The sequence below is a fragment of the Phymastichus coffea genome, unplaced genomic scaffold (assembly GCF_024137745.1).
Source record: "Phymastichus coffea isolate CEN01 unplaced genomic scaffold, Cenicafe_Pcof_1.1 PCOF00065, whole genome shotgun sequence".
NCBI classification, from domain to species: domain Eukaryota; kingdom Metazoa; phylum Arthropoda; class Insecta; order Hymenoptera; family Eulophidae; genus Phymastichus; species Phymastichus coffea.
Window position 1 is genome coordinate 1,383,271 of NW_026706876.1, and position 68,291 is coordinate 1,451,561.

The following is a 68,291-nucleotide window of genomic DNA, read 5'->3' on the forward strand; positions in this document are numbered from 1 at the left end:
TAGCATTATTGAACCTAACTATAGAGTAAATTGTAGTAAATAATCTCGATCAAAATCTGATAATAACTAAAGTCAAGTACAAGAGCTTCAAAAAATATTTAATCCTGCATTTTACTTACTCTTCATAAACTCCAACCCATCTGTAGCAACGACAAAATCCTATATAACACGTGCTATCACGATGATTTTTAGACGAACTAAAAGGACCCTCGAGCTTGCCTTGGACTTAGCATCCTCCTTGATACATCCATACAGAGAGAGAGAGAGAGAGAGAGAGAGAGAAAGAGAGAGAGAGAGAGAGAGAGAGAAAGAGAGAGAGAGAATGTCGCGAGCAAGCAAATGAACGGACGTGATCGCGTTTTCAATCAGGCACATCCCCGAGCCTAGGTCCCAGCTAATCGAAATTAATGGCCGCTGGCTTACTCGCTGGTCTCGCGAATGCCACTCCCTCCCATCTAGACGATATCTTCGCAAATTTCAGTTAAATTGCTGCTTCCACCAATAAATTGACGTTAGAAACGGTTTATGGAGTTAAGCTTTTCTTTGAAATAGACGACTGCCACTACGACGGTGGATGTTTCTTCGTCGGCACGGCGTATCAAGGAAATTGCCTCGGCAACTGCCTCGTAAGCATCATTATGGACGCTTCACTTGCGCAGTAGATTGACAGTATGTTTGCAAGTGGATTATCCTTATGCGCACGGAAGGATAATAACGTCTCGTCCAAGGCAAGAGAACCGCTCTCTGAAGTTTTTAACCCTTCCTACGAGTCGAGCGCTGCTGTACACTTGTACGATAATTCTTATTTCTTCATTTTATAACTCATTCATTTTATAAATGCTTGTGCGAATTTGCTGTTGACGTACCGTCGAAAACTAGGAAATAAACAAATCAGGCAATGAATAATTCGGTGTAATTCGAAGCTGTCTCAGAAGAGCCATTAAAGCATATACAGTAGTGCTGTGGCGTGGTGGGCGCTTTAACAGCTGAAATTTTGCAGCACAAGTACGTAGCTAGCTAGCATCGCACACTTGAATAATGTAATGTAAATGTTTATGGAGGAATATGCTCTCTCTCTCTCTCTCTCTAGATGGGATGGGGAGGATTGTAATACGCAGCTTTATGGTCCCACCGACATACTTATTAGCTTCTCTGACGAGTATACAAGAGCTATGTACTTCACAATCGCATGCATTATTGCGAATGTAACACTTTATATAACATTTGTGCATCGTCCGACTAGTCTATCTTGTGTACATTCATTTGCGCTGATACGTTACAACAATCAACTCTAGATATTTCCCCATCAGTCGTTCGATGCGTGCGCGCAGATTCATTCAGTTGTTCGTTTGCAGTTATTAGCATATTATTCTTGATAATGAAACGCACTATTCCGAAATATTTGATAAGCGAATGTGCTCATCCAAGGATTATCAAGTAATTTTTGTTAAGATATCACGAGCACGCGTAATTGCAATGGTTTCTATTGATTGCACTACTAATCGCAATGGTTAAATTGATGACAGTTAGTCGAATTGCTAACCCACTGTTGAAATGGGCTGACTACGCAATAGATATGGAAAAAGGGGCAAATAAAAGTACACGCTACTCTAACAAAGTATTTGCTATATAAATCTGGGAGCAATCAAGAAAGTTCGACAACTTGATCGAGCAGCTACAGCATAAGAGAAAGCTCGCGGGGGTCGAAAGACGATGGCGTGGAGCAGCAGCACGCCGTAGATTGGAATATAAGGGGTAGCAGCTTCTCCAGAGCTCACTCGGATAAGGAATTTGCGGGGCAAGTTTGCGCTTGGCCATTTCGTGTGCTTGCGTGTATGTACGTGTATAAGGGTCTCGATACAACCAACGACTTCAATCTCGAAAACGCGTGCCAGACTACAGTTTACCTCCTTGGACTCATGATCGGCCCGCGCGCAAGCCTCAAGGCCATCCCCTTAAACTTAACTGTCCATGTCGCTGCCGGTGCTGCTGCAACTAGAGTTGCACAATCGCTCCGGCTCTCCAAAGGATGTTGTTACGCTTGTTACCGCTACACCGATAAGTGTATGCGCGAAAGCAAGTAAAATGCTCGAGATATACGTATAGTTGTCGCATTCAATTGCATGATGCGCTTTATCGATAAAATCATAGTTTCGATTCATTTTATACTTTTTTACTCTTTCATATATCCATTTTCAGAAAATATCTACGCCTTTATACGCTCCATTAACGAGCTTACACAAATTAACAAATTACATGTGCTCCATAGGAAATCCTGTACAACGAGAATGCCCACACAGCGAACTTGCATTTAATTTCTCAAATGCGAATTCAGTGCTCGAGGACATTCGTTACATTCATGAATATCTTAATTCTTCAATCGTTAATATCCTTAGCACCCGCTTATTTTATAAGCTCAACAAAGATTAAATTGATTAAGCAAACAAATATTTACTTTCGCCATGTCATTATTCATAAGAAAACAGTAAAGACGCATTTGAATTTTAAGGTTGCATATATATCTATATCAAACAGCTGCTTGGAATAGCCAATTACTTAATCTGATGTTTCATTTTAAAAAGAAACGAAATATACAATAGATTTATTTTTGTACAGTAATTTGTATATATATATATATGTATCAAAGTTGCATGGTCACGCAGTAAAATTAATATAACAGATATTGTTTCAAAGAAATCGAAACTCATTCACAATATTATGAAATAATTCCTCGCTTAATTATACGCACGTATCATGAGTTTTAACCATGAAAATTGGCCGAAGCATTGCGGTCCGAATAAGTAAAGTGCAATCGCCTTGAAATTAATTAACGTTAAATCCACGCAGTTGAAATTCGGTGCTTCTAACTCCGCGCCGTGGGGCAAGGAGCAGCGTAGGTCCCCCGGGTCTAACGAATCCTGTACGCTCCTTCACTTGCGTTGAGTCGCGCGCGCACAGCAATTCGGCAGTAGTACACCTAACCAATTCACCCCCAGCTATGTAAGACGTAATTAAAGTCAATCCCGACTAAAAGACCGCGACGCTACGTGATGGCTTCTGAATTAAATCTTCGTACGCGAACGTCCTGAGGATTTGTGAGTTAGCCCTCTCCACTTCCAATTCAATCTATATAAATGTATAATATATATGTGTGAAAAATGATAATGAAGTAACTTAGGTAGCACAATATCAGACTGTACCCAATGTAAAACTATGCTTGGATTTTTAATTTCCGCGTGCTATAGCTGTACGCCATTGTGATCTTATGTTAACTCTACGAAAAAATTATTTCCAAAGGCAAATTCGTTTTGCAGCAGCCATTTTATCCTCAGATTACCCAATTTTTCAGCTCTTCAAATTTTTCTCTGACGAATATATATCAAGTTTTCCAAAAATGTCGAAATATATAACTTCAATACACCATCTGGCTGTCTTCTTTTATCTTTTCAAGAGCACATATCACCAAAGTAATTTATTATTTTATTCAAGTACAACAATTACTATTGAACACTCAAATTGACTAATAAATTATTTTATTTAAGAAATTATTATTAAGTAATTATTAATCAATTACTCCATTTTAATAAGAAATCACTCATTTTGAATAATAGACTTTTAAAAAAGAGTAAAAAGTTACTCATTGTGAGAATTAAATAGCTCAAATAAAGTAATTTTATGAAGTTTGAATTCTTTAAAAAGCTATGTCACAATGAAAAGATAAGATTTTTTACGACGTTAGTATTTACTCCTACTTATCGTATTTTGTTTTATTGTCAAGTGTAAGCAGTCAGGGATCTAGAATTACACAACTGCTATCATTCTAAAAAAAATATACACGTAAACAAAGCAAAGATCTAATATTTAAAATTGTAGCATTCAATTATGAAATTCATTTTATCAATGCAATCGAAGTACAAATTAATTGTGCACTTTTTTGCTTTGTTTAAAATTCCATGATATTATAAATTGGAATATATTGAGCTATACTATAAAGTATCCAGAGCAAAAATACGGATCAAATCAAGTTTGGATAGATGATTCATTGTAAATAAAAGAAGTAAAAAATATGCAATCGTTAGCAAGCCAATAAAGATAAAATTCGACCATTACCTTCCGTACCTTGTAGCTCTGATTATACTTGGATTTATCAGTAAGTAATAAGTAATTATATCGCTTATTTATTATTCATCAATACACATTGCTAGTATGAACGTGAATTTAGTTTGTAATTAACTATAAAATCAATCTATATCGGTCGTCACATTAATGAGTATCAAGTTTGCTCAATAAACTTAAACAAAACTTGAAAAAAGAGTCTATATCATCGGCAGATATATAGTTCTACTTAGTTACATTATCTCAAGGACGTTTTTTTGAAACAGTTGAGTTAAAAAAACTTATTTTCGTCAAAATTTTCAGTAAATTACTTACATTATAAATATTTCGAAGGTAACATCGTTATTAGAATACCATATATATATATATAATAGTGAAAAAACTAATAAAATCACAGTACTTTAGAAAATATGGTGTAGATAGTATTACTATATGGATACACTATAGGCATAGCGAAAAATGCCTTAATAGCTATTAATGTTTAAGTAAATATCGGTACATATATTTTCAATATTTTATTTTATTTTATTTCTCTCTCTCTCTCTCTCTCTCTCTCTCTCTCTCTCTCTCGGTTGACTGCTGTAAATTCTCAGAAGAATAAAATTCCATTATGGTCTGCACAATTTTAAAAGTCAATAATTGATGTTATGGAGCTGCTGAATTTGTCATTAAACAAATAAAAACTAATTTTTCGACATTACGTGCACAAAGCACTTCTTTCTCGTACGCTCGGCAAAAAGCGTATGTTGAATAGAACCTCACTTTCCGTAGGTTGTATCGGAAAATGCGGTATGACACATGTTCAGCAAAAAGATTCTTGTCTCAAGTGCCGTTTACTCTCGAGTGAAGCGAGTTATCGTAATGTACTAGTCCTCACTTGTATCATATTGTACTGCTCTATGAATGATAATTTAAATATTACAATTATAATTAATAAATAAAAATGTATTTATTTATTTTAAACGTAAAATCGATCTTTCAAATTCTCGTGCAAATATTTGCTTGAAATTCATTCAGAAATTAAAATTTCCAATGCAATTGTTTAAACAAATCTTTTAAAAATATACTTCAATACACGAGAAAAAAATGCAGTGGTAGTTACTATATAATCTATTCATTAAAGATCCACTCATAAAAAAAAGAGCTAGAATTCAGGGCGCGACCATATTAAATCTCAAGGGGCGGCCGTGCTGAGTAGTTCGTTATTTGACTTCAAGTACTCGAGCGTTTTAAGCAAAATTAAAAATGTTAATTGTTATTTTAATTTTATTGGTTAACTCTCATTGAATCGTATTATTATACGTAAAACATTAGATGCACTTTTAGCTCTATCTTAAAAAAGTGATAAGTCGCCGACTACCAGCATTGTAATTGGTGCACGATAACAAGAACACAACATTTTTTATTTTCGTAATTGGAGTATGTGTGTGTGTGTGTGTGTGTGTGTTGGAGTGTGAGATTTATATTTGAACAGTAAATTCAATTTATGAATATGATTAGTATGGTTGATAATCTGCAAGAATGGAGCTGTGTCATTTATAAATTCTTTTAAAAACATAAAAGGTTAAATATTTTGAAATTATCAGTACAAATCAATAATTATATAACCATCCGTGATACTAAAATTAATAACATTATTTTGAAATTTGGTTAAAAGAGAGAACGTGAGTAGAATACCATGAAGAAAAATACAATTTTCTCTTTTGTATATTATATATTAAGAGATATGACACAGAAATTAATTATCAGAATCTTAAATTGGTTAAATTTATGAAGAATGTTCATGAGTATTTTTAACGAAACAACAAAAATACACAATGTAAAATGTATTATTCACTCATTATAGCATGTTTTTTTTTGCGCCGGAGTCAATATACAATCTAAGCATTCCCATAATAATTCATATATTAATTTTTCATTGGTGTTATATGCATGTACCCGACTTTTTAATGTTAGCTAATATTTTTCAACACATCGCAAATATATTACGTTGTTTATCTCGGCCAAAGTTAGTCGATTATATATGCACCGTCATGATAAACAGATTTGAATAGTTTAGATAGGATATGTAGTACTGGGTCGAAAGTGCAGTCTACGAGAATAAGTTTTAGTAGATAGGTCAGTGCAATCGTATACATGTACAAATTAACGAAATTCGGCAAGTAAGAAAAACTCACTGTACTGCTTGGTTAAACTATTTTCTTGTTGACTCGGTAAATTCTAATATTTGTATTGTATTACGTAAAAAACAATGAAACACTAATGAAAAACTAAAGAAACTGATCTTCAAAGCAAGAATTAATTGAATAGTTTTTATCAGGAGCGTACTTAATCAATTTAAAAAAATGTTTAAGTTATTGCACGTTATATGTCCTAATTTATATTTATATATTTGCTTACTCATAAATATAATTTGGCATCATAAGTAAACGTACTAGTCTTTTATATATAATTTTTTAGGCTCTTTACGATCAAAAAATGCTATAAAAGTCAAGACTATCATTATAAAGAAACGATAATCGATTTTATAACATATCTATCGTAATTTCGGGAATGAAAAACAAACGGAGCGAGAAATCGCTCGACGTCATTCGTTTTATTTTCATTCACTCGCCGCAAACATCCTAACGTTCCAATTAGTAGGCCTACAAATCCATCACGATGCTAAAAAGAAATCTCGTCAAACGCCTGAGACCTCCAAAAATTGTCTGAGAACCTCTATTTAGTGGAGTAGCAGAACGATATATCCCATAGAAATTTCGAAGAGAGGGGAAATGTCGACTGGCTGCTTGCTATGTTCACTTCTCTGGCTCTGCACTGAATATATATGTGTGTGTGCGTGTGTATGTGTGTGTGTGTACGTATGCGTGTGTGTATACTTTCTCACACACACGTGCCTGCGAAAGAGAAAGACAGCGAGATAAAAGACTTGTTGCTTTGGAGACCATGTGATGCGTTGCATGAACCGGCTTCAGTTGGCCTTCGCGTCTCCATCACGAATCTAATACGCTCTTAATGAATAATTTTATCCGCTTGCATCGACAAGTGTTTTTATTTCTCACTCACGAGAGACCCGCTTGCAGAGTATACATACCACCTGCTGCAATTTTATAGTACTGTGACTCATTTTACAGATTCCTCGGCAGATTCATGGCTACTGACCTTCGCGGCGTCGTGCTCTCGGGCACCGACCTATCCAAGTAAGTATATCTTTTGTTTAGTGTTATATAATTAGATACGATCACATTTAGTGTGGTTCGTATTGATTTTTTTTTTGAATTATGTAAGGAACACATACTTTGCCGACAGCTGGTAGTTAGCAGCAAGGTCGTGCTAATGGTTCTCATTTCATATATTGCGCGGTGGTATGAAATCTCTACAGTTTAATTTAATCTTGTAGTTACGTTCATTAATATACCTATTCGATTTTTCACTTTATATTTTGTTATATTTTATTCAGGAAAGTTTTATTAAATTGTATATTATCGCTTCGCCTGTAAGAGATTATATTCTCTAAATGTATTATTGCAAAATTTATTTTTGTGACTTAGGACACACCTATAGCACGCTTATCAAACAGTTGTTTACTTTTTAACAAATCACTAAGAGGAAACACAAGATAATCTTTATTTTGTACTATTTCAATATTCTTACGTAATAAATTATCCAGTTATACGTAAAAATAATATTTGTTCTCAAGATTCGATTCTGTGTATCACACTTTTCAATGAAATTTAAAAGACAAGTCTGGATTAGTAATAAATATTGTTATTGTCAATAATTAACGAACTTTCCAGAGAAATTCGCAATGCCCTGACAAAAGATGTGGCAGTAATCCAGCAAAAACTACCTGGTTATAAACCCGGACTTGCAATCGTACAGGTTGGTGGTCGAGAGGATTCAAACGTGTACATTCGTATGAAGATCAAGGCAGCCAGCGAGATTGGCATCAAAGCTACTCACATTAAACTGCCCAATACCACCACCGAGTACGAACTACTCAGTAAACTCGACAAACTTAACAATGATCCAAATACTCATGGCATCATCGTCCAAATGCCCTTGGATACTGTCAACAAAATTGACTCGCATCTTATTACAGATGCTGTTTCACCAGCCAAAGATGTCGATGGGTCAGTAAAATTTTATTTTCAATTTTTGTCTGTTATTAAAATTTTCATTCAAGTAGAGCATTTCAGCTAGTAATTTTTTTAGATAGTAGCAATGAGTGGTGAAAAATTAATTTCAAATCATTAATGACTTAAATGTTTTGTTGACGAAAAGTTAAGCTGATATTTATAATGAAGCAACATTTTGGCTTTGAATACGTTTGATGGCCTTTGACTTTACGATGACGAGCGATACCATAACAGATTACTGTTTTGTAATGACGTAAACGTCAACAAGCTAAATACATGTACACGTAACAAAGTTCGAAATTAAAATAGGCCAAAATGCCTGTAATTCATAAATTTCACTGTAATGTTATAAAGCGAGATAAACCCAATTCAACCCGTTACATCAATTACTATATATTGCAATTTTATCTTTAATCTGCAGATTAAATACGATCAACGAGGGCCGCGTTGCCGTTGGCGATATGTCTGGATTTTTGCCCTGTACTCCAAATGGCTGCATCGAACTCATAAAAAAGTAAATAAATTATTATACTGTTTTATATCTATTCTAAAAAATTATAACCTTTTTTAACAAAATTGTTCGTTTATTTTAGGAGTGAAGTGACAATTGCAGGAGCTCAAGCAGTTGTTCTCGGCAGAAGTAAAATTGTAGGTACACCAGTTGCCGAATTGTTGAAATGGCACAATGCTACTGTCACGGTGTGCCATTCGAAAACCAAGGATCTTCCTGCTGTCGTGAGTTTTTATTATATCTTATAAACTATTATTATAACAATGTTTTTATCTAATGTCGAAATATTTTGTTTCCATTCACAGATATCAAAAGCCGATATTTTGGTAGTGGGTATTGGCCAACCAGAGATGGTCAAAGGATCGTGGATCAAACCTGGAGCAGTTGTAATCGATTGCGGAATCAACGCTATTCCAGGTAATTTTCTGATTACGTTCACGTTCTCACAATTATTATTAAAGTTGGGTATATTTATAAAATTAAATCTTATGCAACTCCAAAGTTTTTGTTTACAAACGCGTAATGCCTCCCATTAAGTTCATTTTAACAACAAATCATCGAAAACAGAGGTCTAACTTTGATAAAAAGGAAAGTCTGGACTTGACTTGACAAACTTGTTATTATCGCACTGACAAACAAAAAGTTATCAACTACTCTAATCCATTACGAAATACTGTATCGCATGTAATATCCATCAGAAAAATTATGAGTATCGCCTGCTGCTTTCGACGCTCATTCGGTGTCATTCGAGCTTCTTACGTCCGTCTCTCGCGTACCTTTATTAATGTTTTGTTGTTATAAACTAACTCGAGCCGACTCCGTTTCATCAATGTAATTAGCAATTTGTTCAGTTATTAAATTGAATGTATTAGGAGACTCTGCCAGTCAACTGAACAAAGGTAGCAATTATATATTTTATTTTTATTTTATAGTAAATTCCGACATTCTAGTCTATAAAAGCTATCAGTTGGCAAAGCTACTGATATATCAGTAAGAAATCGAATTTAAGATAGCGACAAATTTGAAGATCCAGCGGAAGGTTCCGTTTTATCAAAGAGCCGCGCGAAAAATTGGGGAGTGGGCAGTTAAACACGAACAGAAGTATCCTACCTCGTGTTGTCTTACAGTTTCATTCAATGATTTAATACAACCTATCACTCAAGACATTCAATCAATAAACCGTTGAGACTTGTTGCACTTAACAATCAGAACCACCTGTTCAGCGTCATTTGTTTTTTCTGTCCTCTTCGTAGATCCAACAAAGAAGTCTGGCCAGCGTCTTGTTGGCGACGTAGCATACGAGGAGGCATCGAAGGTGGCCTCATACATAACTCCAGTACCCGGTGGTGTTGGTCCTATGACAGTAGCCATGCTGATGAAGAACACAGTGATTTCGGCGCAACGCGCTGCTGAACGTCTGCTCAACAACGAATGGAAGCTTCGTGTACTCAGCTTAAAAATCGAGAGACCAGTACCAAGCGACATTGCCATATCACGTGCCCACGAGCCAAAACACATCGTTCAACTTGCCGAAGAAATTAGTATACTCCCTGTTGAGCTGAGTCCTTACGGAAGCAAGAAAGCTAAAGTCGGCCTAAGCGTGATCAAGAGGCTCCAGCACCAAACGAATGGCAAATACGTCGTGGTCGCTGGTATCACACCGACTCCGTTGGGAGAGGGTAAGAGTACTACGAGCTTGGGTCTCGTGCAGGCACTTACAGGACACAAAGGCAAGAATTCGTTTGCAACATTGAGGCAGCCGAGTCAGGGGCCGACTTTCGGTGTTAAGGGTGGCGCTGCTGGAGGTGGTTACGCACAGGTAAATTCTTTCACTACGATTCAATTGTTTCGTGAAAAAAATGTTTAAAACTGGATATGTAACAATCGCAGGTCATTCCCATGGAAGAGTTTAATCTCCACCTTACCGGCGATATCCACGCGGTCACAGCTGCCAACAACTTGATGGCCGCACAAATCGATGCCCGCTATTTTCACGAAGAAACTCAAGCAGACAAGGCACTCTATGACAGACTCGTACCGACCATCAAGGGTGTCAGGAAGTTTTCTAAAATTCAATTGAGACGTTTGCAGAGACTTGGAATCAACAAAACCGAACCTGCCTCGTTGACCGAGGAGGAACAGCGCAAATTCACCAGACTAGACATTGACCCTAATAACATTCCCTTCACCAGAGGTATTTATGAAAATTCCGAATTTCGCAATAGGTCATAGAGAATCAGTAAAATTATTCGATTACAAGTGGTTGACATCAACGACCGTTACCTCCGAAAAATCACAATTGGTCAGAGCGCCACCGAGAAGGGCAAAACGCGCGAAACTTCCTTCAAAATTTCCGTCGGCTCAGAGGTCATGGCCATTCTCGCATTAGCGACGAGCGTTGAAGACATGAAGACTCGACTTGCGAACATGGTTGTTGCATTTAATAAACATGGGGAACCTCTCACTGCCGATGACTTTGTAAGTATTTCACTTAATCAATGGTGACGTACATGATAAAACGAAAGAGTATACTTTTGTCTAATTTAAAATCACATTTCATTATGATTTGCAGGGAATGACAGGAGCTATGGCGATATTGTTGAAGGACGCGATCGAACCAACTCTGATGCAGAGTATCGAGGGTACACCAGTGCTAGTACACACGGGTCCTTTCGCCAACATCGCACACGGCTGCTCATCCATAATCGCAGACGCGATCGCGTTGAAGCTGGTCGGACCCGACGGTATAGTCGTGACCGAAGCAGGATTCGGCTCGGATATCGGCATGGAGAAGTTTTTCGATATCAAGTGTCGCGTGTCTGGCCTTGTGCCTAATGCCGTCGTTCTCGTCGCCACCATTCGCGCACTCAAGATGCACGGTGGTGGACCAGCTGTCACACCTGGTGCGCCACTCAAAAAGGAATACATCGAGGAAAATTTGGAACTTGTGCAGAAAGGTCTCCCCAACTTGATCAAACATATCAGTAATGGTACCAAATTTGGAATTCCTGTCGTTGTTGCTATTAATGCTCATCAGTAAGTGCTTCTCATTTTAGAGATTCTTCTTAAGTTATCGTAAGTACTATTTTTTTGCCAGGACCGACACGCAAGCAGAATTACAATTCGTGAAGAAAGCTTGTTTGGAAAATGGAGCAACTGACGCAATTGTCTGTACTCACTGGGCTGATGGTGGTAAGGGAGCTTTAGAGCTTGCAGATGCCGTCATTGCAGCAACTTCCAAACCAAATAATTTTAAGTTTCTCTACGATCTCAACTTAAGCATCGAGGATAAAATCAATACTGTCGCCAAAGAAATGTACGGAGCTGGAGAAGTCGTTTTAGCTGATCAAGTAAATACTTGTTATTATTATACAACAGGAATAATTCTTAACATTTTTAATTCGATACTATTTAATTGATATTCTGTTAGGTTAAATTGAAAATCAAAGAATACAATAAGTTGGGTTATAACAAACTCCCTCTGTGTATGGCTAAGACTTCGAATTCTCTGACTGGAGATGCCAACGTTAAAGGTGCACCTACTGGATTTAGACTGGACATTACCGATATCTTTGTGTCAGTAGGGGCTGGATTCGTTGTACCAATGGTTGGAGATGTAAGTTCAAGAATTTTATTATAAAATTTTCAGTATTTTTTAGTTTTTAAAGTTATTTCATTAATTTGTTTATTCGTTAGATCATGATGATGCCTGGCCTCTCAACAAGACCAAGTATTTACGACATGGATTGGAACAGTGAAACTGATGAAATTGAGGGATTGTTTTAAGAATGCAAAGCCTCAACTGACGATGTTACAAATCTTCATGTTTATTTACATAAGCATTCCTTATTACATTTTTATTTCAAAAAATTATTTTTATAATAAAGTGTCATAGTTTTTAACTTCTTTTTTTTGTATTACTTTGTATTGTTACATTAAAATTACGTATTACAATTTAACATGTTATTTTATTACTACCTACAATTTAATGAAAAACTAAATAAAATTGGAAAAAAACTATTTTATTTTAGCAATAACTCGAAACTTTGCTGATCGCGACCGAGGATTTGCGTAAACTTCTTCATCAGATGGAGTCAAAACATGTTTGTGTAACATTAACCATGGAGATGATGTCAATGCTTCTATATCCTCCTTATTTTGCCAAACTTTGCCCCAATTTGCGTATCTCAAAGGCAGTTTATTTGCCACACTGTCACTAACATTACCAGACAGATGTCTTTTCACTATAGTGTCTTCTAAAGAATGAAATGATATTGTAATTAAACGACCATTGATTTTTAATAATTTTGTTGCTATGACTATAGCATGATTGATTTCATTCAATTCATTATTCACAAAAATTCTTAATGCTTGAAATGTTTTGGTAGCTGGATGTTGAAATCTTCCCAACTGATCAGTGTTTATTTCACTAGAAAATAATGATTCAATAAATTTGGCTAATTCATGAGTTGTCTTTAAACTCCTAAACATGTATCTTGCATCGAAAAGTGCTCTTGCTATTTTCCTTGCTCTCTTTTCTTCTCCATAATACTTAATAATATGGTACAAATCTCTCTCGCTAGCTTTTTCAAGAACATCTGCTGCTGTTGGTGAATTTGTAGATCTATTTCCATCCATTCTCATATCTAAAGGTCCATTTTTTGATATCATAAAGCCTCTTTCTGGTGTGTTGTATTGCATTGATGAACAGCCAAAATCAAAGAGCATAGCATCGATACTATTTTCTTTTATGTGGTAACTTTCTAATAGTTTTGGAAGCTCTGAGAACCTTCCAAGTAGTGGAAATACTTGACCTGGATACTTTTTAGCTAAATCCTCGGCAAAGTTCATTGCAGTTGGATCACGATCTAAAGCAAAAATCTTTACATCAGGCACAGTATCTAAAATTTTCTTGGAGTGTCCACCTGAACCAAATGTCATGTCAATCATTGTATCTCCTGGTGCAAGGTTGAGATAATGTAGAGTTTCTTTCCACATTACAGGAAAATGAGGTGCATTTGCAAATTCTATATCACACTCATAATTGTTCTGATTTGCATTTGAAGTAGTATACAATCTTTGTCTAACTCTAAGGAGCTGTAATCTCTTAAAAAATTTCATGTTAACTTCTTAAAATCAAGAATCAATGAATATTTACTACTTTTAACATGTACTATTATTGATCTCGATATTTATTAACAATATGCTTCACTGAATTCTTAACTTTACTAAAAAATCCTGAATTTTCTAATTCTAATTGTAATGCTTTTTGAACTTCATGGTTCATAGCTAATGAACATAATTCTTGCGACAGTCCAGTTGAAGTTTTCTTAAAATTATGTGGATACTTTTTAGCATAATAATTTGATGCTATTTTATCTAGACTCTGATAGTTTTGCTCACATAACTCTTGGTTTTGTAATTTACTGTTTTCTCCTCTGGAAAATGTGATTTTTATTTGCTGACGTATATATTGACTAAGATCACTGGAATAATATTATTTTGAAGTTTATATACTAAATTTATTTATATAATATTAAAATTATATGTTCGTTAAATATAATAGAGTTTCACGTAATTCCATTTACTATAAAATCAAAAAATAAATAAATTGCTAAAATTACAATATACTTAATTACACGAAAACGTATGTCCTAGAATATCAAAATTACATAATTTGAGATACTTTTTAATGATTAAATTGTTTTGAACATTCATAAATATTAACGTATGCTAGTTTTTACGCGTGTTCTAACCTACAAAACTGAAGTAATATTGTGAAAATGTAACAACTTGAATTGAGGAACAAGAAAAGTTTTTGTAGTTACTTACTCTACTTTAGTTTTGTCTAATGGCCATTTGTCCAATAATCTCATGTACTTCCTGTATAATTGTGTCATTATAAAGCGGCAAAAATGAAAATATTTCAAGTTTACGTCATTGATCCGATCGAGGGAAATAGCAGAAAGAACAAAGTGATATCTATACTACTGAATTTGCTTTGGTAAGTGGAAACGTATGGATGAAATAATATTTATCATTATATTCATTATATATTTACATTTATTTGCTATAAGCAGACTACAAAGCCAGAATACAAATATATATAACATTGTACCAAATTATTTTCTATGTGCACTAAATAATTGTCTTGTAGAATTTAAATTGATGCATGATCTTTTTTCACATTTTTTGACCAATCCTTCTGTAATAGAACAGTAAATTGTTTCATTTATAATTCTAATGATTTTAATTAATATTACTTACGTCATTTCTAGGCCATGAGTAGTTCAATGACTTTTTAGATTTTAAATTCTTATTTTCTACAGATTTTACTGGCTGTTGTGAATTTTGAAGAAGATTATTGAGACCAGCAACTTTTGTATTTAAATTATTCTCATTTTTGTGGTCATCACCAAATTTAAGATTTACAGCATTATTAAAAACATCCCAAGATCTTTCATTTTTCCAAACTTCAATCCATGATTGAGGTGGTTGTTGATTTCTCCAAACATCAATCCATGGTTCAGAATTATATACAGGATATACAGCATAAGCTACTCTCCAAGGTGTAATATTTGAATAATCAAATATTGCAGCTTTACAGTTGATAATTGTAAGTGATATTCCCAGCGTCTAGAATAATATTTAATACAGTAGAAAAAACTTATTCTAAAAAAGTATTTTGATGTTGTATCTGCTAATTATTCTAACATAAATATAGTATCTAATTTCAATAAATATTCAAATCATAGTAATGTTTAATGAACTTACAACTAATAAGGAATTCATTTTCAGTAGCTTATAAAGTAACTAACAATGTGGAAAGATAATAAAATCATTTTATAGATTCTCTTGTAGCATCTATTCAAAGGTACTTAGTATACATTTTCATTTTGGACTAAATATACCTCAAGTTTCAAAGGTCTTAAGGCAAGGACTTACAGTAGATTAAGGATTAGAAAGATGATAGTTGGAAAATAATGTGCAATGTAGATGTTTTTAAAAAATTATAATTTATTCTTGATAAAGACTTACAGATAAATGTGAACATCTTAAGTGATTAATAAACTGTTTATAAATCTTATCTCTCTACAACCTCCAAGGGCACAACGTTGCAACCGAGAAGTCCTTTTCCACTCCAAGGTCTAGGAATTAAGTTTAATACAAAAGTATTAGATCCACGTTTGATTTTCAAAGAGACAGTCTTGTATCTGCTATTTTCCACAAGAGTTCCAATATCTTTCAATGATGTAAAATTTCTGTTTGAGATTGAACCAAATTCTAGAATCAGATCATCCACTTGAATACCCTAAATATAATTAATTCATTAATAAACATAGTGAAATCAAAAAAGTTATTATTTAACATGTCACAGGTTAAAATAATATTTTTATGAAATTATAACAAACAATGTAATTACTAAAGTGTGTGTGTGTACATGTGTGAGCATGTGTGTGTGTGAACATGTGTGTGTATGTACTAAATAATAATTGTAATTTAATTATTACCGCTATTTCTGCTGGGGATCCTGGTGAAACAATATTTACTCTTAAAAATGGTTCCAACAAGAAAACTTCTTGAAAATGATTAGATGTTGAGGGAGATTCTTGTGAGACATGTCCAGCAAACTTGTGAATCTTGTGCAAACCTTGTTCAATTTTCAGCATCAGAGATTTATGGTCATTTTGCAAACCTAAATATGCATCATGTCAAAGTTTTATTTTGTAGTAATTCACTAAAATTCGATAATCAGATATTTCGAAGCTCACAATTAATTTTATGACGAGCATGACGAACTTGATAAACATCAATATCATTTCTAGGAAAACCTTGGGAATCTACTAACTCGTCTGTCATACCAACACGATTCTATAAACAAATGAAATGAAATATGAATGAATAAAAATGTCATGTCATGAGAGGTATTTTTAATAGAGAAATATATAATTTTTCACGCAATGATTCTATGGTACAAAGTCAATAAACAGTACTTAACAGTATCCAAAACATTTTTCGCGGCTTGCAAGTCAGCTTCAATTTTATCTTTTTCCGTCATTAGCTGTAAAACAGCCGCTTTTGCTTCTTCTAACTCCGTGTCGATCACCATTTTTTCCTTGAATAAAAACAAAGCAAGAACGTGTATAGCAAATGCAATGAAATGAAACTGTTTCACCACAGCAGAGAATATAGAACGACACCGCTATATAATAGTAATAGAAGGTCAATCGACCGGAATCTTGAAGTGATGTTTTCGACGAGTTGATTAGTTTCTCGCTTTAGAGGTAGGCGGTGCTGATCGACAACTCGTGCGCGGGACGAGCTAAAATGCCGAAGATAATATAATTTAGATGCTGAGAAGGTCGCAGGCCCGCATGTATGTAATAACATACATACTTGGTTAGTTTAAGAAGTTCCGTTAGATGACGCTAGAATGAACTACTGTGTGGGTATTTGGCGCGAAAATTGATCGAGTTGGAATGCAGCTCCACAGTTGCGGCATGATTCGGAAGGAAGGAAAAAGGAACTCGACAAATAATCACGTCCTCCTTAAGAAAGAGAAGAATGTTCATTAAAGTAGAGTTGATAATGTTGCTGCTTAAGCGTTACTAAGCGCACGAAATGAGGAGCGAACGCCAGAGTCCGAAGTAGTCTTTGACTTAGAGGAGCATGCAAAAGAGAGGATAACTTCTGATTCTGCGGCTGAAGATCCAAGCTCCTTCCTCCCCAACTAAAACAAATAATGCGCTGAATGGCAAGTTACAATTTTGTCCTAGAGAAATGTTGAGAGGAAATTAGATGCAACCACCTATTACAAATTATGTAAAAAAATCAAAATATGAATTAACGCTAAAACTTAAATTATACATTGTTTAAAATCACAGTAGAGTTTTACGGAATGATTACTGTTCGCGGCATTTACACTCCAGGACATCGGAAACGTCTGTGTTCCTCACATCGTTGTACAAAACGCACCGCGCTTTTCACTTTATTTTATTTTGCCTTTATTTTGCCTTTTTATTATACCTGCCAACGGCAGGTCATAAAGCGGCTATAAGGAATGTATCTGGGCTATAAACAGCTCACCCCATAAACGACGGGGTTGGGTTGGCTCGTCGGTCCCGTCGACCGCCCGCTGAGCGGCGCGCACGTCCCGGCTAGGATAGCCGTCCACGCTTCCTCGTTTTCTCTGTCGGTCGCTTCACGGGCCCACGGCATGCCCTCTCACTCCCGCTTGTTACACAGACTAGCGGAGAGAGGGAAATATCTCACGCCGACTGATCCAAGCAACACTTTTCCGACAAGGGTCTCAGTTAGTGTATTAGAATTGTCGAGGCAAGTCTTACCGCTCTAGGGTCGATACCACTTCATGTGGTTGCGTCATTGCATGCGACAGTGACTGCCTCACCGAATCAAGCGTGTACGTGACTAAGTGGGATTGTGCGCGCCTATTACGATCACTCGTGAATTGTACACATCCACGATACTTAAGAGTCACGTGGGATTATAAAATGGCTAAGTGATTCGGTTAAGAGGCTCATTGGTATGTAAAATAGTGTTACCGACTTTGAATGGGGCTTACACCCCAAAACCCTGCTAACTATATTGTCCTAAATGTAATAGAAAAAAAAATTTGTAAGGGACAAGGACAGCTGTGGGCCGCGCGAGGACCATATGGCCCAGGCATAGCTATAATGTCTGCCATAACCCGAGAGACAAAGAGGAAATTAGGAAAACCCACTTAGGAAAATCGTGTCCCTTTTCCTTTGTCTTCGTCCTCCTGATGCTAAAACGAGCGCAAGCGCACAGGCGTTGTCGTGGCCGTGAAGCCAAACCACCTAGGATTTCCCCAGTTGGCATTCAGATTCCTCAAGGATTATCTCCTGACTGTGTGAATCACCGATGCATGGATAGCGTTAGCGCAGAGGGTACCCTAGGCAGGTAGGCTAAAAGCAGAGGTATAGAAGTGGGACAGGGATGAGGGGGCGTATTGCACGTGAGTGACTGTTAACGCGTTGCGTTAGTTTTACTTCTGCGCTCGAATACGCTAGTTGTAAGTTAGAAATCATCCTGTAACTAATAAATAAGTCTGCGAATTGTTCAAGAACCAAATAAACCAACAGAATAGAGCAAATAAAAGCGAATCATTTATCGTTCCATGCTCATCCCGTCCCGAATATATATATAAAACTATTATCACACCGAGGATGGATTAGGGCTGCTTCTTATTTGCAAATGTAAAACGAAACACTTTACAGTGTTTAGATTCAGTTTAGAACGCTACCCTTAGGATGCATGAAGACAACTGCCATCAACATCCTTCATCATCTGCCCGGATTTACATCATTACAAAACTGCAGAGAATACTAACGTCAAATATGTTGATTAGATCAAACTCAACTATTAATGGGGGAATCATTCAAAAATTGAAACTTTTAACATTATTGTTTTCCATACGCAATTGAAGCAGCAAGAGATAACATTCGTGCTTAACGTATTTCACAAGATCAAAGAATCACTCCTCGCTCAATTGCTTAGAGTTGCAAACAATGTAGTCTACACCATATCGTACAAAGCACTTAATAACACACGTAGATAACTCTTTGGGAAAAGACATTATCTCAACAACAATCTCAAATATGCCTCAATTTAACTTTTCACTCTGCAGTCGGACACTAAGATTTCAGGATACATGCTCATTTATACCGACGGCTCAAGATCCGAAGAGGGCTGTAGGGCAGATGTATTTATACCCTAATGCAATGCATATAGCGCTGAGGCTTTCGCCATTGCTCAGGTATTGAAGATGCCCATAGACCATCGCTGTTCAGATACCGTCATTCTGATTGACTCCTAATCAGTAATCATGCACCTTTAGAGGCAGAGACTAGAGTTTAATATCCACCCATGGATAGCTGACATTAGAAAACTAGTGCAAGACATCATTTTGCATGTCAATATTATAATACTCTATTTGATTTCGAGCCACAATCCCGCCCTCTATCTTAAGAAGTCAAACCAAAGTAAGTTCCTCAAATAATGCTGATAAAGAGCTCCAAAAATACACGCTTCTAGGAAAAGGTACCAAGTACATGGAACCAGCCGGGGCCTTTAGTAATAAACCATAGTTTAACCGCAGCGGAATGGACAGACAGAGAATTGCAATATGTAACCGTATTAAATCAGGACACACCAGAACCAAGGTACATTTGGTGCGTATGAATATCCTTCAAGATGACATGCTCATACGATGACTAATTGAGTGAGATCCTGGAGCACTGTTGTGGAAATGCCCCAAATTCTGTAAACTTAGACCAGGTCTGTTCAGAGACTTGAGAGAATTAAAAGTTAACATTAGCACGGATGTTATCAACGTATTTAACACGGCATCCATTAACTCCCTGCTTAGAACTACCAGCTTTATTCTACAAAACAAAATACTTATGTGATATCAAATTCCAGGAGGAAAATCAATTCTACTTCAATAGTTCAGTTACTATATTACTAGCCAATGCATTTTAATGTTAAATTTGCCTGTGGAATATATGATTTCTATAACCACACATTAGATCTACTATCAACCAAAATTAAACATGTGCTATATATAATCTACTAAGAAGAATATATTATAAACAAACCTAAACTTAAGTAGTTTTATAAAAATAGTTTAAGGTTAAAATTGGAGAAACCAGGTATAATAGATTCTAAAGGTATAATACATTCTTTTTAATTTCAAGAGTGAGTCCATATGCTTGAATCACATGTTTGCAAATTCCCAGAATTTACTCCTACCTTTCGATTGTGGTTATAACCGAACAAGGAAAAAAAAGACTGTCATTCTTATATTCTGACCACAGCAGCATTTAGTATGACACTGCTGAAAGTACGTATATCTATATTTTCCAGGAACGTACGTACTTAATGAGGCCCGAGTCGATCACTTAGTTGTATTTGAGATATCACAATTATTTTTACGTGTGAATTTAATATTTTATTTTTAATACCCAACATATTGTTTGAAAAAATGTGACATTGGTTTTAATTAATTACACAACTAGAAATTAAAAGAAAATTAGAATAAAATATTTGTTGTAAAAATTTTCTGCTTTATTGAATATACAATTCACATTAGCATGCATTTGCATTGAAGCTTTCAAGACATTTGATATTTTAAAAATAATGCTTTTAAATATCTCGCCTCATAAGTAACGGTGTCCTTCGCTTTAGGCATTGGTGCCATTTCTTGCAATTCTACTAAAGGATCTAATTGTGTTGGTATATCTCGCCCATATACTAGCAAAAAAATAGTATCAAGATCCATATTTAATTGAAATTTTATTAATGTATAAGAAATTAAGTTTTAAATGCAAATCCTACCTTCACAATGTTCGAAAAATTGAATACAATCTTGCAACGTGTTGTCATTTAATACTACTAATTGTTTAGCTAATTGTTCAAATAGTGACAAAAAACACCGTTTGGCATAATACCAAGTATCAGTTCCTAACTTTTGATTGTAAGGGTCCAAGCTTTTCATAACTCTCGATATTCCAAATTCGTAATTATTTCCCTTTGCGCAATAAAGAGTTCCGATAACAAGATTGACGATGCATAGGTGGAATAATTTTTTATCTTGGTCGTTAGAAGAGATCGCTTCTTCTTCCTTTTCAATTCTCTTCATCAAGTGTTCTGCCTCGGTGTTTTGACTAGTCATAATATAACTCACACACAAATTTGCTAGAACAATAGCACTTACGTCTAAAATCTGAAATCGGAACCAATTAGTTTGCCTTTCAACATAATAAAGTCATATTATTTTAACGCATACATTATCAAACTTCCTTTTGACGATCGGTTCGTAAAAACCAACGGCATCTTTAAATTTATTTTCCTGCATAAAAACAGTGTGAGCGACATTTAAATTCCAAATTTCATTTTCTCTGCAAAAATCGATACTCTTTTTAAAAATTTTCTCCACTTGAATATAATTTTCTAAATCCCAAAAGATCTTTGCTTGAGCCATCATCACCGGTACATAACGCTCCAAAGCATCGTCGTAATCATTTACAGCTTTTTTCAAAGCCCTTTCATCATGATTCAATCGTGCCTCTTGCACCTGTTTCGTGGCTTTTCTTAACATTTCCGTGTGCTTGTTAGCAAGATCATCGAACTTTTTATACGCCTCTTCCGGAGATGTCTGTTGAGTAATTAATGCATCCAGAAAATCATACAAATACTGAAATGAAAAATTAAATAAGGTTTGAAAACAAAAATGCGCTCCGAATTTTCAAATATTATTTTTTATAAATTATAAATAGCAAATTAATAATTAATAATTATTAATTAATAGGTAATTAATAATTATCTTTGGTACTTTCAAAAAAATTTGATGTTACATGCAAATACTTGTGAAGATTTATATAAAAGAAATAATCATCACATAAGCACTAATCGATCTATGATTAATCGCTACATCATGTGCTGATTGATACGATCCTGACCTAAAATCGTGTGCGTGCACATCTCTTTATGGTGCACACTACACGTACACTACACTTGCATGTGATAGTGTATGTTCTAAACATAACCCCAATTTTCACGGCATCTAGTATGTTAGCCTCTACTTTAAAGTCAGTGTACAATGATTAACTTATCGTAATAGAAGATGGTTTGAAATCAATTCAATTTCAATTTCTGCACAAATGGCTTGTCAAGTGAATCAAATATTTTTGGGGGAAGTTGCCTCCGTGCAAAATTACGGAGCATTTGTCCGAATACCGGGATGTAAACAACAGGGTATGATTCATAAATCACAGGTAAATAATAAGCTATTTTATGATTTAAATATGATACAACAGAGAATAGAATTAATTAAAAACTATATATGTATTGTAGATAAGTTCATCTCGTGTTGATGATGTAGCTGATGTTTTAGAAATAGGTGAAAGAGTTTGGTGTAAAGTTATATCTATTCAGGACGATGGTAAAGTTGGACTGTCAATGAAATATGTAAACCAAGGGACTGGCAAAGATTTAGATCCAAATAATGTTCAGTTTCAATTAGATGAACAGAAGAGAAAAAAATATAATCCTAGAGAAGAGCGGAAAGCTATTGTATTAGAGGCCATTTACAAAACAACTTGCTTCAAATGTAAAACTCCAGGACATCTTGCTAAAGATTGTTTTTCAATGCCTGATGGCAAAAAGTATGAACTCTTACCAGAAGTAGAAGATGAGGAATCTCCTTCTCTTCCTCAGGTATCTCAACCACAAACAGATAATAAAAATAAAGAGAAGGAAAAGAAGCACAAAATAAAAAAATCTAAGAAAAGGAAGAAGAGTAAATCCAAACATGCAGATTCAGATAGTGAAAGCAATGATCTACCAGATGAAAAACGTAAGAAGAAGAAGAAGAAGAAAAGGTCAGAAGAGCAAAAAAAGAAAAAGAAAAAGCAGCAAAGTAGTTTAACTGACAGTGATTCTTCATCAGACAGTGATAACGAGTATGAAAGTAAAAGACATGCTAAAAAATGTAAATATTCGAAAATTAGGCACTAAATTTACAATAAAGATTATCAAAGTTTGTGTCTCAATTTTAAATTATGTATAATTTTTGTACATTATTAAATTACTTATCAAAAATTACTCACAGGACTCAAATATTTGTAAGTCAAATCTACATTTTCAGCTAATACATCAGCAGCCATATCATAGTATTGGTGTTTGCAATATAGCAATAATATATTTGCAAATGTTTCTGGTGGGAAAGGATTTTGTTGTAATAAAAATTGCAACTTTTCAAAGCCTTCACTAGGTTTTGTATCCATATTAATCAAAGCTTGATTGTGTAAAGTAACAGCATCCAATTCCTCTTCTGATCTTGGAGGCATATCCGTTAAAGCCTCTTTTGCTGCTTCATCTTAAAAATGTAAAGATATCTCATACATTTTTGAAATATAGTATTTTTAAGCAATTAACTATGAAGCATTACAATTTTTCAACTGATATTCAATAGCTGCTTTCAAATTAAAAGCTTCTGTCAGGGCAGTTTCATGTAAAGTTAATGTATTGCCAACACTTCTCACTTCTATACCCTCTGTTGTCAATCCAACACTAAGTTCAGGATGTTCTTTTATACCTTGCTCAATAATGTCAGCTGCAAATTTTGATTTAACAGCAATTTAGCTTCATTTTTTATGATGATCAATTTGATAAAATAATCTTGCAATACCGATATGTTTTAAAGATGTTGCATATTCTTTCAATCTATAATAACACAGTGCAACATTGTAAGATAAATGAGGCTTGAAGCCGGCAATTTGCAGGGCATTCGTAAATTTTTTCAAAGCATGTTCATATTCTTCTTCCTGCAAATAATACAATTATAAAAATGCTTGAATCTAAAAAAAATGTTCGTCAATATTTTTGTTCATACTTGATATAACAAACATCCAAAATTAATTTCCGTATCAATGTCATCCATAGGACACTGGTCAACGTAGCTTTTTGCCGCTACGGTATCTTCTTGTCCGTATTTTATAGCAGCTTGTAGCTTCTTCACTTTTATCTCCAAATCTGGATTGTTCGCAATACTTGCGCAGACAGACCATGCTTCTTGATAAAGACACGCTTGATGTAAAGCTTGCGCGTGATAAAGCTTATAAATTGCTTCATCAGGACATAATTGTACCAGCTTCTCGTAACAACTTGCTGCTGCTAAAAAATCTTGAGTATAAAAGTAACAGTAGGCTAAGAGAGATAGGCACGGTTGAGACTATTAAAAAATATATTTATTAATATTGAAAAATTATTCAAATTATTCTAACAGAGTTATATATTATTTGCTTACGTTCGAATAGGAATCAAAAAGTACAGTCAATACATGAATTGTTTCGATATATCGCTGCTCTTTGATCTACAGAAAAATAAACAATTGTTTGAATTAAGTAGTTTTTTTTGTACTATGTTACAAATGTTCTCAAAAAATATTACCATCATATATATTATTTTAGTATATTCGCCATCTTTAATTTGTATATTATGTATAAAAGTACTCATTATTATTTGAATATATATTCAATTGTATTTTCTTTACACATTACGATCATACATCATCTACATGTTTTGTTTTGACACAACGCACTATGCGTTGCTATAGCAACCCATTAGAAAATAGACAAAAATTTTTGAGTTGAATATATAGGCATTCTAAAATACTAAAAATTATCTAATTTCGTCAACAACAGTTAAATAAATTAGAATTTTTACATTTATACAAAGCTTACATCTATCATAATCAACAGAAAATATATTTTTCTTAATTTATTCAATAATGCTTTATGTATAATAACGCGTGAATAAATACGTGTTAGAAAAGCAGTAATATCTATGGTAATAACACTAATAACAGCAAATTTAACGATTATCATACAATTAGTTAAATTTTTTTAAATCTTATAAAATAGTGTTATATTGGGTTTGACAGTCATTCTTACTTTAAAAAGTAAATTGAAATATTTTGCCTTATGCACAGTTGAGCTTAAAATATTAAAATAATATTTCTGACACTCTGTGCAAAAAGCATGTACTTTCTGCATGCTCGATCAAAAACGTGCGTTGAAAATCGTACTTTTCACACGTCGTAAAAAAAATACGGTACATCACATGTTCGGAAAAAAATTCCTCATCTCGTGTCTTTTCATCCTCGTTTCGCTCGGGCGTCACCACGACGCAAACCGGAAATCTACTTTCCGGCACTTATATCGTAATGTACTATTCCTAAATATGATTAGAAAAATTAACTTTTTATGTAAGAAAGAAATTAATTTTATATCACAATACATATAAACTTCATTTTTCAAGTTACATTTATCTAAATGCTTACAAATTTTTCTAAAATTTTAAACTTTTATAACGTTTGATTTTTTACATTATAACTAAAGAGAAATAATAATAATCAATATAAAATTACAAATGTTTGCATTAATCATCTGCTAATCTTAATTGGCGATTTTTGGTAAACTGCAGATAAAATCCTCAAATCCTTTAAATTTAAGTAACTTAGAATTTCTCTACTAACTACATAAGGCAACTCAACTGGCACTTGTAATTCTTCGTTATTCTTAAAGAGAAATTTCAAGGCAATCATGCCGACTTCCAGTAATTGTTTCTTGACTTTTCCTCTTTCATAGTTTTCCTGCATCATTGAAGAATATATTGGGAAGGCATTTGTGTAATCACTGGACTCAAAGGCACTTGCTATATTTTTATTCCTTGCATAAGAAACCATTGCATTTGTACTCTTAGTCAATATATCATAATAAGATATATTCTCATACATTTTTTTACTTTTCATATTAATAAGCTCTATTAAGCATTGTTCAAAAAACAATTGTAGGCGCCATTGTTGCTCAATCAAAATTAAATTTTGTTCACTCACATGTCTATTCTCAGATACCTGTTTAGCAATATACATGATAAGGCTATCAGTTATTTGATGCATTTTTTCACATCCTGGTAGATCTTCATAACGTGGACTATCTGTGGCTATGAGTAAGGGAGTTTCGTCGTCTTTGTCTTCTGCATTAATGTTTGCATTCCAATTCAACAGCAACTCAACCATATCTTTATTCATATCATAAACAGCAAGTCTAAGCAAAGTTTGATAAACTTTAATAGAAATATTAAGATCAGCTCCATGATACAACAAATATTCAGCTACTTGATAATGACGTTTTTTAACAGCATAATACAGCGGCGTAAAATTATCAACATTAGTTTTAACATCGACGTCCATACCTAACTTTAAAAACAAAGCAACTAATTCCATAGATCCTTTTTTCGCGGCAAAATGAAGTACTGTGTGACCGTCTAAAGTTCTATCGTTTATATTAGCGCCTCTATTTAACAAAATTTTAGCGATAATCGCAGAACGATTCTCGGCAGCGAAATGCAAACAACTTTTGCCATCTTTGCGTTTTGCATGAATATTGGCATTATGCTCCAATAAAAATTCAACCATTTTTTCATCTTCAATTCGAATCGCGAGATGAAATGGTATCTGACCTTGCTTATCAGCATCATTTACATCAGCTCCAGATGCTAAAAGTATTCTTGCTATTTCTGGGCAATGACTGACAGAAGCAATGTGTAAAGGAGTTCTGTAATGGTCTTCTTTAGCATTAACATTTGCTTTGAATTCTAACAACATTTTAATGATCTTTTCATCCTTATTCTTCACTGCTATATGTAAAGCTGTCCAACGGTACTCATCAAAACCATAAACCATGTCGTTTACATCAGCTCCACTAAATAACAGCATTTTGGTAATATCGGCACTTTGTCTTCGAACAGCTATATGCAGTGGTGTGTGACCATTACAATTTTTGACATTGACATCTGCCTTGTGCTCAAGAAGAAGTTTGATCATCTTTTTATCTCCATTTTCTACAGCAATATGAAGAGCTGTTTTGCGATACATATCATAATCATTAACATTTGCTCCATTACTCAAAAGTAATTTTACAATCTTTTCACATTGGTATTTATTTTTCATAGCAAACAGTAGAGGTGTTTCATTGCATAAACCACCTTTGGCATTTACTGGTGCTCCATGTTTTAAAAGCAATTTGATTATGTTTACCATGTCATTTTTCAATAATACCTCTGGCTTTCGTTTCTTGCAACTTACATGTAAAGGTGTCTCCAAACGATCATTGCAAACAGTAACTGAAGCTCCTTTTTTCAAAAGCATCTTGACAATTTCAACTTTTCCTAAACAAATGGCTAAATGTAGAACTGTCTTCTGTGTAAACCTTTGATTCTCTGGATTGACTTGACAATTTTGTGTAAGAAGCCATTTTGCTATGTTTGTGTGATGATAACATAGAGACCAGTATAGCAGCATGTATCCACTTTGCCATGTTTTTGAATATGATAATCCAACTAATGCAATAGTCTTTTTCACTTTATCTAATTTTCCCTTTCTAATAAAATTACAGATCTCATAATCATAATCATTGTCCATGACGAATTCCTTTCTTTTTCAATGAACTTGAAATTTTATATTCATTTTAATATGAATTATTTACTTAATAAGTAATCAAGGCTTTAAATAGTTTTCAATTTTCAGAAAGTCTTCTGAAAAGTAAATAGTACATTAGACATTTGAAACTTCAATAGTGATTTACAGAAAATGAATTCTTACCTTATAAACATATTAATATCTCAAGATTCAGCTGTGCTTTTAATAAATATTAGATATCAAAAAAGCTGCTTATTTGAATAATATAAGTTTATTTATGCAGCAATTTTGTTTATAACAGGAAATTATTGAAATTATATTTCAATACATTTTCAAAACTTCTCAAAGTAAAACCTATGAAACATATAAAAAAGATAAGAAATTAGAACTAGATATCAAAATGATTTGTTGAACCTAATTACGTCAAAAATAGATGGATAATAAAAAAATTCTTTTTCGAAAAATCGAGGCATAAAAATAATTTGTATATGCATATATAAACAATAATTTATACATGTAGCATCATGCAACTTTTTCTTTGAAGAAAGAAAGCTAACCTAACTTTAGTGTCAAAAAATCTGAAATTTTTGCATTGTACGTGACAACCCCATGAGTCATTCATTAACAAAAATCAGTAAAAAAGTCTCACGATCAACAGCATCGCCGAGAAGTGACTTCTGGCTCTAAGAACGCATTTCGTGACGTACAAGATTGTTGTTGCTGAGAACAATAATGATACAGGGTAGGTGGACCTCTTTACTGACGACTGCGACAGCCGTTGCCGCTGCACGTCGCCGCCGTGCCTGCGTCTCGCGTCGCGTGTCTGCATTAAAGGGTGACGTGATGGTCTGCCAATGCACGGTGCCACGATATTACGGTGGCGACGCGTTACTGCTAGCAGCCAGACGATAGACGCGATTATTTTGTCTGCGCGAGTATCCGTATCTTTTCCATTTCCGATATATAGCTATACAGTATATCAGATGTACGTAGTACTGAGAGCAATCAACATCGTATTTTCACTTCATTCAATTTAATTAATGGTACCAATTTCCGACTTTAATAATTGACACAGGCACTTGTCGAAGCGTCCATTCTTATTTCTACGTTTTTCAAGAATAAACTTTTGCTGTCAGTTCCAAACTACACGGGTGAGCGTTCAAAAAATAGTCGCAAAACCACAGCACTTATTTTATTTATACACTGCGATAAGGCGCTTTGTTGGCGGATCTTATATTTGGAGTCGCAACAGTTTTTTGTCAAATAGGGCAAAAACTTCCAATTCATAAATAAATCATTTTTTTTATTATAGAAAAGTGTCAAACATTAATATTTAAACATTTCAATTTGAATTCAAATGGTTTATAAAAAACCGTGATTTTTAGCAATCAACGTTATAAAGTAAGAACTTAAACTTATTTAGAGGTGGTTTTACTCTATTTAAGACATATTTAAGGGGTTAAATATTCGGTAAGCCGACTATTGTGCACGTAAATTGTGCACAGTACATATATGAAAATTAATACACAGATATATCGTGTCATATTATCCTGTGCACAACAATTCCGGTGTAAAATAGTTATATGCACAATCGTCAGCTTGCCAAATATTCAATATAACACTGAAAATGTTATTTCTAAATCATGTACAATAAGGGAAAATAAAACACGCACTATTTGTAGGCAAGACGCACGTCCCTAACATAATGTCAAGCGTTCACTCATTCACGACACCCTTAATGGCCTTGACACGCTGCACTTTTAAGGAAAAATCAGGCATCCGTAAAGTGGCGCCCCCAAAAGAACTAAATCTATCATACGAGAAAGAGAGAGAAAGAGAGAGTACTGCCGAGGTATGTTTCCACGAGTTGGCAGAAATCAACTGAAAAAAGGTAGCTCTTCGCATCTATATCTGTACACATCTTCTGTTTCCATCTCTTTCGCAGATCATCGCAATTGTATATTTTCCGCATGCAATTTCCCCCTCCACGTTTCGAAAAAAATCGTCATCGCGTCAGCTGCCGTGCCATCCTCAGTGCACGATAGTTGAATCAGATCAGTGTCCAGCAACACAATTTGAAGACAAGTGTGAAGGTGATCCGCACGCATTTGTTCGCCGAAAAAAATACATACAAACAAACGCTCGACATTGAACGTAGGGGATTACATGATAATAATCAGGAATAACGGTGAGATAAAAGAGAGTTGGCTGCGCAGCTGCACAGTTCGGCAGCCGTGAGTGCGTATGTGACTTTGGCCGCTACAGGCATGTCGCCGAGGTCGCTTTAACTTCCAAAGTGTTGGGAGCGCGTAAAAAGCGTGATAGGTAGGAGAGAAGACTCTTCTGCCCGCTGAATATGACGACTCCGCTCAATTGTACACAAGTTCACCCAACGAACCGAACTGGTGGTTACGCTGTTAAAGTCGAAGGTTGCGAAGTCTGTGGCAAAAGCGACAGGTTACTTAGGTGTTCGCGTTGTAAAAGTATATTCTATTGCACAAAGGAGCATCAGAAGCTTGACTGGAAGCGACATAAGAGGCAGTGTGTCTCTGACTGTACCTCAGATAATAAACCGAGTCAGGATTTGGATCAACTACTGACTAGAAGTAAAACACTTGTCCAGGGTAGGTTTACCTGTGTTGATACTTGTTCTCACTTAATGCATTAAGTTTTTATTTGCATTCAATTTCATAAAAAATTTTCGCACATACGATTTCCTACTATTTAAAGAAAATAATTCTAAACATGATGTTGAAAACAAAACTTTACTTTGTACCCATAGTTGAGAAATTTTTACAAAAGAAAAGTCTAATATTGATTTTTCATCTTTCTTGTAGAGGACAAAAGCGACAGCAGAAAGCCTAGGAACAACGAAAATATAAATCTCCATAGTCAAAATTACAGAGGAGATACCAGAGACAGTTTACATACAAAAGATAAAGAAGACGGGTGGACTCTACCCATAACTTACGAGGGTAGTTCAGAAGATACCATCCTGGGAGCCAGAGCAGAATTGTTAAATCCTCTTCAGGGACCTAGAGTGTTAGAGAATTCATCAAATAAAACAAGCCTAGACATGCCAGAACCATGTCACAATGGAATCAAAAATTTTCCAGAGGTTAGATTGAGGCACGAGGAAGATTTCTTTCCATCGCTGCAACTGCCAAGAAGCAGAAACAATTTGGAAGAAATTGATGACATTTGTAGAAATTTAATCAGAGATCTTGATAGCTATGGGGTGTGCGTTGTAAATAATTTTCTTGGTACAGAAAAAGGCTTGTCAGTGCTAGATGAAGTTTTGAATATGTACAGTGCTGGAATGTTCAAAGATGGTCAGTTAGTATCAAATAAGGCTGGTGCAAGTGACTTGAAAACAATCAGAGGTGATCAAATCACATGGTTGGATGGCAAAGAGAAAAACTGTCAAAACATTGGCAATTTAATATCTAAGGTAGATGCTATTATAATGAGAGCCAACAAAATGCGTAATAATGGCAAGATGGGTGAATATACAATCAATGGAAGAACCAAGGTAATTAATAGCCTTTATCTTATGAAAATACAAAATACTTTTTAAAAATTTTTTTAAACTTGATATAGTATCAAGTTTTCTTCTTTTTAATATACACATTAAAATATTTTTCAAGCAAAAGCCATAGCATAAACATGTAAATTATAAGTTTAAGTTTGCTAATTTGAAAAATTGAATTGTCATCATTATAACACTTTCAAAAATTGTTTTGAGTGTTTAGTGCAAAAAAATTGTATTAATGAAAGAGAAAGTATTTTATTCATACCAATATTTTTCATCAGTAGTAAAATTGTTATTAACAAAAGTAACAAAAGATAAAAAATAATCGTTGATTTTCCTTAGCACATCGCGTATTTAAATTTCACATGTTATCAATGAATAGAAATTAAATTAAAATACCAAGATACACTTACAAATTAGCAGTTCCCACATAAATTTTTAGCCCATCAAAGAATATCATTAGCTTTTTATTCGAAAGTAGTATATTATATCCGAGATAATAAGAATAACATTTCTATATTACATATCACTGTCAAGTCAATTTGAACAATATGTACATTTTATTAATTGTTTATGTCTGAAAAAAACGTTAATTCTTTAATTTTTATAGCTAAACAAAAAAGTAAGTCCTTAGTATCAAGCATACTGTAAACAAAATCGTGTTGCAATAACAAATAAACCCCTTTTATTTTTTTGTAAATGTCTTCTCCTACGCGTCATCCCCGTAAATCTTGTACTTGTGTTAATCGAGCAAGCAAACAAGAATGTTTACGCATGGCCCGCGGTGAACAATCACCTACAATTTTGCAAAAAGAAATGCCAAGTTCACTCTCAAGAGCTTGCTTCGAGGCACGTTGCCAGCAATCGTCCTTATACTTAACAAATGTATAGTAGACGATTTTAAATTGATTTTCAATTATAACGGTCTAAATTTCTTAATAATAATAATAATTAGATCTATTGATTTGTTTAGCCTACATAAAAAATTACGATTTACATTTGAGAGAAATTAGTTAACTTCTGTTTTTTTGCTTCTTGACTAGCTACATATAAAACTATCGATTGCCTAAAATAATTACATTCAGTTTATTTCGATGAAATGGTTTTTATAGGCAATGATATTGGTCGTCTGCCTATCAACAATTTTAAAAAAAAAACCTCATCCAGCATTTATCCCATCAGCAAAAAAATACAATGTTAATTTAGATGATACACAGGCAAGCACGAGAGTCAGTGGGATGCTAAAAATAGAAAAATCCGCGAATCGAGTCGCTATCTCTTTTTCCTTAGCCTTCCTTACTACCAAAACGATCTATATATCTGTGAGGTCAGTGAGAGAAGACAGTGCAGCAAGTCACGTACGCCACTGGCGCTGCTACCGCGCTATTCTCTTTCCTCTTTCACCACAACGTGCAGCTCAACTGTTTTCACTATTCCATGAGAAACTAACACGGTGACAAATACACATTTCGTGTAGATATTTTTTTCACTTTTCTTTTTTTTTTCTCAATGCACATGACTCTGATTGTTTTATGAAGATTACATGTACACGTACATAAATAGTTAGGTACAAATATTGTTGTTTTCTTTGTTCGTATTGATTTTAATAGTTCGAAAATGAATGTGTTAGAGTAAACTGAAACTCGTTTGAATTTGATTGCTCATTAACAGGTTTGTTGCATGAACTATTAGTGATCCGCTCAGTGGAAAATTATAACGCATTAAAAAAATCATCAATAATGGCGTATGATAGTTAAAAAAGCCCGTTCGTCAATGAAGTGAATTTCCAATTCTTATTTGTTGTTATAACAAACCAAACCTGAATCTTCCCTTCGCTTTTAAATAAGAAAAGAGCCAGTCGACTATAAATAACAAAAAATTAAACGAGAGAACAAAAAGGCGCAGATGCATGCTTCTGTCTCTCTCTTTAACTGGATTACTCATTCGTAAACATGTGTAACTATGCTCGCGCTACGATATAGACAGTACATATTGCCAAGCCGCGTTTAATCTATTAGGAACGGACTTTTTGTGCGCTCTTGTAAATTACTATATGTATATATCTATTTCAAAGTAGATAATACACGCGTTTATTAAATTCCGGCCGACCGGATAAATCAAATTCAATCATTCTTTCCAGTTTATTTTTACATGCTATTAATGTTTCTCAGTCGGTAGAAACACGATGAGTCGGGATTTGCCAAGGTCTACTTCGAGTTTTGAATTCAACTTGATAATAAATCGAACAGCTGAAAAATACACTTGGTCGACATGCAATTTGGTGCACACGCTGTCACGATACGTTACAATGGCGTCGTGTTTCCCGTGTACCCAAAGCTCCGCCTTATCCGAGATTATTGGTAATATCCAGTGAATGAGGTATCCGATAGACATAGTCACGTAGGCCACGACGAAAGCAGCTCGATTATTACTTTCTATGACGTATGTATAGATACCTTTAAACGATGTGTTAGCCAGCTGTTTAACATGTGTATACACATAGAGCAGCGCATTGGAAATAATTAATCCATTTTTAATAACATATCAGATTTACGCAATCTATCATTACCTCTTCGCAGGTGACATTGAAGTGCGGTAAAAAAAGGTTACACGAGAACTATTATCATGCGCTATTCGTTAAGACATTAGCATAGATTGTTGACCATGACTGTTATAATATTTTTGGGGCATTGCCCGTTTAGGGCACTCAGTCTACGTGACATTCGGCACGTCTTTATAGGACCACGCGCGCGTGTGTGGCAACAGATAGAATCCCAAGGCCCTTCCGAAAAAGAAAAAAGAAAAAGAGAACTTGATGTGTAATTGACTTTGCCTCTTGTGTGGAAATACTGAATATTTTATGGTTCAGAAGGTTAGTGGGTCGTGTTGTCATGGGTGATCGACTTGAAAAATGATTTATTGTAGTTGGTAGTCCTAATGCTTAAAAAATATGACGATCACGAATGTTTTTCGGATTAAGAAACTTTTTTTATTAAACGTAGCACAATCAATATTGATGTCTTATTTATTAGTATCTTATAAACTGTACATAATTAAGTCCTTGATGGAAAAAAGCATAATAAAACGTGTTAATGATGTTGTAACTTCCGACATAACAGTCTCGAGAACTTTATATTCGATAAAAAAGTGAAAAATGTTACGTGTTGAAACTTATTTTTTTCCAACCGGCCGCATGGACTCGACGAAACGTGACACTGGATAAACAAAACGAAAAAACTCATTAATCCATCGATTTCATTCATTTTCTCTCTCTCTCTCTCTCTCTCTCTCTCTCTCTCCTGCGTACATAACAAACTTATCGCGATTGATATATGGCGGCAACTTGATTTACACATTGCTCACTTGTTAAATTATTAATACTATCGAGAATCGAATATGTTGGGCTTGAGTCACGCATTGGTGAATACGAGTTGTATCTGATGTTTTCATTAGTCATGTGTGATTGTTTGTCAACTCTATTAGAAACCATTAGCAAACTTTTAACATTAAAATAGATTTATTCAGATGCCGCTGATTGTAATTTAAAACATACAAAATGTATTCAAGAAAACATTTTTTTTTCCAAGAAATATTTTTGAAAAGATCATTAACAGGATCGAAATTGATAAATGCATCTTGCAGACGATGCATTCGAATTCTTGCATGTACCGTTCTCGACAATCTAGTTTTTTTGACATTTGCCACGACGCTCTTCCGTACAAAATATATACTTTTTTTGTGTAATGCTGCCCATTGGAAACTCGTCGACAACAGATACGTAATGTTAATCCATAGATTTATCAGAAATACATTGATTAAGAGTGAAATTAAAATGATATTTTACACTCAGCACCTATTAATATTTCAATACACTGACAGCTGTGCTTGCAACCTTTTTAGAATCGTTTTATTTCAAAAATGAACACTGTTCTTGCCCAGTATGTATCTACGGTATGGATGCAATCTTCATTCGTATTATATTTCCAAAATAGCTATTCTAACGATTTCTTTGACGTAGCAATCAGTCGTATAGCACCTGACAACGTGAATCTCGGTATTCGGACACGTATACAGAAACGTTCTAGGTATCGGGATACTTGTGTCTGAGCAAAAAACTTTTTGTGCTCGTTATGAATGCGACATGGCATTCCCGATGTACGTTTTCATGCTAAAGATTGATGGAGATATAACGTAAATTACAGTACACAGTTTGTTTGAGGTTCACACTTGACAAACTCTTAATATTTAATGAATACAGTTACCTAATAAAACATAAACAGCTAGAATGTTATCATAGAAATATGATTTCATTGGACAACTATTTGCGTTATAGAGAAGGAGGAGGAAATCTTGGGAACGATACAAAACCGACGACGCCCATTGCTTGATATTCAATTTGCGTTTGAATTAAAACGGCTATGAAAATGGAATTCATCAAGTTGCATAAATTGGCAAGTTTTGTCAAATTACAAAAGCATTGAAATAACGACTCAATCGAAAAGTAGCAAAGAAAAAAATGTGTGTTAAAAACGTGGCATACTGTCCTGAAATTCAGAGAACTGCTCAGACGCTAAAAGTCTGACTCACAAATCATGCGGCTTCGAAAGAAACTAAGCAAGTTTCCTGCAGACGTGCGTCCTAAAAAAGTCTTGATTTTCTCCTTTCCTGTGTACGAGAGGCCTACGTGCTGTAGAGCGGCGTTGCGCACACCTATTACACGAAAGCAGCTGCGTAACCCAGCTCTCTTTGCCTCTCGACGCGTAACACGGCTCGCGCGCGGTTGGCCTACGTGATGAACGCCGTGAAAGTTTACTAAGAGCGCTTCGTAAATTTCTGCCGAAATTAGAGAATGGAAGAGTCACGGTTTCATCAATGAATAGTCGCTGTTGTAACGAGCCAAACCTCTAGAAGCCTGCCTCAGAACTAGACCAGCCAGGCGAGCTTTCGCGTTGAAATCTTTTTTCTAAATTCATCCATTAACTTGGCAGCTGTACGGCACCTGTTGTGTAGCTCTATTTTTTAATACGAGTATAGCTTTTCGTTTCAACCAGTCTCGAACTCTCGTTCGATTATGCAGCAAGTACTCGCTGGAACAGCTTTTGCTCTGCGCCAAACCTAAATGATTTTCTTTGAAAACGAGCGTTCAACAATTACTTCGATAATTATGTCTACGGAAAAATACGTCTCTTTCATTACACGACCGATTTTCTTCCTTTTTTCACCAAGAAAATATTTTTCTGTTACAGGCTATGGTAGCGTGTTATCCTGGCTACGGTTCGCATTACGTGAAGCACGTCGACAATCCAAACCGAGATGGCAGATGTATCACTGCTATATACTACTTGAATAGGGATTGGGACATCAAGGTAATCGACGAATCAACGAATGCTCGGAATTTAGTCGAAGTTCAGGAAAACCTAGAATTTCAATTATAATATACTTGTTTCAGCAAAACGGAGGTCTGCTCAGGATATTTCCGGAAGGCTGGCAAGACCAAGTGGCAGACATCGAGCCACTGTTCGATCGTATTCTCTTCTTTTGGTCCGATCGAAGGAATCCGCACGAAGTGCAACCCGCCTACAAAACTAGATACGCCATTACGCTGTGGTACTTTGACGCGGAAGAAAGAAACGAAGCTTGTAGGAGATACCAACGAGACAGTGAGTATTACATTATTGTTTGTTTATTCCTTTGATCATTGTGACACATGATATTGGGAAAAAAAAAAACAAAATTGTAATTTTTAGATGTACTTGCTGAAGATTGAACAAAAACAAAACCAAAAATGTAATTCAACGTTTATTACGTTGTTTTCAGAGGAGATGAAATCAGGAAACTCATGAGACGGAGAACACGCGCCAATAAGCCGACGGATCGCCCGACGACTGAATTTATTATTGCGACACTCCGTATTTGTATATAGTTTATTACACACATATGCGCGCGACAAATACATTGGTACATAATTGTATTACTATATATTAAGAGTTAACTAGATATAAGAAACTTCGCGGCGAATCCTGCAGCGATCAGGAGGAATTGATTTTGGTGTACTGTCAATGATGAAATTAAAATCACAACATACTCAATACGGATGTGCAATAGTTTAATATTTTTTTATTCTTTCTTTCTTTTTTAACTTTTTTTGCTATTTTTCATTTCGAACAATCACGTTTTTCTTTATCATTGATCTTAATTTTGCGCAACAACTTGAGAAATAATGTCTTTATTTTCTTTCCTCTCATTCTTTTCGAGTGCGTAATGCACTAGACTAAATTCGTATGTAATTGAGTCAAAATTGTTTTCAAAATTGTATGGGGTTTTTCAAGTGCCTCGACATGAGTAAATTGTGATACATAACATAGAAAGTTCAATTACCCTTAACAAAGGTTTTTAATACTTTTCTTTTGTCATGTGTTGTATTCCAATTTTTTTTTATTTATAGGTTTATACATATAAGTAACAGTTTTGTATGTATATTCAACTGACCGAGTATGTTTGTATCCTAAAGATTATTTTTCCTGATTTTGCGCTTGTTTTTTAAAAGTCAAATCACGCTATTGTACATATATATTATTTAAAAACTAATCGTTTCAAGTCTATCGATATATTCAGAACTTTGATAAAATTATTTTTAAGTCTGCAAATACTTGCTATCTTTTACTATAGTCCTTTCGATATCCTATTCCTGCCTATTCAATCTTCGTACGTTTGCAAAAGTTACTTCAAATGATTGCAACTAAATATATCCGAGAAAAAATTTATACTCATAAATTGAATTCCCATAAATAATATTAAACCATAATTATGAAATTTTTAAAACATGAACAAAAGTTTAGTTTGCGCCAATACATTTTTAAAATTTGCTTATTTCATATTCAAATATAATAGTCATAAAAATGCGGATTCATATAAAGTTTTATACAGAAAAATAAATATATTATTAAAAGTTCATACAAAAATAAAAGGAATTATTTACAAATTTTACTGTGTTTTAACTTAAATTATATCTTCCGGTAAAATGCATTCATCTACTCCATTTTCAGATGGATAGTAGGTCATGAATGTAAAATTACTTTTGACAAATGACCCACAATTAATTACTTTACATTCATAATATGTTGTTTCGTACGGTTTAAAATCATCAGCAACAACAACAAGATCTGGTGTTGGATATAACTGTAATGCGTGATCATGTTTCCAATATACAGGAATTACTGAAAATAGTAGTGGAGTCAAATGTGACTGGCGAATTATGGATTTTGCAAACTGAAACAAAATAATTATTAAATATATGTTTAAAATTATTTGTATGAATATACTTCAAGTAACATGATAAGAAAATTCTTACAGCTTTATGTACAGACTCTGTTATGCTATAACCATTTTCATCAAAAGTTGGTTTTGGATAGCTAAGAGTATTTCTACATAGTTTTGAAATCATATTTTCTCTGAATACAACAATTTCTTTTGTGCAGTATTGTATTCTACAGGGATTAGTTGCTAGTTTAGTATTTGGTACAAATTTCAAAAAATCTTCCATCAAATACTTTGGCAGAGGGGGCCTTGGCAAAATTTTTGGAGCACACAAGTCATATGGACCAGGTACAAAAATAAACATAGTATATTGTTGTATTAAAGGAAATTCTGTAACTATTGCTCCAAGCTTTTTGAATCCTTCTTTTAATTTAATCAAATTATTTACATTTGAAAGAGAACTTGAAAAATGTCCACATAACACTATTGCAATAGGAGGATTTTCAGAGTATCCAGAGAGTAAGATTTTAAATTTGTTCAAGACAATTTCACTGTCCACCCAAACCTCTGAGACAAAAATTAAATAATCATTTTTATTTGCCTTTTCATAAGCACTCAACTTTTCTGAAAATTTTAATGATGTAGGATGAGGACCGCCAAATGTGTTGGCTGTATTAAAATTTGTACGGCTATTTTCACTTGGCTCAGCTGGTGGGAAATCCATATTTTCAACATGTAAGAAACCATCAACATATTTTCCTCTTGCTATAACTATAGATCCTTCCATAATCAAATGAGAATCGAACTTGTAATTATATGTTAAGAAAAACTCATTCTATAGTACATAATACAAGTCGTACAATTACAAATAGAAATATATTAAAAAATAAATCTCAGTATAAAAGGATATAGTATCTTTTAGATTAAGTTTCACTGAACCACCATAATCTTCCAAATAATATTGCCCTTCTGTGAGCTGAGCTAACAAACCCATTACACAAACATTTCTTGTTTTGGACTCACTGAGTAGATAATCTAACGGAACCAATTCAGATTTCTTTTCTTCAGATCTTTCGAATTTGGTTGTAGAAAAAAGAGAATGTTTTTGAGTCCTGTACCACAGCAAATCCAGACGATCTTTAAATACTAATGACTTGTATGAAGCATCAGAAAATAAATCATAATCATTATTCTGTAATATATATTTCTTCTTATCAATGTCATAGCCAACTTTTGGCACTGTAAAAACATCTATAACATTCAATGTTGTTTCTGTTTCTTTTAATGTACTTTGTGGTTTGAGACATTCTGCCAAAGCAAGTCTTAAATGTTCAATATCAACTCGTGGAGTGGACAATTTCTGAGTCAAAATTTGTTCAACAATTTTAGTCAACCAATCTTTTGGATCTAATTCTGAACGACTTTGTAGATGCTTTGCTACTATAGCAGAAAGTTTTCTATAAAAACAGAAATATTTTATTTTAAAAAAGAATCGATCTTGGTGTTCAAAGATTATGCACGTAAATAAGTTACCTTGTTATTGTAAGTCCATAGATGTCAAATGTTTTATGAACCATTTTTACTAAATTTTCGTCAGCCATAGTAAAATTTTATCAAAAATTCATTCACTCAAAAATACAAAATGTAAAATATTTATTTTAAAAGAATAATGAAATGTTCCATAATTCTACGTTATTCTAATTATCACTATCGATGTAAAATAGTTTTTTCACGTGTTAGTTGGCGCCAAATCATGACGTGATATTTGACTAATTTTCAAAGAATCGACGACGATGTTCATGCACCTATCAGAGTGTTCTAATGGTAAGCAAATTGGACAATTTTGGTCTCCATGTGATTCTAACCAACGTATATACATATATATATGTATATATATATATATATATATAGTAAGCATCCATCGTTGTTCTAACCAAAAGAAAAAGATATGTGCAAGTGGTACAAAACATGTTTCCTTCTTCCTGCGAGTTGTAGATTTTTGAAAGTCAGTTGTTAAGAGGTTATTAAATAATCGTTTGTCAAAATAGATATATCATTTCGTAACAAAATGAATTCTCTTCCACACGATAACTGTATTTTATAGTTTCTTCGTGTAATACGAGCAAGCAATGCGGAAAACGTCGTACAAAAGAAAGATGTTTAGTTGGTTATGACAGTATAAGTTTTTTGAAAGCCATTTTAACAGGCAGTAAAAATAGTTTTTGTTATCAAGAAATATAAGAGTTCTTCAATAATTTATTATTAAAAATGGATTCATTAATGAATGACGCTTCTCTCACAAAAGCCGAACAAGAAGAGGAAGAAATGAGGCATGAACTAAAAGGTTTGTATTTGTAAAAGAATTTTTCTAAAAATATTTAAAAATAATTCAAGTAACTTTTGTTAACCACGTATTGAATAAATTTAAAAAAATACTTAAAACACATTGTGTTTTAAAAAATCATATGCAATATAGATTTCATATTTTGCAGAGGTTGGCCTCTATTATGAAAATATGGATGTTGAAGAAATGAGACAACTAATAGATGTACTCAATGAATCAAAAAATGATGTTAGGAAACATAATGTAAGTATTTTATTAAACATTTATAGAACAAATATTAAGAATATTATTCATATTTATAAAATCTACTCATTCATTTCAGGAAGATACAATAGACTCCATATTATTCAGTGAAACTGGATCAAATCAAGATATAACTAAAATTAAAGAAAATAGTACAAGGTCTTTACCTAGCTTTTCTTACAGACAAGATGCTGTATCTAGTACACTTACAACTCAGAATTCTGATCAAGAAGAATCAAAAAATAGCAACAACAAAAATTTACAAACCCCATCTAGTAATTCATTTGAAAAAACTTATGGAGATAATAGTCATATTAATGAATCAATTTATAATAAAAACTCAAACTTTAAAAAAGATGAAGATTATCCACCATTAACTAGTAGGTATAACACTAGGAGTACTACATCTGATGGTCCAAGAACTCGATCCCAAGAAAGTAAGAAATCATCAGTACCACCTGTTAAAAAAGCCAGCTTGGAAAGATGGTTGTTAAATCCTCTAGAATTTATACAAGAAAATAATATAGCTCCATTATGTCAGCCTCAACATTCAGAAAGTAATTTTGAAGAGTCATTATCTTTCATTAGTGAAATTGTTGATTCAGAGTCAGAAGAATTTGATAAATTATGTCAACAGATGATTGAAAAACTAGGTACATATAACAATCAGTGTATGATGGAACTGGAAGCCAAAGATAAAAAATCAGCACCCATTAAGGTGGGTACCTCTAAGCAAGTCCCTCCTTATGGTTAAAAAATCTATAAATTAGAATAACATTAATAAGAGTTTGATATTTGTTCTTATACTTAAACATGCTATGATTTACAAATGTGTTCTAAGTTATCTTAGGTAGATTCTTGACGAAAGAGAGTTTAATTCATATACTATGTATCCTGCTTTTTTCTTATATTTATTTGTTAACTTTTTGTTAGCACCTATTAAAAGTATTATTTCAATTTTATCATCATCATTATCATCATCATCATCATCATCATCATCATCATCATCATCATTATCATAATTATTATTATCATTATTATTATTATTATTATTATTTTATAATGAATTTTAAACAAAGCAGCTTTCATTTGTTTCCATTTCAATTCTATTAATTTTATTACTTGAAGGCTTAATTTCCTGTCTAGAATCTTATAATTCATATAGAATCATTGAGATAATTAGATACAAATACTCTACTGCAATACAATTTTACCTTTTATTTATTGTTTCTTTTATATGAGTATACCAATTTTTATTTGTATTAATAAACTATAAATTATTGCATGTATGTGGGCAAATAAATTATTATTTACAAGCATAAAGCTGTAAACATTTTTAGTAAAAAGATGATATTTATGATAATTGGTGCATGCACATGCAAATTATGTACTTGACATTCAAATTACAATTTGAAAAAGTTTTAACATGTATTTGACACATAATTAACTTAGTAAATAAATTAATATAGTAATAGATACAACAAAGTTATAATCAAAAACTGATTTGAGTAAAAATGTTATTATATTTATTATAAATGTAATCAAGAACTTGAATAAAATTAATTTACATAAAAAATAATAGAACGTGTGTTTTATTTTTACAAACGTCTAATTTCTTCATTTCAAACTTTCTTTAGATAAATCTTGAGGAGGCTTCAAAGAGTAAAGTTCCAGCCAAGGAAAACTCAATCAACAATCAAGGGACAAGCACAAGTGCATCGCCGTCAGCTAGAAATACTTATGAGCGCGCTACTAAACGTAAGGCCTTATCTACTATTGCTGCAACTACTACTAATGAAAATGTTGAAAATAGCAATGATGAGTACTCCAATACCAAAAAAAAAAAATGTCAAGAGGCGAAAAAAGAAGAGGAAGTAGTTAAAAAAAGTCAAGAAAAGCAAAAAAATAAAAATAAATCTAAATCCACTGAAGTGATAAGTATTGATGATACTAAAGATAGTCTGGATATAGAATTTGATAATTCAAATTTACCTAGCATAAGAAAAAATTCAAAGGCAAAAGTTTCAATCGATAATAAATCTAATGAGCAAAATACAGAGTATTCAAGAAGAATTGAATCTCCTAATGCTGCTAAAAAGAATTTCAAAGGTCCTAGAGCTAAGAAAAAAAATTCCAATCTAACACAAAGTCATCCAGAACACGAAAAAGAACAAACATTTGTCAGCGATGAAGATATAATTAAAACATTGCAAGAAATTAATGATCAAATAGATGACAACGATTGCGTGGAAATTACTAAGGAAATAAAGCCACCATCAATGCCGAAACGGGTTACCAAAAAATTACAATTAGCAACAAATCATTTAGAAAACGTTCGTGAATCAGAAGAGCAGAAATTAAAAGCTGAAAAAAGAGAAGAAAGACTCAAAATAAATGAACTTCGTTTGCAAGAACAGGAAAACGAAGAAGATTATCGCTTGAAAAATCAACAAAAATTTGACAAACAGTGCTCTTTTTATAATAATCTTTTGAGTAATAAATCAAAAGTTAAGAGGTCAAGTATTCAAGCGGTAAAAACTCCAGAAGAGATAGCTGAAGATCTGTTGTTGGTAAAAGTTTTTCACCTTACTAAAATTGGTTCGTTATAATCTTTAGAACGCAAACTAATTACACGTACTTTTTTCTAGGACGGAGATGATGATGAACCAACGATTACCAAAGTCATTGAAAAACCTTTGTGTCCTATTTGTCAAAAATCATTTCCTGTTGATCAAATTGAAACACATGCTTCTGAATGTGATGCATATGCTATAGATTTAAACGACGCGTATAATAAACCATCCACAAGCCATTTCGTCGAAATTTTCAAGTGTCTTTTTTGTGAAAAGTACGAGACTGTCGATGGCAATCTTTATGAAGATCATGTGACCTCTTGCTCAAAGAGACCTGAACGTATAGCGAATGGTAAAATATATTTTTCATTCAAATATGTTGCATTACTGTAAAACTTATTAATATTTGCATGTATATGAAATGTTGTAGGCGGTTGGATATCTAAATAAGTTTGAAACGTAAATGTCTTTCTGTATTATAAAAACAACACATATAAATACTAGTACAACACCAGCACAATCCACAGATTACTGAAGAGCAGTAAATTTATCAATAAAAAGCGGTAACTATTCCGTTAATTTATTATAAAATATATAAAATAGTCAAAAAAAATTACAATTTAGCTTAAAATTCAAAGTTTATTACAAAAAAATTAGTATTTTCAATTAAATTTCAACCAAACCTAGCATATGTTCAGAATGATCACTGTCGGTGATCTATTTATTTACTGTTAGGGGAAACTCGGGCAAGTCGGATACTTTAAGGAAGAGTTGAATAAAAAGGAACCAAGTAAAACAAACTATATTAGTATATTTTTAACGCGAAGTAAGTATGACAACTAATACATTTGTGCAATAACAGCCCTGAAAAATTATTTAAATTAATATAATAAATTCAAAGCGTTTCAAAAATCGGCAAGACGAACATCCTTCAAGAAAATAAACTTTGTAATTTTTAGAGTAAAATAGACATATAAATAAATTAGACGCGATTTCCTTTCGTTTTTATTTTTTTGAAAGTCGTTTTCAAATTTTTTCAAACCTATTTTTACATTTATAGACCATTTTAAGTAAGGGAGTGTTTGTCTTGTTTGGGACCGTCATTCTCAGTATATGCCAAATAATTTTTTAATTTTAATGTTATAAATAATATAAAAAAAGAAATAATCACAATTTAAGATAACGAATATGTTAAATATAACTGTTAGTATAAATGAATTAAATATACTGTAATCATGTAATGTTTTAAATATGTTGAAACTATTAGACCGAATAAATGATGCACTTTCATATATATACCAAAATTCGTAAGCCGAACATCAAAAGTAAACAATATCATTTTGACTCGATGTTACCGCTGCGAACACTGCGCACATACTGAAATTATTATTATTACTATTATATAAAGTATATACCTGTACGTTGTAATAATATTTGCTTCAACCAATACCAAAATAATAGGCCATGTCCGTCTTGCCCGGGTCTCCCCTACTTGTAAGTTACAAAATGTTCATGTTAATGTACATTTTGAATCTGATATATATGCTTTCCAATGGTTTTTCTTAAAATTATTTTTTTTAGAGAAATTCATTATTATTAACCAGAAGCCGCTTCTATGTAAATAAAGTGTATAAAATATTAGTTTATGAAATAAGATATGTGATCATTCAATGTTTGAAACATTGTGTTAGTGTTTATCAAAGATGTAAAAAATTTTCTGATGTTTCAGAAAACTATATTACATCATGCAAATTTATATATTTTATAATTAGTGCAAGCAAATGGAATTGTTAGATTATAAGATATCAAGTTTTGTACTTTTAAAAAACAAATCTGAATATTAATTGATTTTTTTATTTGGAATGGTTTCTTGATCCCGTCACCAAATTTTCTTTAATATTGGGATTAGAAATTGTGGAATAAAATCCTTGGATAATAACTTTTTATCACATTTTTCAATTTTCAATAAAGAATGTGCTATAAAGAATCGTTTAATATAAAAATTCATTGTCAATATTGTTTTATAGATATTAGAGAATATGCGCATGTATAATTTCAGATAAAATAAATGAGTGGAAAAAGTTTTATAAAAAATTTAGTTTTAGTTTTTTTTTTTTTATTTTTAATTTTCCTCATCCTCTTATCCTCTTATAATCCTCTCATAAAAAAGAGAACCTGACAAAGTGAAGCCAGTTTATTCGTGAGCTGACTGGCTAAAAGATAGTCACATGATCAGCTGTTGTGAGCTATTTTATATAGGTATATGTTGTGTACGCTCATGAAAGATTACCGTAAATTTCCGTAGATAATCAAATATTTGAAAAGTGCATCATTATAGCGAGCAAGAATTTCATATAAATTGATTGCTTTAACCATACTAACTTCAAAAAATAATGATCGACTAATACCTCAGTAGAGAAATTAATTGAATTTTACTCTATGCGAAAGTTTAACTATAAATAAACAAAGTTAACCATAACAAATATAAATTAACAGATTATCATGGTAAAATATTGTACAGTTTCGGTTTTATTAAGCGACGTAAATTATTAGAAAATTTGTTTAAAAAGGCACTAATTACAACCGTGAACGTTCTATACCGAAGTATGTTATTTATATCGTGAAGGATATGATTACAGAAAACTATAATGTTTTTAGATTTTACAATACATTTTATATCGTGTTTTTAAAACTTTTGAATAACGATTTTTCAACACAAAACTTGGGATGATAAAAACTTAAAACTTCATTGATAGTATTTTGAAATCATGAATATATAACTGCATATTTACTTATCAATAAATAATATCATCGGCCATATCTCATATCAAATCAAAGGAATATCTAATGCATATTGAATTTTCGAATGTTCTATTTTTCCAATAAAAATGTGATCTATCTTGGTGCATTGAAATGAATGTAAAGAAAAAAAGGAGCGGCCGAAGCACGCCAAACACTACTAGTAGTTCAAATATCTCGTCCTAGAGCTAAGTATTATCTTGTATGCAATGAGAATATTCCGAGAATATCCCATTATTTTTGTATATTATAATTCGCTCAAGCCAAATCCACTATCAGATTTTTCAATATGAGTATACATTTGTTTAAAGTTCAAATAGATTTTGAAGTATCGCTCTGTTCAAATGGGAATTTGTTTATTTTTAGAAAATATGTCCTATTTTAATATAAAAAGGACTCGTGTAATTCTTCCTTAAACTACATATTTTGAAAGTTATAAATATTTTAAGGTCAAAAATTTCACGTTTTTTACTGACTTTGAGTGTTAATTTATTATCCATACAATATTTTCGTAATCGGAAGAAATCTTATTCTGTGAATCTTCCTCTACAAATATAATTCAACATTGTTGAGGGTCATCTGCAAATGCAGTTTATACAATTAACAATAACGATTTTTCGATGCTTGATACAGTATGTGTATGGATAGACCCTGTTATATTTAGATGTTTTTATATTACCTCTTAGTCCTATGAATTCACTACTTATAAAGCCGATAGTTAAAGGACCAGATCGATAAATTACTTCCGCGCTCGGACCGAGTGGGCTAACACCTCAAAGTATGCAATCGTTTCTGGCCGCGGAGCCAGCTTTTGGGATATAAAGTTATCAACTTCATCTTTTCTCGATATTTCCTGCCAATTATTTTGAAAAACTTACCTTACAACTAAAATAATTAATAATCAAAACTTCATTATTCATATTCTTATACGATTTTTCATACTTCTTTTATCAAATTTTCACACAATTGAATGATCGAATAAGATTATTTTTGCTTAGAGATTCAAATAATTTATCGTCGTATCGAAACTGGGAGTTATTAAATCCAAGTGATTAGGATAACTAAGCAGTCTCGATTAGTGAAACTTCTTCACGAATACGGAGGCAGTGATTAATGGATTCCGCGGTATCACGACAGCACATTTTTTCATTGGTTTACCAACTGACTAAACTCATTTTGCAGTTTTCCTTATTTTGAAATATGTTATACAACCTTCAAAATTGCTTGCATTTAAGTAGTATATTAAAGCAATTACGCAAAATCACATTCTTTTTACATATACTTTCAATTTAGCACAGTAATATCGCGCGTTCTACTTTACGAGCATAATACCTGAAAAATTCAGATTGTGAATTTATAAACATTTTATTAATTAAGTACTAACATGTGAAAAATGGAACCTCTCTCTTGCTACAGCAAAGAATGATAAAGCTGTTGTTGGGGTAAAAGCAGAAATTGAGTGCACCGATAAGTTGAGTCAATTTGATATATTTATTTTATAAGCAATATGTAGTTACCAATATTTGCCATTATTTACATTTTATAAAGCTCATTTGCGTGATGTGAGGAAAATTATTGTTAAAAAATTTCATCGATTAAATTGCAGAAGTTGCTAGTTGAGGATTTACAGATAGTTGTATGTGTTACAGTAAAATCTTGTATTTAGTTCGTAATTGATTAATTTAAAAAATTCGGTAGTTATACTAGGAGCTACATATTGCAGACACTGAAAATATCGATATGCCCCGTCTCTCTTTGTCAGCGAAGAAGGATCTATAGAAAAAAAATATTCGTCTAGTAGGAATTCTGGTGAACCCTTATTAACGCTCAAAATTAGTGTTGAACCAGGCTCTATACACTACTTCATCATCGGATTAGTATCTTTTGGTTTCAAATACCGTAGCGATTCTGATATACCTGTAGTCTACATTGACTCGTCCAAGCTACTGCTTTGGGTTCTAGACCATCTCCGGGTCTAACTTGCTCTATATATTTTTTGTACGTATAAGTATTGTTGCTTATTCCATTTTTAATTGGGATTTATTAATTATGCATGTATGGCTACATTGACACTATAAAACAGGTTTTTTATTTGTTACTTTAGTTGGTGTAAAGCTAACATATCTGAAAGCACAGTCTTCTTAATGATATATTTATAAAATGTTTGTTTGAATTTATAAATCATTCATTATATACCAATATTATACATTCTGTATTGTTTTAACTCTCACAATGATCAATTAATTATATTTCAAGTTTATTTCTTAGTTTTGGCTATTACCGCTGAGTTATAATTATTAATTGTTTAATCAATAAGTGACTCATAAATATTAAATTTGGTGTGTATCTGGATTAAATAAATTACTTGTAAATTAAAAAAATACTAAAATCTTATTTATTGTAAACATCAGATTAATATAGTTTTTATGAATCAGTAGAGCTTATTCTGTCCATGTTGATGCGCCGTATAGCTATATCAACTCAAAAACCGTTGACAACCAATTCCTGTGTGCTGGCCATGGCCTCCCTATATTTAGCATAAATCGTAACGTACATACTATCAAGGCTTTCATTGTTGTTTGCTTAATATGGTGATTAAACGTCTATATATTGACCAGCCATGTCCCTAAATAACCTGGTACACCTACGTATGTACACCTGACTGTCAAACTTCATGCACTGATTCAGAATAAATTTGTTTCAACTTTTTATAACTGTGTTATGACATTCAATTAATTTATAAACCTAACCAAGATTCGTCTATTCATAATTTACTCCTATTGTGGTTGAACATACAAACACAATATCAATGTTTAATCGGCTATGTCATGAAATAATGGCCAATATGACGTAGTTATTGCATTTGTACAGATGGATTATTTGAATTATAGAATCTCGCGGATGTGTGACCTAGCGGCTCATCTATTTTCTAGTAACGTTTGCGGTGTTAGTTCTACCATACACTTATTATGATGGGATATTAACGCTTGTTCAGTATTGTCATTCGCAAAAGTCACTACCACCTTTTCGGTAGTCTTTCTATTGGCTTAGCATCTTTAAGAGTTTATTGAGTTGAAAATTGGACGTAAGATTGAGACCTCATTCACAGTAATTTATTATTGCCGTCGCAGCGCTACTGCTGCTGCTGGTAACAGGTGTTTGTGCTCAAGGTTATTCTATTTAGAATTTTTCTTTATACATTGTCTCTTTTGTTTAGTGAACGTATTTAGTCTTTTGTATTGAATGTAATGGTTTTATCCAATCTTTATGAAAATCATTCAGTTTCCAAACTAGCAAAAATTACTTCAATATAGACAACAATAATGATATAAATTTGTACAACATCGGAAGGCAAGAGTTACTATTGAATTGTGCTTTGAAAATGTAACTTTGTAATGAACATTGTCTCAAAGAGAAGATTTTTGCTATTTCATTATGAATTAACCATTCACTTGTACATGAGCAAATTCTCGTGATTTCAAACTCAATCAGGAAAATAACTGGTAATTCATATTATATTAATTCATTCCAAATTAAAGTAAAATTATAAGCAAGGTGTAATGTTGATCTACTAACACTGATATTCTTGTTTTCGATTGATTTAAAATTACTATACTCAAATAACCAATTTAAAGAACAAGAACGGTGGAAAAAAGTTCGGAATTTTCTAATGACAACCATAGGACAAGACGCCAACAATCATCATCTTAACGAGCTTATTTTTATAAGTTTGTTAACTTCTGATCAATTACACTCAGGTTGGTTGATTCAATGTCAATTAGTTATTGTTTTTTAATTTTTACTTGCAAATAGATTAATGAAAAAATTATTATTCCTTACAAAAATTACTTTTATTTTTGTCTGTTATTTGTCAATAAACCAAATGTAAACATAAGTTTTTAATTTTAGATACAAAATATGTAATATATAACATTCTAAAGTCAATTTAAAAATTTGGTTGTCTAGTAGTAATTTTCGCATGTTTTATTCATCTCCGTATTTGTCATAGTTTGAATTTGAATTCTGAAAGTAACTGCACAATTACGCAAGCAGCAAATTTGCGACTAACATTATGCAATATATTTTATAACTTTTATTAGCTACATACATGTGTTTTCTTGAAAATATTATTATTTATAGGTCAACTAGAGTTTTTAACATTTTATTTACTATGTTATATACTTAGACCAAAAAGAAAGCTAACAGAAAATAAAGGGCTTCTGAAACTATTTCTACAAGAACGTAAAAAATCATTCATTTTATGAGTCGAGATAATTATTATAACTAAATGTATTAGCTTCTAAATGTCTACTTTGCTAATCTTATATAGATTCTTTGAATTCCTTCACCATTATTTTCTTTTCAATGTTAATTATTACCCAATTGACAAGGAGCGAATGAAATTATTCCGACACTGCAAAATATGAAAGAGATTTGCATCCAGAGTCGTCGGACATTTCAGTTCTTCATTGTTGACGTTGGACCTGTAATAAATATCATAAAGTGCTATGTCGCCATGAACGAGATATTATTTGAAAGCGCCACCGTTAAATGCTGTAGAGTTGACTTTCTAAATTTTTTAGCGTAGACTGTCAATATCCAAAAAATACTAAGACTATTTAGTTCTTGCAACAAATTTTATTTGGAATTGAAATTGCAAGTGATACAGTAACTATCAACAGTTCTGCTCCGATAGGCTATATTCATAATTTATAAAATTAAAAATAACAGTAAGTGAACATAGATTCGATTCATTACAATTTACGTAATGATTCTTTCGCGAATTACAAATTATTACTTTATCGTGTAGGTAAAGATCATAATTCTAATAGTTTTTTATGTTTTGTACGAAATTGTAAAAGAATTTCTTTTTCTTTTTCATCGTTCTAAAAACATATAACTAAAAATCATAACAAACTATTTGTGGATGTTAAATGAAATGCTGAAACCGATGGTGACGATAATAATCAAACCGAAAATAATGTTCAAAATATTATCGACTATGATAGCAACGTGAACAAAGTTGAAACATTTCTGATGATGATATACATAGTGATTGTCATGATACAATTACCTGTGATTCATCATACGAGATAAATTTGGATGAAGATTGTACCATTTCGCCAAACAGTGAACTTTCTAAAGATGTCTTATTAAATTACTGCCCAAAATTGTCAAATTTAAAAATTCCAAGAAAATTTGTAAAAAAATTATCGAGGACACGCAACACTTGTTGTCAAATATTTATAAATATTTGAAACAAAAATATACTAATGAATCAGAAAACTTAGACAAAATCGTAGATAATTGTTCCAATTATTTAGATATAGTTAATACAGAGTATAAATATCTTACTATGTTTAAGAAAATGAAAATTTATGTTGAACCGATCAGTTATAATATTGGTGAACGAACTGAATATCGACAGCGTAATTCTCAACTCACGTTATTGTAAACGCTCGATTTATTTCACTGCGATTGGTCTTAAAAGATTTCTTTGAAATATCAGGCGTGTACTTTGAAACAATGACATACACACATAAACTGATGTCAAATAATAAAATAATTGTCAACATTACTTAAGGAACTTATTGGAAATACCGATTGTCGACAATTAAAAATAAAGTAGTTTTATCGAGATAAATATTTTTTAATGACTACGAGAAGAACAATCCGTTAGGCTCACATACGGGTCTGTCAAAAACAGGTGTCGTTTATGTAAATAATTTTCTCAATCGAGAAGGAATTGACATTGAGTTATCATGTGGTTCTAAGCTCATCTATTTTGAATTCATTTTATTTACTGACGATAATCTTAGGCTACATAGTATGCTTGGCTTAATTGAAAGTTTCAACGCCAATACTTTTTGTCATCATTGTTCTCCTAAATCTGAAATGAAAAAAATTTTCCTTGAAAATCATTGTACGTTACAGAGTTACGGACCGTTGATAATTATGAAAATCTTGTAAGTATGTGGAGATCATAAAATGAGTGGCATGAAAGAAAGATGTGCTTTACATGATATAGATTTTTTTATGTCAAAAAAACTATTTAGATTAGAAGTATCAAATGCAAGGATTCGAGGATTTGAATACGGGATAGGTCGTAATGCAAATAAACCGCTAACATTGGACGGAAAAACGTTAAAGAAAGGATGCATAATTGTTATATCATCTTCTGAAATGTTTTGTTTTTTGCCATTAATCTTAATTTAATTATTGGATTTTTAACACCAAAGACATGCCAACGTTGGCAAATGTATTTACTTTTAAAATTTATTATACTTATAGTTTCAAGTACAAAAATTCACTCTACCACATATCAATTTTTATAAACTGTAATTTATAAATATTCAGATTTGTTAATTATAGTACTCCTTTTTCCGAAAATTTTAAACCAAAACATCACTTTTTGATTTATTATCCTAGTTTTATGAAGCCATTGGGCCCTTTCTAAAAATTATGCATACTTCGCTTTGAAAGTAAGAACCAAGAAGGATAGCGTGGGTCCTAAATTGCAATTAGAGGCGTCAATATCAATAGAACTATTGCGATTAAACATCAATTAAGTCTTAACTATCGATTCTTATCTAAAAGTAAAAATCAGTTCATTTTTCATTCTTTAAAAAATAAAATCATGCTTATAAAAAACTTACCGAATTACCGAGATTATTATCATTTGATTGAAAGTTATTCAATTACGTATCGCAAGTATTGTCTTCAATTTTATGATAACACTATGTATAAAAATTGTATTTATGTAACATTATCTTCTGATTGATCTATATTTAAAATCTTTCAAGTTATTCTTTTTGATGGTTCGAAATATCTTTTAATCGTAAAAAAACCAAATGATGTTTATTATGATAAATTTATAGATGCCTTCAAAATTTATAAACTAAATGATTATAAATGAGATAAGGTAAGAGAAGACAATTTACATATTATTATAACAAATAAATATTATTGTCGGATAGTTATTATTGTGTTTCAAAAAGATGGATGTATTTAAAAAGAAATTTTTTCCAAACACATAAAATTATATTTTGTATACGTTCATTATAATTGAAACTAAAATTATAAATCAAAATTAAATTAAATTTTTATTAATAATATTAAAATACCTGTTGTAATGCGTCGAATCAATACAATTACAGATTACATGCTAATTTTCGCGAGCGGCAAGACATATCTTCCATTAGTATACATAAAAATTCTAAACAAAGGTTTGTCAAATAAATGAGCGAGCGATCACGTAGGTTAAAAGCGCAATATGTTACGTAGGTTAGATCAAATTACGAACTTAAATATGTTATTAAAATATATTCTCTTCAAGGGAATACATAAATATTAACAAGGAAAAAATGATCTGAAGACCTCATTATCAGAAGAATTCGAATGATTTCAATAAATGGCATTAATATTTACAATTAAATGAGGAATTTCATTCCAAAAAATTTTTTTCAACCCCATTTGAACCAATAAAATTTATTACATATATTGTATTTTATTACATCTTATTGATAAATTTAACTACGTGTCGTTATCAAAATTTATTTAATGTTTGTGCAAAATATGTTATATACCGTTATAAACTTTACTAAGTCATAAAAAGATATAGAATATATATCTTTTTTTAATAATATTTGCTATGTAACAGCAATTTTTGCTATAGTCAGCGTATGACCTAGTTTTACTATGTTTTAAAGTAAATTTTACTGCATTTGTAGTAAATTTTACAATAACATTTCTCTCAATATATAGATTTACTTCAAGTCCTAATTATTTCAATGTATTAATCTTAAACGATGAACTTTACAATTCACGGTCTAAATAAACCTAGAACTATTTCATATTACATACTTACTTAATTTATTTTTCATACTATTATTTCAGCAACAATTAATATCATAATTTTTCTTATATACCTTTCTAAAATTAAATGTGAAAAACCTAAAAACCTAATATTTCACCATAATTTAATTTATCATACGATGGTTCGGAATCCACCTTAAACTGTATATCCAATGATTATGTATGTTTCTCTTTCTACACCTTTTTCGAAAAATGGTGGGGAAGGTTGGTCAAAATACTCATGACTAAAGGGAACCAGGGCTAATGCGTACAGGTACCTAGTATACTTCTGCAGCATTCCACGTGGACGTAGTTCTTGAAGTCACAATAACAATAATAATATTACCTTTTCTATTTTGTTCATTTTTTACAAATTCTCGCATTAAACAAGATACGTCATAAAATTGTATGAATTTTGTATTCTTTTCATAAAATCTTCGTTATCTATAAACAACTTATGCAGTTTGAAAAGATTAATATAGTTAGGCTTACAAATAAAGTTAACATCTGGAAACCAGATGGTAACCTCATGCATACTTTTCGTACTAATGGTGATCAATAGTTGGTTAGTCACTTCAAATTATCCTATACTGTTACTTCGCCATTTTAGTTTCTTTGATCATTTGACGGTAATTTTGAGTGAAAATTGATAAAAAAATTGATACCTCGAAAAGATTAAATATGCAATAAGCTTTGATCAATGATATACACTTTTCATTTTGTAATTGCGTCACATATTATGATTATGTATCGGTTTTTTTTGTCAGTTTTCTCCAACTATCAATAGAAATTAAAAATTAGTTACAATTTCTGAATTAACTACAGAAAATATCAAATGCATAACGCTTGCGAGTAAAAGTTTATTTTACTAAATTCAAAACGATGAATAAAAATGATGGCATTTCTGATAAGCGGCAGTTAAACAAATAAAGTTTATCCAAGTGCTTCCAAATAATGCACATTCTGACAGAATAAGAAAGGTTAGTAATTTTAACGTGGAACGTCAAATTGATGTCAGCGTGACAAAATGAAGTTCATAATTTCAATTATTTTACCTGTGCTATCCATTTTTGCTAATATCGAAGCTGGTAACAATTTTTTTCAATAAAAATGGATACATTATAGGTGAGTACTAGCGCAACGACTCTGTATTTCTTTTTGTTTAATATTTTATCAAGCCTGAACGAAATATTAAGTATAGTACAAAGCTCTCGACTGAGCTTATATATTAAGTAAATTACTATTGTAATTTTATTGATAACACAGAATTTTTGATATTGCATTCATTAAACTATATTACGTTTAATAGTAATACTAATACAAATGAAAGTGTCAATAAATATTACTCGCTAATTTTATTATAATAATTATAAATTATTTGGATTGACTACTAATAGGTTTGTCTAATACTTCATGAAGTTGATTGCCGATACATCATGATGAATGCATTAGTTTGCTGTCCAAATAATTCAAATATTGCGAATCAAAATGTTAATTTAGTGCTAAATAATGCAAATATGTCGCTCAAACTACTAGTGTTACAATTCGAAATTTACCAATGGTAACCATGATATTGCGGTTTCTCACGTTCTTTTCGAATGTAAGAAATTTACTACAAACGACTCATATTTCCTCCGGTGCTCAAACCAAGCCCCTAATACCAACAATTTAACCACTTGCCAGTTCGATCAGTACTTCAATACATATTATATCGATAACAAGTCCCTTTATAGAATCGATAACAAGTCAGTCATACGGAACTGAAAATTCAATAAGTACCGCAGTTCTAGAGATTATCATGAAAGATAGTATAACCCTAAGAATAGGGATACATGGTCAAATTTTGACATTTAAGTATTTTCGTGGCAATTTTTCGTGACTCGAAAAATGTTAATGACTTAGTGAATACAATACCGATACAGACATTTATTGTTTACCTTATGTCCACGATCTTATGGTTTGCAAAGAATTACCTGTTAACGTTGCCGTCGAACAAGTAATAACTTCTGTGGGGTTTATGGTTGGTGAACCTACTTATTTTATGGCATCTTATTTTAGGAACAATTAATATTGTTGCCAAAATCGAAATTATTCTTTTGAAGCTGTCAGCATTCCTTAGATTCAGTAATACTATCAAATAGATTTACGACTTGTTTGATGACCAAAAATCCATTCCCAGAAAAGTAAGAATGCTAATAAGTATACTGTACGAGTACTAATAAAAGTGAATTGTTTTAGATATTATACATCGGGTTTTGTTAAAGATCTCAATAAGGGGTCTATAAGAAATAACATGGATTTGAAACACATATGTCATACAAAAGCTTAGTCAATCAGGCAAGAGCGTAAAGTCATATATAGAAAGGGGTTGAAACATAAGCTAGAATCCATTATGCGGAGGTGCTAGTCTTGACGAGGAATCGTACATCAGTGATGCCGAGGGGTCACTCATGGATTTAGACGAAGTATCTAAGTTGGAAAAGTGAGTCTTCTCTTTTGATTTATTTTCATTGCATAAATCAGAGACGGCTAAGTGTCATAATGGCCAGTCAAATGTTTATATGTATGTTTTGGATTATATGGATTGAATACGCTTTAGTGAGATGCAAATTATATCATGCAAGTTAGAATTAATAAATGAAGTGCTTTATTTAATATTATTCTTTAATTTAATATTTCGTTGTGTAAAGACTTCTTTAACAATAATGAATAAATAAACCAATCAATAGTTAAAATATGATCGTTTGTTATGTTAAATAATACAGATATGTAGCTAAAACTCAGTAACTAATCAACATACTAAAAATATTTTTAATTTTTTAATTTATAAAATTGTTTCATATTCATTTTATATTTGATTACATAACTGAATCCTACCATTCAAATCTAAAATTAGTGCATGAAGCACGCTATACTTGCCATGAAATTAACCACTTTATTTCTCAATTCATTAAGAAGTAGACAGTGAATGTATACAATTATTAGTAAATATGAATTACTAATACAAATTTTGCACATCTTTGACTTTAAAAATAATTAATTGGTCATAACGAAAAAGAGTCAAATAACTTCTCTAGCTATAGTTATATTCAACAATACATATCAAAAAATAATAAAAAATTCTGTTACGTCTTTTTCACTAAAAATTGTAACATTGTAAAAGATAATAAAGATTACGATTAATGAATCTTGTTGATTGCCGAATGACGAAAACAATGTACGAATTCAATATTAAATATGAGGGCATATTTCACTCTTATTTCATAGTTTACTCGATAAAAAGCAATTTCATTAGTGAAATGAATTATAATTATTTAATAACATTTTATAGCAATTGTTCGACAATATATTCTAAAAATTTAAAAACTGTTGAGTTTTAGTGAAATGTTTATTCAAGTTATTTTGGAATTGCTTATCAACGCAGTTGATTAAATAATTGTTCAAAAATTCAAACACGACCAGTTAAATCAAGGTTGAAACGTATCATTCGAGTCAATTGCGTTTTGTCAATATACACTACAAAGAAATTCTTATTTTAAGTATGAAATTTAGAAACTTTTGTACTTTGTTTCTTTTTAATGCTTAATTATAACTATGTGTAAGAATCAATCTTTATTTATCCAACATGAATCAACTTAAGTGATACGATCTATTTATTTTCAAATTATTTTTGCAGCTGCCTAATTAAAATAGTTCGAGTTCTTGAATTTGCTGCATTCTTATTTGAAGAACTAACCTTCTTAATTTAAGAATATTTTGCGTAGTGTACATGGCAATCGATGGGACATTTTTCTGAGAGAACCTTGGTAAAATGCCGTCTAGCGATCGAGAAATTTCATGATTCCGTTAATGACGTTTGTCCGGCAACATAAGACGGCACTCACGAGAATCGCTTTCCCGAGCAACGTCATAGCCCGACCAAGGCTGACGACCAGATGGCAGGCGGACGGAAATCGTGAGGAGTAGTGGCGTGCTTGTCGGAAGAGGGGGATAAAAGAGCATTCTGGTCATCAAATATGCGGCACTCTGAGTCGTGTATATGTGGACTGTAGCGATCGCACGCAGAGTGGATAAGTGCGTAAAGACGCGCGGAACTCTTTCTCTCTCTTTCTCTCTCTCTCTCTCTCTCTCTCTTGCGTGAATCCTCGCGCGTTTTCCCGCGGAACAAAACTGGTTTATCGCGAAGCACTCTGAAAACCACCTGAACTACGCTCGAGTCTCAATAGGTATATAAGAGCAGAGCCAAAGTGTGACGCGTCTTTCGTACGCCACCACACCGACTATGAGGAGCACGGCAATTCTGCGTCTTTCGTCATTGCTGCTCATATCCCCGATAGTGTCAGCGCGTAAGTTGATATACTTTCTCTTGTATGTTTTGACCGTTCAGTGAGTCAATTATCGTACGCGTATATCCGTGAATGACCCACTGAATTTCAGCGGACTTGGGAACAAAATGTAAAAATTTATAATATCTGGGTGGGTTTTTACATATCCAATTCGGAGTCGGATCGGCAGCACGTTTGCATTATTTAGGCGTCTACAGATAACGAATTATCATTTGCTTTCTTCTCGCTTGTAACAAAATCAGTTTGAGAAAGCAGTTCTTTTTTGAAAAAATTCCGTATTGATAAGATGCCTCGAGTGGAGAATGCTTTTAAATACAAGGAAACTTTTTTATAGTTCCTTTAAAGTTTATTACGACGACCTGCATAATATTTGTTTTTGTTTTGATCCGCTAAAATATGTATATAGATAATGGTATGTGATTGAAACTCATCAATAAACTACAGACGATTAGAAATGCTTGCGCTTCTATGTTTACGATCGAGGAAACGTGACTGAACGATGATAAACGCGTGTCTTCGTTTCTGGAAAATGAAAAGGATTACGTTCGTAGAGTTATTGCATCGATGGATATATTATGTAAGTGACGTGACTTTCTTTTTAGAATGGTCGTTTCCCGACGAAATTCGATGCACTATGCCAAATCAACAGCTGGGAACGTGCATCAATATCAGACGTTGTCCATCAATGTTGGATATGTTGCAAACGAGGCCTCTCACCCCGCAAATCACCGATTTTCTGAGAAAGTCACAGTGCGGATACGAAGGTAGCAATCCGAAAGTTTGTTGTAAATACAACGTAAGTAGAGATATTAAGATTACAAAAGACCTATAGATCCGAAAAGAGGCATTCCTTTTTTTAATGAGATGAGAATGAGTGCGTAATGAAAATAATAAAATGCTGTAGGACATAGTAGAAGCGCCAACTGAAGCACCAATTCAGAATCCATTAACTAATCCAGAGCCACCGCCAAATGTAAGGAATCACCCAAACCTGCGTCTGCTAGAAGCCCATTGCGGCATAATCAATAAACCGAAAATTATTGGTGGCACGGTGACTGGGATCAATGAGTTTCCTTGGATGGCCCTTCTCTCGTACGACGTCGGCAGAACCACACCGGAATTCCGTTGTGGCGGCTCCGTCATCAACAAGCGTTATATCCTTACTGCGGCACACTGCGTCACCAAATTACCCTCCAGTGAGTAATTACCGTCTAGTTCGATCGTCGATTCGATCTTTGCAAATCAAGAAGATCAGCCTGTGTCTCTCAGTTGTTTATCGATCATGAGATATGTAGTGGTCGCCGATGGAAAAATACGCGGAGACAAGTTTTTGCATAGAACAAACATCCGTCTCGTCGCGCCAAAGTGATTTCATTGATTTCCGGCCAGTCGATTGACGTCGCTACGTTGGCATAAAATTTGTCTTGTTATTTTGGTGACCGAGTAACTTCTTGAATATTTGCTTTGTCAGGAATACGATTTATCCGAGTTATCCTCGGATTGCTAATCAAGCGTTATAGATGAAATAGGTGTCAGCGGTTCCGTTCAATCTGGATCTCCGACAATGTATCTCCGGCAATGGTGTAAGCCTGTGTCTCGGACAAAACGTCTCCTGCTACCAATTTATTACCCGCATTTTTGCTAATAAAGCCTTGTTCCACATGATAAAAATGTGATTCGATTACGTCATGTCAGTTGCGAAAATATTACAGATCTACGATTGATTGGCGTGCGAGTTGGAGAGCACGACATGGGAACCGATGTAGACTGCGAGAATATGGGCAGCCAGACTGTATGCAATGGAGAACACCAGGATTTTGGAATTGAGGAAGTGATTTTTCATCCGCAATACGCGAGGACCGCGCTGCACAACGACGTAGCTCTGATAAGGGTCAACGACGACATTGACTTCAGGCCTGCTAATGCAAAAGCCATTTGCATGCCACTCAACATTGCAGGCGTCATTCCCCCGAAAGTACGCTGGCATATACTCCTCGAGGCTATAATTGATATGTACACATATTGATCGCGCAATGATTCCGACTTGTTGTAGATGACGGTAACAGGTTGGGGTGTGACCGAGCTGCAAGTCTCGAGCCCGGTCATGTTAAAAGTTAACTTGCCACGTTTCTCGCAAGACGAGTGCGCGGCAGTGTATCAACGCCAGACTGAAATCTGGCACAAGCAGATGTGCATGGGCGGCCAACAGGGTAAAGACTCCTGCAATGGCGACTCCGGCGGTCCCATTCAAGCTCCTGGCGTCGTCAACGGCAAGAATAAATACATACAATACGGCATCGTCAGCTTCGGCGTGAAAAACTGCGGCACCCAAGGTTTACCCGGCGTCTACACTCGCGTCGACTACTACCTCGACTGGATACTCAACAGCATAAGAGCTTGATGAGCGCGAGATCGATTCGTACGCGTGGTTGCAGTGCGTTGTACTCGAGCTGTAGCTGTGAATTGAATAAGACTTTACTATTATGTTATATATGTTATATAATATATATGTGGATATAAGAATCTTATCCACTAGAAGGAAAGAGATATCACCAAACGATGATGTAGCACATGAACGAACTTCTGTTGTACGTCATACTGTATTAATTTAATAATGAACCTTTGCTACATGGAATGGATTATTTACAATGCTACGTGTACACTTTGTAAATACTCTCTAGTCTTTTATATAAATTTTTCCAAGCATTGCAGTCCTGGATCACGTCATTGTCATTACTCAGTTACTTTTCGTTCCGTAATACTCTAATATTTGCTTTAATTGTAAGTAATGAGAAATAAATATTGCATGGTATTTCACTTATAACACTTTTAAGTAGTCTTATATAACGCTTGTAGTCAATAACACTGTCAATAACGGCAACGGCAATAACGACAATAACGGAAACACATGGTAATACACAGAACAAAGAAATTTAACAAACGGTGACTACATTAATTAACGAGAAACAAGAATAACTTGCTGGTAATTATTCTACTCAAATGTCAGTTAAAATAAAACATGAGAATAACAAGCGTAGCAAACTAATATCACTGCGTACGGCAATTAGTATGTTACTGAATACTGAAGTTTGATATCGATTATTTTTTCTCGTTAGCCACATCTTTATCATTTGCGTGCCCGTCGTCCTTCTGTAAATCGCGCTTCTCGTGTTCCTCAAGTGCCCGACTGTACGCCGAGTCGACGGAATATGTCTCCTCGTCCTCGTAATCGTCATATCTCACGTCTTCGATGAGCTCAGCTGTCTCGTTGATGGACACCTTCTTTTTTTCGGTAGCACTCGTGTAACACTTTGGTGTGGTCTTGTTAGTTGAGTAACCGGAAGCAGATGAACGAGCGGCCGACATCAACGTACCCGTAGAGCTGCTGATTGAACCTGAATTCGGCCTTGAGCTGCTGGCAAAGCTCGTGTACGAGTCGATGCTACCCGACGACACTCTCTTACATCCAGCCGAAGATGCTCTTTTCTTTTTTTTCCTCGATGAGCGACAGGTTTTAGGCTTGTGATGGGGCGGCGAGTGGCAGCTCTGCGACAGCAGCATCTCATCCTCAACGGTGCAGCCATTAATAGAGCACGGCGAGGGTGGTTTTTGAAAGAAGAAATGCGAGAAAAACGCTAGCTTAGCAACAATGGCGACGACACTGATGCTGACGGTGGTGGAGATTGCAGGGGTATCGATGCCGATGAGCGCACCAATTTTTGCAATGCCAAGAGCACCAGTGAGTCTTTTGAAAGCAACATTTCAATACTTAATGCTTTCGTCAATATTCAACGATTTTACGGCTACAGGCTATATTTCTATCTAGTGAATGGTGAATCGCATTTGACGAGCTTTCTGCCTTTTTTTATTTGACTGATGTTTTTACACAACGGAAAGATAGAAATAATGAATAATTGATACACGAGAGAGAAAGAGAGATAGATTACGCGAACAAAAAATATTAAGGAATATCTACGAAAACATTGTATTGCTATAATTATATTTGATGTTACTCCCAAAATATTGACTGGTATTGTGTGCTAATCTTGATTGTCAAATCGACACATCGAACAACGATAAAAAGATATGTGTATGGAAAAAAAGCAAAACCGGCAAAAGAGAAAGCTCAGTCGATCGGCACGAGTACGCAAGTGTATTTGACGCCCAGTCAAATAAATCGTCGGCGCACGGCATTGGAGTGTGGGGGAAGGAGGGGGTCGGCTAAAAGTTTACCTGGGAGTATCGCTCGAATAGCGTGGGTATTTGCGTGACACGATCGAGCATCAGTTCCATCTGCAGCCGATGCCGTTCAGCTTGCTCTCGTGCCTCATCCCGCCTCAGCGACGCTCGAAAGTCCAGGTCCCGCTCGTGCTCATGCCTTATTCATAAACGCATACACATATACACTTAGAAGATCGACAGCGTCGTGTAGCGTGGTGCGGATGGTTGCTGTGCGCTTCGCGGTGGCGCGTGCAACGCGATCCAGGCATTTGCATGCACACGCGCTGAGTTATTCAGCAAAGATCTTGGATTATTTTCTGACTTCTACGACTTGAATTGTGCTTGTTTGTTTTTTTTCTTTTACCAAACCGCCTACACCCGATGGTCAGCTATGCACCCGACTAGACATGTGAGCGTATTAGTTTATGCCTCTTCGAGAAACGGAAGCAATCGCTTTTTCGTGATGCTTTTTCAGTATTCGCATTATCGCATCAGGAGTTCAATAAAGACAAACCTAGCGGCAGATCGCAGTGCTCTCCAAGCTGGCTTCCGCCCAATCAAAGACTTTCGCAATCGCACCATTTGCTCAGAGCGTTTCTCTTCTAAACGCTTCTGAATGTCGCGCTCCATCTTCTCCCTGCCAATTCGTAGTCGCTTGAATAATGCAAGTCGAACAAAATACAAAATATGCTCACCTGGCAGCTTGAGCTCTAAGAATTGCGGCGAGATTGTTGCCATGTAGAGGTAAAGTGCTGGTCATTGCCGAGGATCTGGAGTGTTCGGACGTGAGGGGTGTGCCACGACTCAAAGCGACGGAGTCGCGACTGCAAGCGCTTCGAGCTCGCTCTCCCGATGAGCTTTTCTGCGAACGCGCGCTGATCTTTGATTTGACGCGGTCGCGTTGGGCCATTGATGGGGGCAACGACGACGATTTCAGCAAGTCCATTGATCTAATGCGCTTTTGTAAGTTCCTGTAAATTTTGCTAACTCAATTCCTTCTCTTTCAAGCCTATAATTTCAATTTGTATAAATTTAGACAACTACGTATACAGTCTTTCATATCCTTTAACTTATATCCATCATCAACTTACACCAAATCTACTTACGTCATTAAAATTGTAAAGTATTTCATTAAAATTTTCAGTAAAGGCAACTCAAAGATGTTTCACAACTGATTCATCAGGATTCAATCTGATTTCGTTTGCTTTCAAACTGATTTAACATTAACCACATTTCAAAGAATTTCATTGATTTTTATTGGCACAATTTCATTATAGTAAAACAGGCAACTATCTGAACATTTCGAAAGGAGAAAAAAGATGATCGAATAATTTTATTGTGAAACTGATATGTCATCCATGTAAACAATGTTAAGGGGTTTTCATACATCTCTATAAAATTGGAATCTAATCGCATGTGTTAAAGAAAACGTGCATGAGGTTCAAGACCTTCGGAGCTGGAGAATAAATCTCTCTCCCTCTCACTTTGCAACAAAAATATCTCGACAAAAACGTGCAAATTGTTCGTGGGGGGCCTCTGTTGAATGTATCACTTTACGAGAACAAGTATAAACAAGAAAAACAGCAGAGTGTGTTGAAATAATTTTCGTTCTTACCGAAAATACTCATCCTCGATCATGCGATCGTATACTTCAGTGCTGAAGAGAGATCTGGGCATGGGTCTGGCTCGAAACCTTGTGCCGCAACGCGAACGTCTGCCGGAGCTTAATTCCGGACTGGAACGCGTTAGTGCCCTGAGTGCTCGTTTTTCACACTCAAGTTTGAACGGACGAATTTGCGACATCAGGTTCAGCACACTCTCTTCTCGTACTATTCGGCTTCTATTTTCATACAAAGATTTTTCCTTTTATAATAATATAATCATAACCACCGGACTGTCTTCAGAAATTCGTTATTTATATTGGAAATATCTCGGCCAACATCGCAGACAATCACAATTGGAAAGCAGATTTTTTTTTCGATATTCGTACAATCAAAGAATGAAATTGAATTGGATAGGTATAATGTATATTGACACATTAGATTTGGAAATTGGCAATTATTGATACCGTCTTACCTAACGTCCTATCAGCTGTGATTTGCTTCGATAATATCAGACTTCATGAAATTGAGATTGATTCAATGAAATTTTACCAGCAAAGATTTCACTACCAAAGCACGTGTAATGCGCGCAAAGCGCAAAAAATATCGTATCCGTATGTTTTAGATAACCAGGATATTAAATTATGAAATCACATCGAAATGAATCATCGAAAAAAGCAGTAAACATTGTTTAAGCATTGTTTGCGATAAACGTACCTTTCTTCTTTCTCAGCCATGAGTTTATCGTAGAGAAGAATTTTGGACGTCAAAGGGACAGGTCTTATACGGCGTTTTTTGGCTGAAACCTTCTTGCGGTCGTTCTCTTCCTCCGCCCTTACTTGTTGCTCTGCCATCGACATATACTTCTTACTGTGATCCCTTCTGACCAACAAGTTTATGTCATTTCATTGCGCCTCATCTCAACTTCATCGTCGCTCGTGCACGCGTACTTGATACGCAAAACGCACACAATACGCGAGAAAGTAACAAAGAAAAAGGCCCTGATTAATAATTATTATCAAGGAATGACAAATAGATCGACAAGGATCCACGGTTCTCTCTTTTTGCTCATCTGACCGCTCTCTTGGAGCAAAAGATCTGACCAACAAAGTAGAAAAAAAAAACGTTCGATTGATTCCACTCACGCAGCGGGATTTTTGTTCGCATTTTGGCTCGATAACTGTGGTACGGGTGCAAACTAAACAAACGTTCTTTTAGATTAGTTTCGACCTGTTGTATTCGATGAGGACGATAAGCGCCACAAGACCAAATAAAAGCCAAAAACAAGCGACTAACACTGCAGAATTAGACAATGTAAAAAGTCAATCGACAATGCTTGGTAGCGAACCCTTCTTCCTTTCCTTTTTCGGTTCATTCGCTTTAATACGAAATAACACGATGATGGGCGTGGGTGTACCTGAGTGCCAAACTGAAGGGTTTGGGAAGCGTGGGGTGCCAGCGTTTTGGACTGTGGGGAGGCAAACTCTTCGTCTCAAATTTGTTATCCTCAAGTTCATCGGTCTCCGGAGTTTTCGACTCACTGCTCGAACTCCAGCACTTACTTGACGACAGGATTTCCTCGTTTGTACGTGTTTTTGCCGCCTTGTCACGGTCTTTGCATCTAAAAGTTATGTATGACATATTAGTTTTTTTCTCAAGCTATCCGTGGCGTATATATAATTAATCTATTGTCGATATGTGACGAAGCTAGTCGAACAACAGCACCACGGTAGTCTTGAAAGATACCGAAAGCGAAAAGACAAATACCCGAAAATATTTTTTGTGTATAAGTAAAAAGATTTATTTAAAATTGTAATTTCACAATCAATACATTTCGATATATTAGCATATGAACTAAAATAAACAACACTATCAAGTCACATAACTATATATTTATACAAAAAATACTAAACATCAAGATAATATCGCATGACTTTATAAGTTATAAAATTAAATTATTTCAAAGAGATCGGTTTGTTTATAAACTTAATAATTTCTTGATTTTTGTTGTTAACATCGATAATTACTAAGCACGAAACAAATATTACCGTAATTTAATAAAATAATACAATCTTCTACAACCATAATTTACAGTATAGCTCTAAAGATGTCGGCTGTTATGTTCACAAACTGCTTTCAATTAATAGTTTATTTAGAGAATATCTTTCATTTGATTCCTTGAGTTCATACTATTTCTAAATTTGTTAAAATCAGCATGAGCCAACTCTACAGCTTGTTCTGAAAAGAAGCCTAACCTTATATTTTTTCGTGCAAAATTCCTCGATATGAAAAAAAACCGTGTGAATTTTTGGAGTAACATTTATACCTAAATCTGTATAATTGATTCGTAAATACTATACTGTTACTCTAATTAGCTTTTAAGTTGGTGGAAAAAGAAGAATCAACCACATTTTTGAAATCTTCAAGGCATTTAACGTATTTCATGCACGGTAAATTATTATTTGTTTCACAAAGTTCTCGAATTTTATACTTTTACACAAAAAATATTTTTTCCGCTCGCAAAAACAAGCGGCGAAGGGGATTATTTTCATTCGACTTTCTATACACCTTCTACAATGCCTAAGAAATCGATTACTCGTTGCAGTTTTCGGGTATTCGTCTTTTCGCTGTCGGTATCGTTCAAGTACACCGTGGCACATTAAGCATCGATTTGCATAAAGGAGTTGAAAATTGTTTTTTGTGGATGCCGAGTAATTCGACAGAAACAGGAGACATTACAGTCTCTATTTAGTTAGTATGAAGCTTATTTTCTAGTTGAATAATCTTCTTATTCTCAATTTGAAAGTATTTCTAACTGTATCGAGATTTTTGTATGAATAAAAAAACTTTAAACACCATTTTAATGTCTCTGACCTGTAAGTGAGAAAGTCTTGATCTTCCGCCAAACAAGAGAAACTACCCTCGGGGTAGAGTAGAGGACTGTAACAGCTTGACTCTTCGAGATTGTATTGCTTGCCTTTCAAAGTGAATTCGTCGCTAAGACTTGCGCTACAAGCAGTACTTGAATTAGTTTTCAATTCGCTTTTACATTTGGTGTCGCTCGAGGTACTAGGTTCAATGTTCTCGTCCTCCTCCAAGCAATTACGCAAATTTTTCAGCAGCAATCGCTGTTTACGTTTCAAGTAATCGAGTCGCTGTTTAAATTGCTCGTTTGACAAGCGATGCACCTCTTCGTAGACTGGTATGCTTTCTATGAATTCCAGTACACTGGTGCATTCGTCCCGAGAATTATCCCATTCGTCAACGTGTTTGGTGTCAATCCTACATTTATTAAAATAGTTATATTTATTTATTTTTTGTTAGAAACGCCCTTAATAGTAAAAATTATAGAAAAAACCACTAAAATATATAGATATAGACGCGATAAATCATAATTCCAAGTTATTTTTCAATTGATAAGTACGAGATGCCGAGTGGTAGGATTGAAGCACGTGACTTATGTATAGCATATAAAGACACTGCACTCTCGGGGGCTAAGGCTAAATGATTCAAGCTCTCATGCAGCTTACCTGACGTGCGCTTTGGCCGATCTGTCGTCGAAACCTTGAGATTTGCAGAATGCCTTGGTCAGTGGTTTGTCCGATGTTGACATCCTACTGCTAGAGCTGGGCCTTGGCCTCTCGTACATTGGCGTTGGCTGTCGACTGTATGGGTCGACCGGCATCTTAATGCACGAGTGAGCAAACGCCGTGCCTTTGTGCTCCGTCATT

The 68,291-nt window shown here is 33.7% G+C and overlaps 12 protein-coding genes across 20 annotated transcripts; 5 read left to right on the top strand and 7 right to left on the bottom strand.

The window, feature by feature from the left end:
* Positions 1-7,083: 7,083 nt before the first annotated feature.
* Positions 7,084-12,675, top strand: LOC131667388 (C-1-tetrahydrofolate synthase, cytoplasmic). Its single transcript, XM_058940768.1, has 12 exons — positions 7,084-7,316; positions 7,914-8,249; positions 8,677-8,769; positions 8,849-8,990; positions 9,072-9,183; positions 10,020-10,585; positions 10,657-10,960; positions 11,027-11,244; positions 11,339-11,802; positions 11,864-12,116; positions 12,197-12,382; positions 12,463-12,675. Exons 1-12 carry the CDS (start codon positions 7,267-7,269, stop codon positions 12,550-12,552), a joined length of 2,814 nt encoding a protein of 937 aa, XP_058796751.1. The 5' UTR covers positions 7,084-7,266; the 3' UTR covers positions 12,553-12,675.
* An 88-nt stretch (positions 12,676-12,763) lies between these two features.
* Positions 12,764-14,509, bottom strand: LOC131667389 (probable methyltransferase-like protein 15 homolog). The gene is made up of 2 exons (XM_058940769.1): positions 14,406-14,509; positions 12,764-14,252 (listed from the first exon to the last, which is right to left on the bottom strand). Exon 2 carries the CDS (start codon positions 13,885-13,887, stop codon positions 12,784-12,786), a length of 1,104 nt encoding a protein of 367 aa, XP_058796752.1. The 5' UTR covers positions 13,888-14,252; positions 14,406-14,509; the 3' UTR covers positions 12,764-12,783.
* LOC131667382 (ubiquinol-cytochrome-c reductase complex assembly factor 2) lies at positions 13,943-14,666 on the bottom strand. The gene is made up of 2 exons (XM_058940761.1): positions 14,599-14,666; positions 13,943-14,204 (listed from the first exon to the last, which is right to left on the bottom strand). Exons 1-2 carry the CDS (start codon positions 14,664-14,666, stop codon positions 13,943-13,945), a joined length of 330 nt encoding a protein of 109 aa, XP_058796744.1.
* A 154-nt stretch (positions 14,667-14,820) lies between these two features.
* Positions 14,821-15,598, bottom strand: LOC131667419 (uncharacterized). The gene is made up of 3 exons (XM_058940815.1): positions 15,541-15,598; positions 15,034-15,402; positions 14,821-14,971 (listed from the first exon to the last, which is right to left on the bottom strand). Exons 1-3 carry the CDS (start codon positions 15,556-15,558, stop codon positions 14,927-14,929), a joined length of 432 nt encoding a protein of 143 aa, XP_058796798.1. The 5' UTR covers positions 15,559-15,598; the 3' UTR covers positions 14,821-14,926.
* Positions 15,599-15,744: 146 nt separating this feature from the next.
* LOC131667418 (26S proteasome non-ATPase regulatory subunit 9) lies at positions 15,745-20,608 on the bottom strand. Of its 3 annotated transcripts, none has more exons than XM_058940812.1 (5): positions 17,854-18,107; positions 16,766-16,882; positions 16,539-16,638; positions 16,278-16,462; positions 15,745-16,078 (listed from the first exon to the last, which is right to left on the bottom strand). In XM_058940812.1, exons 1-5 carry the CDS (start codon positions 17,983-17,985, stop codon positions 15,851-15,853), a joined length of 762 nt encoding a protein of 253 aa, XP_058796795.1. In that variant the 5' UTR covers positions 17,986-18,107; the 3' UTR covers positions 15,745-15,850. The 3 variants fall into 3 exon arrangements, with proteins under 3 accessions (XP_058796795.1, XP_058796797.1, XP_058796796.1); XM_058940814.1 differs by lacking the exon at positions 17,854-18,107 and adding an exon at positions 20,560-20,608 and having other exon boundaries at positions 15,750-16,078; XM_058940813.1 differs by lacking the exon at positions 17,854-18,107 and adding an exon at positions 17,164-17,551 and having other exon boundaries at positions 15,751-16,078; positions 16,766-17,089.
* Positions 20,609-20,858: 250 nt separating this feature from the next.
* LOC131667414 (intraflagellar transport protein 70A) lies at positions 20,859-33,287 on the bottom strand. 6 transcript variants are annotated; one of them, XM_058940807.1, is made up of 9 exons: positions 24,760-25,749; positions 24,617-24,682; positions 24,203-24,541; positions 23,999-24,134; positions 23,759-23,923; positions 23,418-23,686; positions 21,596-22,003; positions 21,145-21,532; positions 20,859-21,060 (listed from the first exon to the last, which is right to left on the bottom strand). In XM_058940807.1, the coding sequence occupies exons 1-9, from the start codon at positions 24,823-24,825 to the stop codon at positions 20,921-20,923; spliced, it is 1,977 nt and encodes a 658-aa protein (XP_058796790.1). In that variant the 5' UTR covers positions 24,826-25,749; the 3' UTR covers positions 20,859-20,920. The 6 variants fall into 6 exon arrangements, 1 of the variants encoding a protein (XP_058796790.1); XR_009302198.1 differs by lacking the exons at positions 20,859-21,060; positions 21,145-21,532; positions 21,596-22,003; ... (1 more) ...; positions 23,759-23,923; positions 23,999-24,134 and adding exons at positions 27,974-28,144; positions 33,142-33,287 and having other exon boundaries at positions 24,460-24,541; positions 24,617-27,906; XR_009302195.1 differs by lacking the exons at positions 20,859-21,060; positions 21,145-21,532; positions 21,596-22,003; ... (1 more) ...; positions 23,759-23,923; positions 23,999-24,134 and adding exons at positions 27,974-28,144; positions 28,440-28,996 and having other exon boundaries at positions 24,460-24,541; positions 24,617-27,903.
* On the top strand, positions 22,147-23,399 carry LOC131667417 (zinc finger CCHC domain-containing protein 17-like). The gene is made up of 2 exons (XM_058940811.1): positions 22,147-22,583; positions 22,663-23,399. Exons 1-2 carry the CDS (start codon positions 22,470-22,472, stop codon positions 23,323-23,325), a joined length of 777 nt encoding a protein of 258 aa, XP_058796794.1. The 5' UTR covers positions 22,147-22,469; the 3' UTR covers positions 23,326-23,399.
* Positions 29,654-38,276, top strand: LOC131667416 (egl nine homolog 1). 2 transcript variants are annotated; one of them, XM_058940810.1, is made up of 5 exons: positions 29,654-30,414; positions 30,628-31,322; positions 36,569-36,688; positions 36,772-36,982; positions 37,070-38,276. In XM_058940810.1, the coding sequence occupies exons 1-5, from the start codon at positions 30,147-30,149 to the stop codon at positions 37,087-37,089; spliced, it is 1,314 nt and encodes a 437-aa protein (XP_058796793.1). In that variant the 5' UTR covers positions 29,654-30,146; the 3' UTR covers positions 37,090-38,276. The 2 variants fall into 2 exon arrangements, with proteins under 2 accessions (XP_058796793.1, XP_058796792.1); XM_058940809.1 differs by having other exon boundaries at positions 29,655-30,414; positions 37,140-38,276.
* Positions 38,235-40,347, bottom strand: LOC131667415 (DNA polymerase epsilon subunit 2). The gene is made up of 4 exons (XM_058940808.1): positions 40,113-40,347; positions 39,490-40,036; positions 38,674-39,387; positions 38,235-38,591 (listed from the first exon to the last, which is right to left on the bottom strand). The coding sequence occupies exons 1-4, from the start codon at positions 40,178-40,180 to the stop codon at positions 38,322-38,324; spliced, it is 1,599 nt and encodes a 532-aa protein (XP_058796791.1). The 5' UTR covers positions 40,181-40,347; the 3' UTR covers positions 38,235-38,321.
* Positions 40,348-40,525: 178 nt separating this feature from the next.
* On the top strand, positions 40,526-45,777 carry LOC131667365 (putative uncharacterized protein DDB_G0289963). The gene is made up of 7 exons (XM_058940737.1): positions 40,526-40,599; positions 40,684-40,923; positions 41,072-41,166; positions 41,246-41,884; positions 42,804-43,736; positions 43,815-44,091; positions 44,170-45,777. The coding sequence occupies exons 2-7, from the start codon at positions 40,848-40,850 to the stop codon at positions 44,187-44,189; spliced, it is 2,040 nt and encodes a 679-aa protein (XP_058796720.1). The 5' UTR covers positions 40,526-40,599; positions 40,684-40,847; the 3' UTR covers positions 44,190-45,777.
* A 12,668-nt stretch (positions 45,778-58,445) lies between these two features.
* On the top strand, positions 58,446-61,522 carry LOC131667367 (melanization protease 1-like). Its single transcript, XM_058940739.1, has 5 exons — positions 58,446-58,738; positions 59,341-59,534; positions 59,643-59,934; positions 60,451-60,713; positions 60,792-61,522. The coding sequence occupies exons 1-5, from the start codon at positions 58,675-58,677 to the stop codon at positions 61,137-61,139; spliced, it is 1,161 nt and encodes a 386-aa protein (XP_058796722.1). The 5' UTR covers positions 58,446-58,674; the 3' UTR covers positions 61,140-61,522.
* A 287-nt stretch (positions 61,523-61,809) lies between these two features.
* LOC131667366 (protein FAM161A) lies at positions 61,810-68,290 on the bottom strand. Its single transcript, XM_058940738.1, has 9 exons — positions 68,098-68,290; positions 67,435-67,807; positions 65,978-66,181; positions 65,278-65,439; positions 64,575-64,799; positions 63,655-63,930; positions 63,474-63,596; positions 62,972-63,116; positions 61,810-62,284 (listed from the first exon to the last, which is right to left on the bottom strand). Exons 1-9 carry the CDS (start codon positions 68,288-68,290, stop codon positions 61,838-61,840), a joined length of 2,148 nt encoding a protein of 715 aa, XP_058796721.1. The 3' UTR covers positions 61,810-61,837.
* Position 68,291: the final 1 nt, after the last annotated feature.

Excerpts from the sequence above, each read along its gene's own strand:
- LOC131667367 (XM_058940739.1), top strand. The coding sequence starts at position 58,675 with ATGAGGAGCACGGCAATTCTGCGTCTTTCGTCATTGCTGCTCATATCC. Across the intron at positions 59,535-59,642 it reads AAGTTTGTTGTAAATACAAC|GACATAGTAGAAGCGCCAAC; the intron begins GTAAGTAGAGAT and ends AAAATGCTGTAG. Across the intron at positions 60,714-60,791 it reads CAGGCGTCATTCCCCCGAAA|ATGACGGTAACAGGTTGGGG; the intron begins GTACGCTGGCAT and ends GACTTGTTGTAG.
- LOC131667365 (XM_058940737.1), top strand. The coding sequence starts at position 40,848 with ATGGATTCATTAATGAATGACGCTTCTCTCACAAAAGCCGAACAAGAA. Across the intron at positions 41,885-42,803 it reads AAAAATCAGCACCCATTAAG|ATAAATCTTGAGGAGGCTTC; the intron begins GTGGGTACCTCT and ends AACTTTCTTTAG. Across the intron at positions 44,092-44,169 it reads ACCTGAACGTATAGCGAATG|GCGGTTGGATATCTAAATAA; the intron begins GTAAAATATATT and ends GAAATGTTGTAG.
- LOC131667366 (XM_058940738.1), bottom strand. The coding sequence starts at position 68,290 with ATGACGGAGCACAAAGGCACGGCGTTTGCTCACTCGTGCATTAAGATG. Across the intron at positions 66,182-67,434 it reads CAAGACTTTCTCACTTACAG|ATGCAAAGACCGTGACAAGG; the intron begins GTCAGAGACATT and ends CATAACTTTTAG. Across the intron at positions 63,597-63,654 it reads CTTAGAGCTCAAGCTGCCAG|GGAGAAGATGGAGCGCGACA; the intron begins GTGAGCATATTT and ends ACGAATTGGCAG.
- LOC131667388 (XM_058940768.1), top strand. The coding sequence starts at position 7,267 with ATGGCTACTGACCTTCGCGGCGTCGTGCTCTCGGGCACCGACCTATCC. Across the intron at positions 11,803-11,863 it reads GTTGCTATTAATGCTCATCA|GACCGACACGCAAGCAGAAT; the intron begins GTAAGTGCTTCT and ends TTTTTTTGCCAG. Across the intron at positions 12,117-12,196 it reads AAGTCGTTTTAGCTGATCAA|GTTAAATTGAAAATCAAAGA; the intron begins GTAAATACTTGT and ends ATATTCTGTTAG.
- LOC131667418 (XM_058940812.1), bottom strand. The coding sequence starts at position 17,985 with ATGCCGTGGGCCCGTGAAGCGACCGACAGAGAAAACGAGGAAGCGTGG. Across the intron at positions 16,639-16,765 it reads CGAAAAATGTTTTGGATACT|AATCGTGTTGGTATGACAGA; the intron begins GTTAAGTACTGT and ends ATTTGTTTATAG. Across the intron at positions 16,079-16,277 it reads GATCCCCAGCAGAAATAGCG|GGTATTCAAGTGGATGATCT; the intron begins GTAATAATTAAA and ends AATTATATTTAG.
- LOC131667419 (XM_058940815.1), bottom strand. Across the intron at positions 14,972-15,033 it reads ACTCATGGCCTAGAAATGAC|AAGGATTGGTCAAAAAATGT; the intron begins GTAAGTAATATT and ends GTTCTATTACAG.
- LOC131667416 (XM_058940809.1), top strand. The coding sequence starts at position 30,147 with ATGACGACTCCGCTCAATTGTACACAAGTTCACCCAACGAACCGAACT. Across the intron at positions 31,323-36,568 it reads CAATCAATGGAAGAACCAAG|GCTATGGTAGCGTGTTATCC; the intron begins GTAATTAATAGC and ends TTTCTGTTACAG. Across the intron at positions 36,689-36,771 it reads ATAGGGATTGGGACATCAAG|CAAAACGGAGGTCTGCTCAG; the intron begins GTAATCGACGAA and ends TACTTGTTTCAG.
- LOC131667389 (XM_058940769.1), bottom strand. The coding sequence starts at position 13,887 with ATGAAATTTTTTAAGAGATTACAGCTCCTTAGAGTTAGACAAAGATTG.
- LOC131667415 (XM_058940808.1), bottom strand. The coding sequence starts at position 40,180 with ATGGCTGACGAAAATTTAGTAAAAATGGTTCATAAAACATTTGACATC. Across the intron at positions 40,037-40,112 it reads TATGGACTTACAATAACAAG|AAAACTTTCTGCTATAGTAG; the intron begins GTAACTTATTTA and ends CTGTTTTTATAG. Across the intron at positions 38,592-38,673 it reads CAGAGTCTGTACATAAAGCT|TTTGCAAAATCCATAATTCG; the intron begins GTAAGAATTTTC and ends ATTTTGTTTCAG.
- LOC131667382 (XM_058940761.1), bottom strand. The coding sequence starts at position 14,666 with ATGACACAATTATACAGGAAGTACATGAGATTATTGGACAAATGGCCA. Across the intron at positions 14,205-14,598 it reads TTAGACAAAACTAAAGTAGA|AGGAGAAAACAGTAAATTAC; the intron begins GTAAGTAACTAC and ends CACATTTTCCAG.
- LOC131667417 (XM_058940811.1), top strand. The coding sequence starts at position 22,470 with ATGGCTTGTCAAGTGAATCAAATATTTTTGGGGGAAGTTGCCTCCGTG. Across the intron at positions 22,584-22,662 it reads GTATGATTCATAAATCACAG|ATAAGTTCATCTCGTGTTGA; the intron begins GTAAATAATAAG and ends TATGTATTGTAG.
- LOC131667414 (XM_058940807.1), bottom strand. The coding sequence starts at position 24,825 with ATGAGTACTTTTATACATAATATACAAATTAAAGATGGCGAATATACT. Across the intron at positions 24,135-24,202 it reads TTGGATGTTTGTTATATCAA|GAAGAAGAATATGAACATGC; the intron begins GTATGAACAAAA and ends TATTATTTGCAG. Across the intron at positions 21,533-21,595 it reads TCAAAAGGAAGTTTGATAAT|ATTTTAGACGTAAGTGCTAT; the intron begins GTATGCGTTAAA and ends TTCCGATTTCAG.